Source organism: Ursus americanus, chromosome 17 (assembly GCF_024610735.1).
Source record: "Ursus americanus isolate L20-20 chromosome 17, mUrsAme1.1.p, whole genome shotgun sequence".
NCBI classification, from domain to species: Eukaryota; Metazoa; Chordata; class Mammalia; order Carnivora; family Ursidae; genus Ursus; species Ursus americanus.
Window position 1 is genome coordinate 40,966,636 of NC_142143.1, and position 53,726 is coordinate 41,020,361.

The following is a 53,726-nucleotide window of genomic DNA, read 5'->3' on the forward strand; positions in this document are numbered from 1 at the left end:
TAGCTTTTTGAGTAAATTGCAAGAATATAGGGATGCAATCATGGCCTTCCACTTACAAGACATACCTCTTTTTTTTTTTTTTTAAGATTTTATTTATTTATTTTAAAGAGAGAGTGGGTAAGTACAAGCAGGGAAGGAGCAGAGTGGCAAGCAGACTCAGCGCTGAGTGCAGTGCCTGGCGTGACGCTGCATCTCAGGACCCTGAGATCATAACCTGAGCTGAAACCAAGAGTCAGACAGTTAACCTGCTGAGCCACGCAGGCACCCCAGGGGGAAAAAAAATCTTAACATAACCATGTGTCTTGGAACCTTCTGTCCCTAATTTACAGTCTGTTTTATATATGTGCCTTATGTACAACAATCTAGGTTTATATAGAAGACACACAAGGGTGGATTTCAAATAAACATTCCTTGTTTCACTAATGCAAGAAATTGAACCTATCAAAGACTTTCCCTAATTGTGCTGCAGAAAATTTTAGAAATTGTTAAGTAGTAAGATGAGTCATCAAAAGAATTCTCATCTTTAGTGTGTCTACAAAATTTTAGATTTTTAAAAGTGTAAAAATTTATAGTAGAGATGAACTTCACATCTTGAGGTATTTGGGAAATCTTAGGCTAGGGGAAACACTTCAGAAGTGTCACTTAATTACTATCCTTTTGGCTTAGAAAGAGGAATGGCAAGACTCTAGGAAATTACCATCAGAAACAGACTTTTAAAACTTACCTTACAAAAAATTATCAATCTTAGAGAGTTTTGTTTGTTTTAATGTTTTAAGAGTTAGAAATGCAAATAAAGGGCCAGCACAAAGTAGTCTCACAAAAAATGATAGCTATTACTGTCACTCCCTGCCGTCAAAGATCATGTATTTTCGTATTCAGACCTTGTATTTAGACCTAGCACTTATTTGACAGCCATATAAATATTATCAAAAGAATGAGTGAATGACATCAAGGATAGACCGATTGCACTCTGTGGCCAAACCCAGGAGTTCGGGGTCGTAAGTTAGATACGGGAACCGAGAGAAAACTACGGGTAAGACAGGCCCGCCGTTGCCCATAGTCGTGAACTACAATTCCCAGCATGCAGCTAAACTCTGTTGTTGCCATGCATCCTGGGAAAGAAATCTCCGACTCTCCATTGGCTACGCAGGAGAAGCGCTTTTAGTTTGTGCAAATAACGCGGGCTTTAGCGTACGCACGCACGGAGATTGCGCAGATCGCGTCTAAGTTCTACGGAACTCATTTTAAGTAGGCATTTTCAGGACTAAAATCCGGTAGGATTTAAGAACAGTTCCACTTCCGGTAACACCGGAAGCAATTTGAAGATGGCGTCGTCCTCCTCAAACGGGCCCGGCACTGCCGACGGGAAAAGTGAATTTCGTAGCAAGAAGCCGAAGCCCGAGAACCGAGGTAAGGTTGAGCAAGAACTGAAACCTGATATTTCGATATTGAGTTACGATTGTTTTCTTTCGCTGGCTGGGGGCGTATAGCGTTGCCTTAGTCTGTTGTGTGAAGTTGAGTACCTATCAGTGTTGAGGATTGGGGATGATGGCCAGGCCTGCGGGACCGACTGGCAGGTGTGGTGCCAGCCACGTGTTCCTGCTTTTGCTAGAGGCCTTTCAAAGTAAAGATGTTGCAGAGTTTGATTGTAGAGGGCGTCGCTGGACTTTACACTTGGGGCGATGGCTGGAAGTCGTTGACAAAATGAAGGATGGAATGGGGTAGGAATAGGAGGTCGTTATGTATATTGAGTGAACGCTTATAATAAAGGAGTGAGATAGATACGGAGAAGGAGGTATCCGGCGTGTTCTTAACGCTACTTTGTCCGTTAGTGAATTTTGGGGCATTTTATCATTATTCCTGTTCGTCAAACGAACGACACGACTCATATTCTAATTTTAGACTGCCCTACTTTTAAATTGCTGTCTTCCTTTGTAGTCTGGTTTTATACATTTTCTTCAGTATGAATGACAGGAAGAGAGGCTAGAGAAGTAGCCCAAGACCCGAGCAACCAGTCTTACTGGAAGTGTTAAAAACCTTGAACTCTCATTCTATAGGCATTAGGGTGGTATTAAAGGAGTTCTGTTATTTTTAATTATGTAACTTAGCAGAGTAGAGTCTATGTACAGCTTGAAGAATAAACCCAACACGTGAGAAGGAAGCACTCAATACCAGTAGGCACAAAAAGCATTACCACCCTCGGAGTACATCAGATCATATTCTTTTCCTTTACAGGACATGAGGTAACCACCCTGAATCGTTTTGATCTTCTGTTCTCTGCATAATTTTACCACCTATGCACAAAGTGGTTTGATTTTGTCAGTTTTTTACTTTTATATGAATGCAAGAAGGCTGTAGACATTCTTCTGGCTTCTTAGGCTAAACTTTTTCTTATTGAGCCAAGGAGATACATGTAGCTGTAGTTTATTCTTTTAATTTGATATTGATGAGACTTCCTTCTATGAATATCCATTTATATTTTCATTCTAATGTTGGTGGACATTTGGATTGTTCCTGTTGTTTGCTGTTATAAACAGTGCTCCTATAAACATCTTTGTGTATCTCCTGGCTTGCATGTTCAAGAGTTTTCTCCAGATTATGTCCATGGAATTGGAATCCATGAAAGTTGGGGTATGTGCAGGTAATGCTAAATCTCTACCACAAGGGTTGTGTCAGTTAACACTCCCACTAGCAGTGGATGAGAATTCTCATTGCTCTGCATCCACACTAGTACGTGATATTATCTGCATTTTGAATTTCTGTCATTTTATAAGTATGAAATGGTGTCTTGTTGGGGTTTTAATTTGTACTCCTTATTACTAATGGGGTTGCACATCTTTTCACATGTTTTGGGGGCTATTTGGACTTCCTCTATTGTGAAACTCCTGTATTTCTTTTGCTAGGTTTTTACTTTTTATTTATTTATTTTTGTAGCTATTGAAATGTTTAAATTGGATATAGACTTGGTAAAATATACATTTTAAGTAATCACAGTTGTACAATTGGAGATTTTTGGTTTATTTTTTTTTAAAGGATATTGGGAAGTAAGTGATGTATGAAGACTAGCTAATTCTCTGTGATTTGAACCAGAAATAACAGAGTAGACGTGAGTCTAAGAAAGATAAGCAAGTTTACCTGTGGTGGATAACATGAACTACAAAGGCCTTTTTCTCAGACTTAGTGTACATAAGATCTCCTGATGAGATTATAAAAATACAGATTCTCGGGGCTCATCCCGAAGATTCAGATTTGGTAGGTCTGAGTTGGAGCCCAAGAATTGCATTTCTGACTAACTCCTGCAGGCCTGTGGGTCATACCTTTGAGGAGTACTGAATTAAAGCATAGCTGTTAGATTTAAGAGAATCCTAAAATCCAGGACCAGGAGTTTTAATAAATGATGTGGGAGATCATTTATGGCCTTAGGAGACATTTCGTTTTATTGAAGGGAGACCTAGACTGAATCACCTTTGTGTCCCCTTCAACAAGTCACTAATCTTTTTGGACTGAACGTCTTTTATAAAATGGGGAAAATAATGCTGGTTCTTCCTACTACCTTTCACAGCTGTCATGAAAGTGTATACAGAAATAAGGCATATGAAAACTCTTTGGAAAGTCTAAAACCCTATACCAGTGATTAGTAACTGAAAGTATACACCAGAATATCAGTTTTTAAGCTTTGTGTGTGTGTGCACACTCAAAAACACAAATATCTATATGCATATATATACACACACAGGCTGCAATTCAGGAAAGTCTAAAAGGTTATATTGAAAATAGTCATGTAAACAAAGTGGTATTTGGATCTTTAACTCTAATAATGTAGTGCAGTAGAAGTTTCTGGAGTACCCCACTGTCTGTCAGGCATGTGCTAATTACTATGGATCCAAGGAGGATCCCTGCCCTTAAGGAACTTCGTCTTAGGAGGCTGAAGTATATACAGTCAATTTTACTAGTGTGTTGATAATAATGACAGGGGCATGTTCTTTGTTCAGTAATCTAAAGCGCATGGGAGCAGGAACTACAAGGAGAGAGTATTGGGAAGCATGTAAATGTATGCATATAAGTGTTCCAAAAAGTGTCCAGAAGAAGGGTAAAATCTTATGTATAAGTTTCTTCCCCTCTTTAGATGAATCAGAACTCCTCACTGTTCCTGATGGTTGGAAGGAACCGGCTTTTTCCAAAGAGGACAATCCCAGAGGACTCTTGGAAGAGAGCAGTTTTGCAACTTTGTTCCCAAAATACAGGGAGGCTTACTTGAAAGAGTGCTGGCCGTTGGTACAGAAAGCCTTGAATGAACATGTATGCACATTTTAAATATTTCTTTGAGATTTTGCTCTTACGCTTTTACTTTTAAATAAGTATGTACGCTGATGGATTTTTTTTTTTTAAAGGTGCTAGCATAACTGGTTAATTTGGTTCCTTTGTTTTATGTTTGTTTCCTTTTCTTTTTAAAGAAAAATCTTTAGAGAGAGTGCCTGTGCACATGTGTGACTGGGGGGAGGCGCAGAGGAAGAGGGAGGGAGTTAATCCCAAGCCGACTCTGTGCTGAACTTGGAGCCCTACATGGCACTTGATCTCACAACCCTGAGGTCATGACCTGAGCTGAAATCAAGAGTCAGACGCCCCTGGTTCCCTTGGTATTTTAAACAGCCTAGATATAAGCTTTGTTCTTTTTTTAAAGATTTTGTTTATTTATTTGACAGATCAAGAGAGCACAGGCAGGGGGAGCTGCAAGAGGGAGAGGGAGAAGCCGGCTCCCCACTGAGCAGGCAGCCAGATATGGGGCTTGATACAGGACCCTGGGATCATGACCTGAGCCAAAGGCAGACACTTAACCCACTGAGCCACACAGGCGCCTGAAGCTTTATTCTTATATTCCACTTGTTTTTAATTTTGTGAGTAATAGATTACTTTGAAAAATTCACATGCCTTTAAAATTTTAGGGATCTCATGGACTTCTGAAACTCACCTGTGAACTCAAGGTTTCAGGATGCCTATTCTATACTGTGATATTGCCATGTTTCTGTATAGTTTGAGTTGAGGCATGTTCCTGGGTGATTTCTTAATTTTCATTTTAAGTGGAAGATTGGGATGTGGCCAACTTACCCCTGTATATGTTGTGCTGCCGTTTCCCTAGAGCAGTATATTTGTTTTTGTTTTTCAAACTGTGGATTGAAACTTGTTAGTGGAGCAAGAAGTCCATTTAGTGAATATAATGAGCCTTTAAAAAAAAGAATGTACCCAAAAAGTAATAAGTAAAAAGAAAAAATAATGTATCGCATATGGTAAGGTGTGTGTGTGTGTGTGTGTGTGTGTGTGTGTGTGTGTGTGGGCACATGTGCACACACTAGGTAGTGATATAAAATGTATTTCTCAGCTGTGTGACTGCTCCGGAGTTGTTTGTGCCCGCTAGGTATTAGGGTGGTTCAGCAAACTGCAAGCTGTTTTACCTGTCTGTATCTGAGATTGGACTCTTATAAACTCATAGAGACCCAACCTTATGTTGAATTGTTCATCACTCATTACATTGAAATATTTCTGAGTATGCTCTCAGTCAAAATGACATTTTGCTTTGTTGAAATCTGGTTCTTCCTATTAAGAGTTAACGCATAATTTTTCATTTATTGCTTCTTTTTGAACCTGTGAGAATTTGTTTTTATTTTGTATTTAGCTAATACAAACCAATTAGAAAAAGTTTGAAAGGTTAAGTCCATTCTCACCCTAAGGAGCACATGGCAAATCAGAGCTGGGTCCAGGATAGGGGAGCTATACGTAGCTTTATATTTTTACCCTAGGTCTTAAGTATGGCCTCATTTGCATTGATATATATTTTTTACACTAAAAGTAATCTTTATTCCAATAAATAACAAAGTATTCTAAAGTAAGTATAAATGGTTTCAGTTGCCTGTGTTTCTTACAGTCTTTGAAATATGAAAGTAATCAGGTGTTCATTATTTATATGAACTACTTAGCTTCTTCAGGGAGGGAGTTGATAGAATTAGAGCTTAATTTACAGTAATTAGTAGTTTGATTAGGATAGGCTCTATAATTACCTAAAATTGCATTGATTTTTAGACAGTTGTGTATTTGCTCTTTCCTTTTTGCAGCACATCAATGCAACCCTGGACCTGATCGAGGGCAGTATGACTGTGTGTACGACAAAGAAGACTTTTGATCCATATGTCATCATTAGGGCCAGAGACCTAATAAAACTTTTAGCAAGGAGTGTTTCATTTGAGCAGGTAAATTCAGAATTACAAAAACTTGCTATATTTGCATCAACGTTAGAGATAACATAACACTGCATCCCTCCCTCTTACCGTTTTCATTTTTCTGCTTCGATTTCACTAGCCTGGGCCTTGAAAATAAATGAATTTGTAAAGAATATTGATGGAATATTTTCTTCATTTTTCCAAAAGGCAGTACGAATTCTTCAGGATGATGTTGCATGTGACATCATTAAAATAGGGTCGTTAGTAAGAAATAAAGAAAGATTTGTAAAAAGAAGACAACGTCTCATTGGTCCCAAAGGATCTACATTGAAGGTACTTTTTATTAGTGGAAAACTTAAGTGTCTTCTTCTGTCATTAGTTTTTCAGTGTACTGAATTTCAACTTATTGTTCTTTTGATGTAGGCTTTGGAACTCTTAACAAACTGTTACATTATGGTTCAGGGAAACACAGTTTCAGTCATTGGACCTTTTAGTGGCTTAAAAGAGGTGAGAACTCTTTACTATCTTCCGTTAATTTTCAGCAGAGAACAAAGTAATTTGGTTATAATAGTTCATTGAATAATATACTGTTTTACAATTGCTATTTTTTTTAGAATGTGCTTTGTTTGATTTCTCCTTGGTAAATACTTTGTGCTTCATGTTATTTGAGGGCCTAACATATTATGGCCAACCTTTGGCAACTAAAGAGGTATCTATTTCCAAATTAGAAGGTCTGCACATCATCCTTCTTTCCCCTACAAATTTTAAACGGCTATTAAAGATTTTAGTCTGTAACACATGTGGGAAATGTGTGGTTACATGTGCTCAAGTGATTAGAGAATTAAGTGGTGATTATTATTGTTTGCAGTAACCTATATAAACCAGTAGAGGTCAGATTCTGAAAACTTCTTTCCTTTAAAATATATTTTTTTGGTCTGAATTTTAGTGGAATGTTTATTTAATGTACTGATGAACTTTTTTTTTTTTAACTGTAAAATTTAATGTTGTGAGAAAATCTGTGGAGCAGTTACAGTTTCTGTTAATTGCTTTGGTTGTCTGCATCTGGCTGTGAGGTCTTGTTCCCTTTCCGGGACCTATAATAGCAGTTTTGTTGGACTGCTTTCTCGTAAGTTATGTGCCCTTTTCTCATGTGGCAATAATAACTTAAATATATCGAATACCGTAAAGTTTTGTAGAGTCTAAATATATTATCTTACTTAATTTTCACAGCAGAGCCTTAAGGTAGTTTTATTTCCATACTACGAATGAGAAAGCTGGAACAGAACAATTAAGTGACTTTCCCTTACGATGTGGCATTCCCATTATTGAACACGTATTTTCTCACTCTAAATGTAGCTGCCTTCTCTCTAATTTCCACAGGTCCAAAATTTTGTATTGGTTCTGTATGTTATGTTTTAGCAGTAAAGTTGAGAAACTTCATTGTGCCCAAGAGAGGTTGACTATTAGGAAAGATCTAAAAGTCACTCAGCAGTTGAAGGTCAATTTGGTAGTCATTGCCTGGTTCATATATTAATCCCCTTCCACTTAGTTCATTAAAGTCTTTGTAAGTGACTAATTCATTTTTCTTTGCAAATTTCAGGTTCGAAAAGTAGTTCTAGATACTATGAAGAATATTCATCCAATTTATAACATTAAAGTGAGTTAATTATATATTACTATAACAGTGGTTGTCAGACTTCTTTTAGCTACAGAAACCTTTCTTGAAATTAAATCTTTTACGGAAGCCTAATGCACAAAACAGATAAAGCAGAAGTATTTAGGGTCAATTAGAAGTAGCATTCAGCCCACTCAACTCCGCCTGAGTCCTGTAGTTACATCCGTGAAGACTTAGGTCTCTGTGGTGTGCAGTCTGATAACTGTTGAAGCGGGATCCTGTAATGTATGACATAGTTCTAATACAAAGGAAATAAGCTTCATAGAGTTGGTCATAGATGATAACAATTGAGTTTTCTTGGATGATGGGCCTATTACTTATATTTAAAGATGTGATCTTTCAGAATTCTGCCTTTTTCTATTAAACAGAGTCTGGACTATTTCAGATTGTATTGAAACTTTTTTTTTTTAATTTAATGCTCAAATTATAAACTCTTTGAGAGAGATCTGTTACATCCCTTTGTGCACAGCATGCATGATTACACTTTGAAATGTAACCATGCTGTAATGAGCTATTTTGTGAGGGCTATTTGTTAAGCAGTCCCCTTAAATTTGATGAAGTTATGGAGTCACTCTTAGATTGGGGTAGAAGAATGACTTTGACTTGCCGTGGGACATTAAAGATAGAGCTTGTCTTGTATCTGATGACTGCTCTGCGTCCTTTGATGCTCCGATGTGTGCAAACCTCAAATGGAGCGGGAGAAGTGTGTTTTTATCTGATCAAGAGAAAGTTTACTTTTTTCTTTCCCTGTGATAATTAAAGTACTGCCAAAAACTTCCTGCTTTCAGGGAACATTGCTAATTAAGAACTCTCCTGTTCCTATGACATTGAATTTTAAAGGTTTTAATGAACTAATGGTTGAAAAGCTGAATGTCTCATCTCAGTTCTCATCTCAATTTATTTGAACATTTCTGCATTTCTTTTTTTTTTAATTTTTTTTTTGAGAGAGAGAGATTGCACACGCACACGCATGGGTGAGTAGGGGGAGAAGCAGGCTCCCTGCTGAGTAGGGAGCCCAACTGGGGGCTCGATCCCAGGGTCCTCGGATCACGATCTGAGCCGAAGGCAGACACTTAACTGACTGAGCCACCCAGGCACCTAACAGTTCTGCATTTAATCTAAATTTCTAATGGTTTTCTGATGCTTGGTTTGAGATTACTTTTTTTTATGGAATTGTTTTGCTCCTACTGAGGAGATTAAGAACTACTTGGGTTTTTTTTGGTTTTTTTTTTGCTTTTGTTTTTGTTTTAAAGATTTTATTTATTTATTTGACACAGAGAGAGAGGGAGAACAAGCAGGGGGAGCTTCAGGCAGAGGGAGAAGCAGGCTTCCCGCTGAGCAGGGAGCCCAATGCAGGGCTCGATCTCAGAACCCTGGGATCATGACCTGAACTGAAGGCAGACACTTAACTGACTGACTGAGCCAGGCGCCCCAGGAACTACTCTTTTTAATTGCATTATTTATAGGAACAATATTTATAATATCTTAGTTTGACAAATGTATGAATTATAAAATTAAAAATTCTTACTTTGTTCATGTATCTCCATGACTAAAGACCTTAATGATTAAACGAGAGTTGGCAAAAGATTCTGAGTTAAGATCACAAAGTTGGGAAAGATTTTTGCCGCAATTCAAGCACAAGAATGTGAATAAACGTAAGGAACCAAAGAAAAAAACTGTCAAGAAAGAGTATACACCTTTCCCACCACCACAGCCAGAAAGTCAGGTCAGTATTAAATGCTGAATTTCTTTACTGGAGGGGGAAACCATTTTAATCTATTTCATCAGAAGTGTGGAGAGTAATTTAGGTAGACTGTGTGTGTGTACAGGTATGAGAAACTAAAGTTAAATGTAAATAGGCTTATTTTGAGCTAAGTGCCTGCCCGTGGAGAGTGGCGGCTTCACAGTAGGAGTGTAAACTGTCTAGGTGGTTGCTGTCACTTGTGCCCCTGTAGCCACAATACCTGTTCCACGGATTACAAATAATAATAACAGTTTAACCCTTCATGCTCTCGCTCTGCTTTAGCATCTTTCCTGTAACCATGTGCTATATGACCGCTCCAGTTTTGAAATCGTAAATTCTCACATCCATTCTTCTTTTAAGTTATGAATGCTTCTCATTTTATTACCTGTTTTCTGGCTTCGTTTTTTCCCCCCGAATTTCCTTTTCTCTCTTGTCCATCTCTGTTTCTTGTATGCTGCCTTTTCCTTGTTTTCATACCTGTCAGCAAAACTCTAAAACTTGATCAGTCCTAAAATTTGACTTCTTTCCCATAATGTGGCTTCTCAGCATAGCTGGAGAAAGTCTTATCTTTGGACTAAATCCACTATAATTTCACGTTTCCTACTATTGTTTGGTAATTCTGTGTGTCCTCTAAATTCTCTCTCTCTCTCTTTTTTTTTTTTTTTTTAAAGATTTTATTTATTTATTTGACAGAGATAGAGACAGCCAGCGAGAGAGGGAACAGAAGCAGGGGGAGTGGGAGAGGAAGAAGCAGGCTCCCAGCGGAGGAGCCTGACGTGGGGCTCGATCCCATAATGCCAGGATCACGCCCTGAGCCGAAGGCAGACGCTTAACCGCTATGCCACCCAGGCGCCCCTCTCTCTCTCTTTTTTTTAAGATTGTATTTATTTGACGGAGAGCACAAAAGCAGGGGGAGCTGCAGGGAGAGGGAGAAACTCCCTGCTCAGCAGGGATCCCGATGTGGGGCTCGATCCTAGGGTCCTGGGATCATGACCTGAGTGGAAGGCAGATGCTTAACCCACTCAGCCACTCAGGCACCCCGTCCTCTTAATTCTTGAAGCACCCTCTCACTCCTGGCAGATGACATTGCATTTTATTTTATGGAAATATTTAAGACCATAAAGTGAGAATTCCTTCAACTTCCTTTTCTCTCACCTATAATTTTTTCTTTTTCCATCTGAACCAGTCCTTTCTTTAACCTGTTCTTTGAGTTCTATCTTTGCCTTTCTCCTGGGGGATCTTACTTCATGATTCCCTCCCTTGGTTGTGTCTGAAAGTCTTTCCTTTCTAATAGTGCTTTGTTCTAAGCATGTAAACAGATGCACTGTCTTGTCTTCTCCACAGCCCTTTTTTGGAGTTTGAATTTCAGGGGTTTGACGAAAGGTCAGAGAGGAAAAAGAAATAATGATCATGGTGATAAAACAACGGAAGTGTTGGTTAATGAGGTCTCTTCTGTAAAAGGAAGCAAACAAAGGGACTGTTTGTTGGGGGAAAGTAGAGTGATCTTATTTACGCAACCGTCATTCCGTAACACCTGCTATACTTCTGGCCCTGTCCTGTAGTTAGTAATTGTCTTATCTTTCTTCCCTATGATTAAGCTTCTTAAAACAGTGATGTCTCAGTTGACTTATTCGGCCACTTACTTGCTTCATGACTGGCAATTTATTTAACCCATCCATGCCTCAGTTTCCCTGTACATAAAATGGAGATAATAAAACATCTTTTTCAAAGGATTATTAATGAGGATTAAATGATCAGTAATTGTAGAGAGCTTAGTAACTTAATATTAAGAGTTTAAAACATTACCTTAGATATAATAATGCTGTGTGTGAGGTAAGTCAATTATATATTGAATGAATAAGCTAGTGCTTTCTCTAATTAGTATTGAATTAGTCACCAAATCCTAACAATTCTTGCTTTTCATTTTGCATGCCACTACTTTATTGCAAGCGTTTATCTCTTCTTTCTTCTGTACCTTTTATCTTATTTTCTTTAAAGATTTATTATTTGAAAGAGAGAGAGAGAGACAGACAGAGATAGAGCATGAGCAGGGGGAGGGGCAAGGGGGAGGAAGAAGCAGGCTCCCAGCGGAGCAGGGAGCCCGATGTGTGACTCCATCCCAGGACCCTGGGATCATGACCCGAGCCGAAGGCAGTCACTTAATTGAGCCACCCAGGCACCCCTCTTCTGTACCTTTTAAATGCTGCTTTGGTCTCTTTATTTCTCTCAGAAACCTGCAGTCATTTCTAAATCATAGCCCACACTCTTCACCTGGCATTCAGGTTTCTTCAGGCTTACCCCAGATTCTCTTTCCAGTTTCCTCACACCTTCCTGCATCATTGATCTCCTGTCCCATCTAAAACTGCCTGCTATGTATTTCATGAACATACCACCTTCTTTCCTACCTCCATGCTTTTTGCTTGTATTCCCTTCAGCTTAGAGCCCATCTCCTTTTAATGTCAGTGCCTTTATGAATTGATCATAGATTTTTGACCTCATTGTCTTTACCTCAAGGACATTGTGCCTTTCTTAGGGAATGACTTCTCATTTACCTTATTTCTGATGTAATTGTAAATACTGATTTCAACAGATTGATAAAGAATTGGCTAGTGGTGAATATTTTCTGAAAGCAAGTCAAAAGAAGCGACAGAAAATGGAAGCCATAAAGGTAAGACTGCCTAGCTCACAACATCGATAGCACAGTTCATAGAAACTTGAATTCCTACCTAACAATAAATTGTATTATTAACGTATTTCTTATTAATAATGCAGGCTAAACAAGCAGAAGCTCTTAGTAAGAGACAAGAGGAAAGAAACAAAGCTTTTATTCCACCTAAAGAAAAACCAGTTGTGAAACCAAAGGAAGGTAAATGCTTGTTTTCCAATTATTGGTTTGATGTTAAAGTCTGTTTGCTGAGAGGTAAACCCATAAGGGAATTTATCTGAATCTCTTTGAGTGTTAACTAAAGACATAACTATATCTTTCATCAATTCTGTTGACATTTCATTACTCACTAATCCTAGGGATGAGACCCCGGGAGGTGTTATGTAATTTATTAGCAGCTAATGCCTATTTAAGAGTGTCCTAGATTGACAGCCTTCTCCTGACCTCTGATTGTGCTGGAGAAGAACTCTTTGTTGTGAAAGCTATAAACTAGAGCAGTGAATCTTCTGTAGATTTAAAAGTAACTAAAGCAGTGAGATCCCCGAGTTGTGTTATCATGCCTCTCAGAGCTTATCAGAGGTTATGCTTTTCTTCTCTTCACTTATGTGATCTGTGGCTTAAAGTTTAATTCCTATATTGTTATGATGGATTTCTGATCACCTTGGGCTAAAGGACACCATCAAAATAACAAGAAGATCTTAGGAGCTATTAAAAAGACAGTCTACGTGGGGCACCTAGTTGGCTCAGCTGGTTAAGCGGCCGGCTCTTAGTTTTGGCTCAGGCCATGATCTCAGGGTTCTGGGAACAACCCCCACGTCAGGCTTTGTGCTCAGCGGGGAGTCCACTAGAGTATTTTCTCTCTCCTTCTGCCCCTCCCTCCTTGCGTGCTCTAAGATGAAAAAAAGACAGAGAAAAGTTTTGTGTCTTGTCTTTCCTATTCCTAGCCTCATTTGATCCACCCTTTCCTTTTCTGCATTTTCTTTCCCACCAGTAACAGAACTCTTCCCGAAGTAATTTTCCAGAGTAGCCAGTGACACAGTGAGGGAGGGAAGTCATCACTGGCATCATTGTACCTGACTTGTTGGTCAAAACCAGACATAACATTACTATTTTAATATCCTATATTAATTACTCAGTGTTAACAGCTCTAAAAATACTGTATTTTTCTATGTAGATCATTGGTTATGTAAAAATTAAAAATGTCATAAGCAGTATAATTTCCAGTTTGCTCAGCCTGTGAGTTTTACTTTCAAGGCCATTTAGTAGCCATTTTATTTTTTATTTTTTTATTTTTTTTTAAAGATTTTATTTATTTATTCAACAGAGATAGAGACAGCCAGTGAGAGAGGGAACACAAGCAGGGGGAGTGGGAGAGGAAGAAGCAGGCTCCCAGCGGAGGAGCCTGATGTGGGGCTCGATCCCAGAACGCCGGGATCACGCCCTGAGCCGAAGGCAGACGCTTAACCGCTGTGCCACCCAGGCGCCCCTTAGTAGCCACTTTAATCTCCGTTTATAATGATTAAAAATGTAGCTATTTCATGATAGTGAAGGCTTTACATTTCTATTCAAGTTGCTGGGAAGTTTGTCTGATGATGTTTTATCTTGTGATTCTTCTATGCTCTGAATACTGCTCTTTAAATGGTGAGAAAAACCTACATTTTTTTCTCCTTCTTTCTCTTTGTTGTTCAAGCTTTTGGCATTGATTCCATGGTTGGGTTCTGTTAGATGTCCATATACTCAGAGCATTATCTTTATTACCAAAACCTTGCTAAATAAAGTACTACTAGTCATTCATTCAACTAATATTTGGAAAACTTTATTTTTAAATTTTCTTTTTTTTTTTTTTTTTTTAAAGATTTTATTCATTTGAGAGAGAGAGCATGAACAGGGGAGGGGCAGAGGGAGAGGCAGACTCCCTACTGAGCGGAGAGCCTGATGCGGGTCTCAGTACCAGGACCCTGGGATCATGACCCAAGCTGCAGGCAGACATCTAATCAACTGAGCTACCCATGTGTCCCTGTTTTTAAATTTTCATGTGTGGTATTAGATGAAGTAGATTTTGATCTAAAGCTTAATGATTACTTAATTAAAATTATGGAAGCTAGAAGGGCTACTTGTTAATATTCTTCATGAAATGTAATTTTAAGTTATTTTAATGTGCAGAATGGAAAATTGACATATTAATGAGTACTCTGCAGTTCTAAAATATGGGAAAGTATATAAGTAAAACTAATCTCAAGTACAATTTAAGGGGAAAAATGAAGTTTTAATATTGTTAAATTCAGTAATTTAGCCTGGGTAGCTCAGTCGTTAAGCGTCTGCCTTTGGCCCAGGGTGTGATCCCAGGGTTCTGGGATCGATCCCTGCATCATGATCCACCTCTGCTGGGAACCTGCTTCTTCCTCTCCCACTTCCCCTGCTTGTGTTCCCTCTCTCGCTGGCTGTCTCCATCTCTGTCAAGTAAATAAATAAAATCCTTAAAAAAAAAATTCAGTAGTTTAAAAAACTAATAAACTATAAAGCCATTTTCATGTGTATTTTCACTAATGTATTTTTAAAGTACTTTATGATTTGTTTTCTCTTAAATGTCTAACTTCCTTTAGGCACTTTTTTTATATTTTAGCAGGTATTTTATATTTTACAGCATGACCTTTCACAGTACTCTGAAATTATTATACCAAATACATATTCTTTATGTTTTATATGGGAAAATGTGAAAAATTACATACATCATTTTTAATTTGTCTAGCTTCTACTGAAAATAAAATTGATGTGGCCGCCATCAAGGAGAAGGTTAAAAAAGCAAAGAATAAGAAACTGGGAGCTCTTTCAGCTGAAGAAGTTAAGCTTAAAATGGAAGCAGATGAAAAAAAAAAGAAGAAAAAATAACATTAAAAAAAAACCCTGGATGAGAACTGTTTAAGCTATCTCCTTTTGTAAAGGATTTTGAGATACTAGGGCTTTTTAGTAGCCTATGTGTGAGAAGGAATACTCTGATCACATTTTTCTGAGTTTGTGTCATTCTTCAAAACAGTGTTTATATAAACAGTTGTTCTTTATAAATGTAAATTATTGTATTCTCTGTGTTTTTTGAAAAACGTCATGCTAGAAAGTGGTAGATATATCTTTGTATATATTGCACCTAATGTGTTTTGGCATGTTTTGCCTAAGCATGATTTTAGGTGTAATTTTTAGGTTGTTTGTTTATTATATAAAGATTTTTGGAATGTGGTCATTGTAATTATCCATCAAATCCAGTGTTTGATGCCACTGCTTAGTCTTTAAATATAATCATGTCCCACCATTTGGTTTTGAGCAAAATAAATGCAGATTTTGCAGTGCTCTCTCTAATGTTAGCGAGTAAACAGTTAGGCTTATTTCTTTTTATAATCTCATTTTACATTATGTTTAAGATTAAACAACCCATAAGCAAAAAACACAAGGCCTCTTAAATCCCTTAATTACTATTCTGAGTCTGGGAAAATGGTAAGCCAAAGACCTCAGATTGCAAAGGCGGGGCGGGGTGGGGGGGAACCAGATGTTTAGAATTGAAGCAGCATGCAACAAGTTATGTAGAAATGTTTTTACTAATGAGGGCCAGTGGAGTGATTTAGAATCACCTAAATCAAGCACATTAATTTTGTAGTTTTAGAAGCTGAGACACACAGAAGCTGGGTTGCTTACTGAAAGTCACAGCTGTGGCAGCCTGAAAACAACGCTTATTTGTAGAAAAGTGGAAAGTAAAAATGAGTTTATTCTAGAGATAGGAAGTTAAACAGTTTTTTCTTTTTATTAAGGGTGGTTTACTGCAACAACATATTTTTTTTCTGAAATGTTCTAAAATTAGAAATAAGAAATAATACCCAACTATTAATTTAAAAAAAAAACCCATATATGAACGAATTGTGGTTTTTTGTGGATTATATTAGTTCAAAATAACTAAATGAGGGTATTTATGCTTGACCCAAATGGCCATTATAGCGCTCAGTATTAGGACTGGTGAACTAACAATGAGAAAGAGAGATAGGTATCTGTTGCGTGAAGACACTGGCCAGTCAGGATACACAATAGAGTAGTAACCTGTGAAACAAACATAAAATATCCTCTTAAATGTGGTTTCTCAGAATGCAATAATATAATTCACATAGATCTTAATGGAACAATGAAAGATTTATGTACATACGTGTGACTTTGTCTCGCTTTGGGTTAGCTGTAAAGTCAGAAGAAAGAAAAAAATACGTACTGGTGAGGCTTTATTTTACTTTAAAAAGCCAAGTCTCTAATTATGACCATTAAGCATTACTTTCACTTTCTTACAGTGTTTTTCAAACGTTGGTTTTTAAAGATTTTTTGTACTAACTATACTAACTTGACATTTTTAAATTGACCTTATATATAAACTTTTTATATACTATTACTATAAGTGGAAAATAATTTTACATACCATAACTAGCAGATAAATACAATTAAAATAACAAACTATTAGAATTTAAAAATAATAATTAGTAACAGTCAGCGTGAGCAATTTATTAAAATATTTTCCTGGAAATAGTTCCTGTGCTAGTTACACTTTTTCTTACATACACATTTTTTAAATGTTAAATATTCAGCTCTTGAATATTGAAACAAATGTACATTCATGTACCAGCTAAAATCATCCCATGTATCATTAACATACCCAGCACATTATGCAAAACCATCTGATTTGGCCTCCGTGGGTATTTATTGAACCTGCCAACAGTACCTAAAGTGCCAGAAAGGAGTTTTTTTCCTGCAATATTTGTCATAATTCGTCGGAGATGGAATCTGTTAAAAGCTCTATCCTCATGCACATTAGTATGTTTGACCTTTATTTTTCTTAAGGGCCCAGAGGCTTTTCGTTATTGGATCACAGGCTTCATTTTCTGAATTTTTATCCCAAAAGATTTAGAGGCCAAGATCAAAAGCTAAAACTCCAGGAACTTTATTGTTGTCATTGTGAAGTTGTTACTAATTGTCTAGATTTTTAAAAAGAAGGAATATTTTTTAAGGAAACATGCATTCAAGTTAGTGCTTATTTGCCAGCCAGACTAGGGTATAAGTGAATTAGGCATAATTCCTACCTGTTTGGAATTTAGAATCCAGTGGGAAAGATATTTAACCAGTGGCATTAATTAAATTACTCCTTAAATAATTCAAAAATAATTCTCTCAGTTTTCACCACAGATTTTAAAGAAGCAGCATGGGGTTTGTTCATGGTCATAAAAATGTGAAATTTTGGGCACGAAGAAAACACCAAGAGTAAACTCAACATTTGGGAGTACAGGAAGGATGAATTTGTGGATAATAGGTAATATTTGTAATATTTACTGAGTGCTACTGTGTGCCAGGTTTTTGTTCTAAATATAAATTTTTCTTTTTCTTTTTTCCTTGATCTGTTTTCATCAAACCTGTGAAGAGATACTGCCATCTACATTTTATTGTTGAGCAAATCTGTTCAGACAGTTGCCCAAGGTCACAGTGGTGGAACTGGAAATTGAACCCGGGCATACTGTTTGAAAAATGTGTGGCTTTAGCTCCTATGTTACACTGCCTAACTTGGAAAAAAAGAAAAAAAAGTAAGGTTTATAGTGTTGCAGCAACATGAAAGGAAAAATTCCGTTAATAAATTGATACTACAAGAAGAGATTTGTTACATAGTGGGTACGTGCTACTGAGTTCTTTTAACAAAACTGCTGTGAGTGAAGTGAGTGCTTGAAGCAGGGGAGAGATGGCTGGCTCAGAGAGCTGATCAAAAAGGTATGGCTGTACCTGGAATGAAGATGAGAAATGAGTGTTTACGAATCAGGAGTTTTTTTGATCTTGCTGAGATTAGCAGATCTTGGGTCTCCAGTTTCTATCCTCATAGTCATTTTTGGTTGTACTAATTAGAGCTAAATAAGAAAGATATTATTTCCTTCCTTAAATTTACCTTAAATGGATGTTCATTCCTCGGACAGTAAGCCATCAGTTTGATTGCTACCTGACGCCAACTTCCCTGAAAATAGCTATTAGGGTAGAGCAAACATTTACATTCTTAACTCTGCAGAGAAGGTTTTCTAATTTCAAACACAGTGTATTATTCAAAAGAATATTTTCCTTTTACTCACCGCAGAGATTATCCAAACATTTGTCATCTTTGGGGCAGGCCGTGCAAGTAGATCCTTTTCTGTATGGCCTTTGGTAGGTTTGTCTATAAAGTAGAAAAAAGCTGTCCATTAGGGGAGAGGTTTTTTTCCTGGCAAAATTTACTGTGAATCTTTGACTAAATCTGTAGGATGGAAGTCTACAGATTCTAAGAACGGGAAGTGGAAGCCTGTTAATATTTACAGAGTTCAGGGGAGCCTGGGTAGCACAGTCGTTAAGCGTCTGCCTTCGGCTCAGGGCGTGATCCCGGCGTTACGGGATCGAGTTCCACATCAGGCTCCTCCGCTATGGGCCTGCTTCTTCCTCTCCCACTCCCCCTGCTTGTGTTCCCTCTCTCGCTGGCTGTCTCTCTCTCTGTCAAATAAATCTTTATATAAAAAAAATAAGTGCATAAAATAAAATTTTAAGATTTTAAAGGAAACCAAGTAAGTTCAAATAGTTATCAAAATGTTAAAAATATTTTTGATAGAGCAATATGTGCTTTTCTGTTAAATATTAAATAAGGTCTAGCAAGAGGTCTAATGATGATAGTACCTTTAATGATAGATTACAACCATATTTTGAGATCTCTGCAGCAAGTGGAATGTGCTGATTTACGAAGAAGTACCAACACAGAGGCACATTACTGCTGATATGACGGAAGCGTTGTCTCTACACATAATGAAATGTTATTTTCAGTAGAGGTTAGTGAAAATAAAGATTTAGCTTTTTCTAATCCAAGTTCATGGACTCGACTTCCCTCCCCTAACACTATAGCTTTACCTCCAAAGTTAAGGAGACATTACTTTTTATTAACACAGTGTTTCCAACACCAAATATATGTTCTAATCTTGTTTGGCTCCAGATTAATCTAGGTTGTTTCAGAAACTAAGTTTATCCTCATGCTTAGTTTACACTGTGGAAAATAGTCAAAGGAATATTCTGATAACAATTACAAAAGACCTCCAAAATACACATTAGTCATGGAGATATCATGCATTGTTAGCACAATACTCATTGGTCAAGTTCTAGAATATTTTTAATAAGGTTGTTTGTGCTGTTTCATTCTTTGTTGAATTGTGTATTCCAAACTATAAAGAAGAAGAAATTACTACTTCAAAACCAGGCTAAAGACAAGACAGTTGTGAATTCTAGGGAAATGGCAGAATTCAGCCCGGGAGAAATATGCTACTGGAAAGGCCTGCATTTGTCTGGATAGGAACAATTGAGACCCAGGGCCCTAAAGTATTCTGTCCATAAAGAAGCAGGAAATTTTAGTGTTCCTCTGGTAGCCTGAGAGAATCAGGACCCTGGGACTGAGGAAGAGAAAAAACAGGTCTGTCTGTTTGTTTTTTTAAAGTAATTTCTGTGTCCAGCTGGGGCTCAAACTCACAACCCCGAGACCAAGAGTCGCAGGCTTTACTGACCTAGCCAGAGAGGTGCCCTGAGTAAAGACAGATCTTTAAAGAAAAAGATAAATATGAGTAAGGGTCCTTAAGGCAGGGTACACTAGGTCCTGTAGTATCGATGGTCAGGGTTGTCATTTTCTCTTCCATGCTGTAATCCTCTCTTCAGTAATCACGAGATAGCCTGGCTCTGAGGCATCCAGGGTAATGAAGGGAGATTTGTGTTCGTGTTTGAAAAATGAGGATCAGAATGACCTGAAGCAGCCAGGAGAAGGGGTCAAAACTGTTCTGGGCAATGACTGACTCCAGAGCTTGAGTTACAGGTGACGGGAGAATTAAGCACCCTCCACCCCACTCTTTGGAAATCTCAGAAATATGGGGAGGATATTATGTGGAATGGGGGCCTATGAGGAGAAAAACCAGCTCAGAAGGCAGTAGAAAATGAGGACATCCCTAACCGGTCTCTGTGCTCCCCCTACCCCATGCCCTCCAGTCCATTTTCCACATCTCATACAGAATGATCCCCCCAATTTAAACAGGTCTTGTCTCTCCCTTGCTTATCCTTGGAGGATTCTTTTCGTGATGTGAATGCAGGTTAAATTTGCCATGGCCTACATGGCCCTACAAACTCTGAGCTGCCTCCTTCCCCCAGTTGCCTCTCATTCAGTGGTCCACGCACTCTGCTCTTCTGTCCATTCTTGAATCCTCGCCACAAAATCTTTGCAGGTGTTTTCTGCGGCAGATCCGTTTGTGAAGTTCTTCACATGTCTGGTTCCTCTATTCTTCATGCCTACGCTCGAGTACATACATCATTTTTTCCAAATACGGTCTTGCCTATTGATAGAGTTGATTACGGTATCACTGGTATTTCCTTCATTACTCCTATCATCATGTGGCTATTTTATTTGTATTTTTATTGTCTCTCTGCCCTACAAATACAAATTCCATGGGAGCGGGGACTGTGGCTGGTTCTCCTTTGAAGCTCAGTAAACAAATATTTATTGAATAATTGAATTTATGAATTATTTGTATGAATAAATGAATGTTACTCTACAGAAGCATTATAACTGGTTTTAAGTTTCACAACTTATTATTTAGAACTCAAAAGGCAAGTAAAGTGAGTTTATAAGTGAGGAGACGGCATTTGGGCCTCATCATAACGATAACTGTGAGTACTTCTCAAATAATCACCATTGCCGGGTATTACATATACCTGGTGTTTTGCCTAGCTTTCTCATGTAATTTTCATAGCTACTTGATAAGTAGTCAGTGCTTTTATTATCCTGATCTTTTGCAGAGGAAACTAAGGTTCAGAGAGATTAAGTAACTTGTCCAAGGTCACACAGTAAGTGAACCAAGGTGGTAGGTCTCAAGACCCCATATCTTAACCATTAAGCTATATAAATGTCATGAAAAGTCACCACTGATTGACTTAATGGCTTTGGCTGGTATTTCCTGGGTTTTCCCGATTTTCTGACTTTGGGATTTTAAGTCAAAGTTGTTCTCTTCTGAATGAATGACGCCTGATTTTAGTCCTTTCACTTCCACCTACACTCAAACTATCAAACATTCTTCTGAACATTACTTCAGGGAAAGAGAGAGAGGCTTCTAACAAATCTTTTGGAATCCCAAAGATTGGAAAAATCCAAACAAAATTCAAGGGCAACAAATTAAAAAAAAAACGTTGGGGTGCCTGAGTGGCTAAGTTGGCTTAGCGTCTGCCTTTGGCTCAGGTCATGATCCCAGGGTCCTAGGATCGAGCCCCGCATCAGGCTCCCTGCTCGGCGGAGGGCCTGCTTCTTTCTCTCTGCTGCCTGTTACTCCCCCTGCTTGTGCGTGCTCTCTCTCTCCGTCAAATAAATAAATAAGATCTTTAAAAAAAGTTATATATATGACAGAGAGTTAAAAGTTTTAAAATACAAGCCACCATAAATCATTAAGAAAACCACTCTAATAGAAAAATGAGCAGACCATATGCTTCACAAAAGGAGGAATGTAAATAGGCAATCAGGTGAAATTTTATAATCACTAGTAGTCAAAGAGATGCAAAAGAAAATATGAGATAACACTTCATATCAAATTAGAAAATATAAAAAATGATAATACCCAATCCTAAGGAAGGAGTATAAATTGTTGTAAATAATAGTAGGGGATTATTTGGCCATATGCATTTTTAAAAACTTAAGATGTTCACTATTTCTAGGAATTGTAGGGAAATCGATGGGACCTAAGACTTCCATATAAGGTTGTGCATCAGATGCTAAAATGCAGAGAACAATCTAAGTCCTTCAGTGGGATGAGCTGTTGTGTCCATGTGGAGCACAGACTCAGAGGCCAGACAGCTCGGGTCACAGTCAGCTGTGACACAGTGACGTAAGAAATAGCGTCACCAATGGTGAAACCCTGGGCAGGCTACTCACCCCATCAGTACCTCAGTTTTCGTATCTGCTAAACAGGGATAGTAAGAGGACCCATCTCAAGACCTTTCATGAAAATTAAATAAGTTAATATGTGTGAAGCACTTCAAAAAGTGCTTAGTGGGACGCCTGGGTGGCTCAGAAAGTTAAGCGTCTGAGTCTGGTTTCAACTCAGGTCTTGATCTCATGGGTCGCAGAACGGAGCCCCACGTGGGGCTCTGTGCTCAGCGTGGAGTCTGCTTGAGATTCTCTCCCTCTGCCCCGCCCACCCAGCTCAAGCAAACTCTCTCTCTCTCAAATAAATAAATAAAATCTTTAAAAAAGTGCTTAGCATATAGTAAGCATTTTATAAGTATTACTCTATTTTTTTATGGTGAAAAAAGGTATGTTTTGATTTAACCAGCTGGGCTCAGTTAGATGATACCAATTTTTTTTTTTAAAGATTTTATTTATTTGAGAGAGCACACGTGCCAGAGAGCACAAACAGAGAGGAGTGACAGAGGGAGAAGCAGACTCCCTGCTGAGCAGGGAGCCCCAAGCAAGGCTCCATCTCAGGGCCCCGGGATCATGACCTGTGCTGAAGGCAGACGCTTAACCGACTGAGCCACCCAGGTGCCCTAGATGTACCCAATTTTGTTGGCGACATCCAAAGCATCATAGTCAGGAGCCACTGAAACACGTGCCTTCTTCTCTCCATCGAGTGTGATCAGGATGTTCACCTTGGCCACATCCATGTCGTAGAGCTTATTCACAGCCTGTTTGATCCGGTGTTTGTTGGCCTTGACAACCACAGTGAACACAAGTGTGTTGTTGTCTTCTGCTTTCTTCATGGCTGACTTGCTAAGTCAGGGGGAACTTGATGTGTCATAGTGGTCAAGCTTGTTTCCCCTGGGGGTGCTCTTTTGAAGATATTTGCGCTGCCTTGGGAGACACAGTGTCTTGGACCATTGGAAAGTAAGTGATGTGTGGATCTTTTTTTTTTTTTTTTTTTGGTGACTGTGGACACCTTTCAGCACCGCCTTCTTGGCCTTCAAAGCCTTGGCTTTGGCTTTGAGAGGGGCAGAGGCTTCCTAGGTGAAATTCAACACCATCTTTGTGAAAGGGTACTTTCATTATTTTTCTAATTATTCATATCATATTTAAAAATTTAATGACACAGAAAATGTTCATGGTATAATTTTACGTGAAAAATAACCTGCATTTCCGGTATGATCTCCATTTTCTCAATAATGTGTATGATGCATAAACACACATATATGTTTAAAGAAAGGTGGGGGGCATGTCATGGGTCTACCTTGTTTTCCAAAGGAAGAAAAATTGTATCCATTTCAAAACCAAAATGTTCAAAAGTAAATGAAATAAATTACATAAATTGAGAAATTTAATTCCGAGTTATTTCTGTTTTAAAAATTGTGCAAAACAGGTCTGCACACAGACACACACATATATTTTTAAAAAAAAAGTACCACGTGTTAATGGAGTAGATCTCTGGGTAGAGGAATTAATGGTAATATTAATTTTCTTTTTTACGCTTTCTTTATTATCCCAATTTTCTATAATGAAGATAAATACTTCTAAGGAGCGTTTTAAAAAATGTAGAAAGAGGCTGATTTGTTACTTACCCTGGTCCATAGTTGCATATGAAATGGGCTACGTCGGTAAAATGTTCCAGGCCAGCCACTGTGGAACAATGCTGCACTGCACAGCCAACTTTGTAACTGTCTGCCCAGACCACCTGAAAGAAAATAAGGGTTTGTAGCGGGAGGGAGACAATAAAGCGAACATTCGAGTGTGATTCATTAACACAGTGAGGTGTATTCACCCTAGTAGGTAGAGCCATTGCTACCAGGGAGCACGCAGGTGCTCAGAATTCAGTTGCAAACAAGACTTGGAATTGTTATTATTGGGGTGGGAGCCTGTGAAATAAACATATACACGATATTAAGATAATTTTTGGCACTTGAAATAAAATAGTGCTAGGGAGGAGGGGCTGAGCCTGGGTGTCCAGAGAAGGGGCCATGGAGGCGGAGGCAGCACTGGGGATGAGTGCGCAGGAGACCTAAACGTGGGAGGGAGAGCCTTCTGTGCCCAGGGAGCAGAGGCCCAGAGGCCCCACGGTGGAACCGGCTTGGCTGCTGGAGTGGCAGAGAGCAGGCCAGCAGAGCTGGGATCCAGGTAACAGGGAGAATCGTTCACACTGAGGTAAGAGGCAGAGGGGCAGGTCACAGGGAATCTGGTAGGCGAGTGAGCATAGACTCTTTTTCCCATCTCAGAAAGATCTCTTTGGTTGCTATGAAGTCAATGGACTGAGAAGAGCAAAGGAAGAAAGAGGGAGGGCATCTGGGAGGCTGGTTCAGTGGTACAACATGGACAAGATGGTGGCCCACACTTGGTTGGTGGTGGCATGTTCCTGGGAATCCATCAGCTTCAGCTAAAGCCGAAAGGATTTGCTTTTGCTTTGAGTGTGGCGGAAGTGGGAATTTGGGGCCTGAGCAACACTTCCAAGATGAGGAAAACCAGGGAAGGAAGAGGGTGGGTGGGAGCATGGACAGGGGTTCTGTTCAGGCCCAGTAACCTTTGAGATGCCTATGAGACATCCAAGTGCAGAGTGACTTTGCTGCTGAAAATGACCATCTATAGTTCAGGGGACAGAGCGAGGCTAGAGATAGAAATCTGGAAGACACGGGACTAGATCATAGGCAAAGATGATAGATCAACAAGTAAATGAGAGCATGGGGTAAAGAGGAAAAGAAAATCAACCAGCAAAGCAGATTAAAAAGGAGTGCTGAGTGGCATAGGAGGGAAACCAAGGACAGAGGCAGCGTCAGGGAGAGGGTCCTGTGCTGTGGCACCGGACCCCACGGTCGGAAGAGTTCCGTACTTGGTTTAGTTCAACACTGTCACGTATTTTCCCACATTTAGTGGCATTTTCCCCGATTTTTGAACAAGGGACATTTCATTTTTCATGAAGCTCCACAAATTGTAGAGCTCATCTTAACCAAGAGTGTTTGATGTCACAGAAGCCTAAAGAAAAAAAATATTTTTAAAGAGCTAGTGTCTGGAGATAAGCCAGCAATTAAATGACCTGTTTTTACGGTGAGACCAAACTGCATGTTAAATTACTTACTCATTTTTTTCGAAAGCAATTTTGTGACAAGAACTGTGCCAAATACGGGGGATACAGAGGGAATGAGCGGGAGCCGGTGGGCGCCTTTACAAAACGGAGAGAAAAGCTGCCATGGGGCCTTTACGCAGGGGTGTGACTGTGGTGCGGGGGGAGCAGAGGGGGCTACGGAGTGTCCGGTGGGAGCCTGCTCTGACCTAGTGAGGTTAGCCGAAGCCCAGTGAGCTGTCGTAGCGTCAGAATTCTTCCAGAGAGAGCAGCATATGCTCACCCAAGATGGGAAAGGCTCACAGAACTGAGACACGGCTGGTGTCTTGGGTCAGAATCATTATGAACATCAGAAAAAGTTCAAGTTTGCTTAAAAAAAAAAATCAGGGGCGCCTGGGTGGCACAGTCGTTAAGCGTCTGCATTCGGCTCAGGGCGTTATGGGATCGAGCCCCACATCAGGCTCCTCTGCTGGGAGCCTGCTTCTTCCTCTCCCACTCCCCCTGCTTGTGTTCCCTCTCTCGCTGGCTGTCTCTCTGTCAAATAAATAAATAATCTTAAAAAAAAAAATCAATGAAAACCACTCCTTGGGGAGAGAGTATAGAGGGAGGGGAGATGTGGATCAGAGTCTGTGCTTCTCCAAGGCTTAAAGGTGGGGTTGTGGGGGGGGGAGTGGCTAGGGAGGCTGATGGGGCAGGAGGGACGAGGTCAAAACAAGCGGGGGAGGGCTGCAGCTCTCTGCATTCTGTCCTCCGGTTTGGCAACTGTGGGAAGGCAGCTACTGCTCCCCCAGGGGAGGAGCGCTCTCCTTCAGCAAGGGACCGGGTTCTCGCCCTGATCAACGTAGGGGGGTTTCCCTTTCTCATCACACAGGAATCCCCTGCAGGGAACTGAGACCTTTAGCTCAGGGAGAGAGAGCCTGGCTTTATGGCCGTGAATCCTCAGGTTTGACCCTTGTACTTGCATTTTCCATCATTTTTGCATTCATTTACAAAGTTTTACATTTCTCTTCACCGTATCTCAAGGCGATTTCACCTGGGAAGCTTACATTAAAATGCAGGTTTCTGGGCCCCTCTCAGTCCTGCTGAATGTGAGTCACTGGGATTGTCCTTGAAATCTGTATTTTTTAAATTGAGCTATCATTGATACATAACATTACACGAGTTTCAGGTATATGACATAATGATTCAATATTTTTATACACTGTGAAATGATCACCATAATAAATCTAGTTAACATGTGCCAGAAAGAAAATCACAGGCCTGAAATGGCATCACTTATGCTAGGCCATTGTCACGGAACTGGGGCCTAAGGCTTCACCTAATTGCACTTTCAACCTGTCCCCGAAATGCAGTCAGGGACTTTCTGGTCAGCACCAATAAGCTAATCTGTCACAGGGAACTCTCCAAGCCCCAAAGGAAGATGAGGTAAACCGTCTAATAAGACCCCCTTCTCCCCAAAGGAAGATGACCTCATTCAAAATAATCCTTTTTTCTGTTTCTGACTTTTTGTTCTGCTTTAAAAACCTTTCCCTTTCTGTAGCCCTTTGGAGCTCCCCTCTACCTGCTGGCTGGGATGCTGCCTGATTCGTGAATTAGTTAATAAAGCCAATTAGATCTTTAACACATTACTTAGATGAATTTTTGTTATTTAACACATCCATCACCATATAGTTACAATTTTTTTTTTCTTGTGGTGAGAACTTTTAAGATTTACTCTCTCAGCACCTTTCAAATAAATACTACAGTATTGTTAACTGTGGCCAGTCAGCATGCTGTCCATTCCATCCCCGGGCTTAGTTATTTTTATAACTGTAAGTTTGAGCCTTCGACCACATTCACCCATTTTGGCCCCCACCCCCACCCTAGCAACCACCAGTCTATTCTCTGTTTCTAAGAGATTGTTTTTGTGTAGATTCCACATTTAAGAAGGTATTTGTCTTTTTAGGGCCTGACTTCGTTCACTTAGCATAGTACCCTCCAGTTACATCCATGTTGTTGCAAATGGCAGAATTTCTTCTTCAGGAAAATGTGTTACAGATATAGGAATATTATTCAGCCATAAAAAAGAAAAAAGAATCAACCGTATATGTTACCAAGTTCCTCAGGTGATTATTATGCACGCTAACTGGGTGCGACGTTGTCTGTGTTCTCCTTTTACTATCACCTTAGTAAAATCGTTTTATATTTTTTATTCTTTGGTCTCTGAGCACTTTCTTCAGGTGTTGTTTCATCTCAGGTATTCTTCATCTTTGGGCTTCCCACACATCTTTAATGCTTTATGCTCTTTCTTTTGTTCTACTGTCTTTTACTTTTCTTTTCTGGTCTCTTTGTTTCCAAGGGTGTGCAATGTTAATTACCGTTCACTTTGTTTTAATTGATCTCTCTCTCTTTTTTAAAGTCAGGTTGTAATTAACACACAGTGAAACCCATCCTTTTTAGGTGGACAGTCCCATGAATTCTGACAAACACAATTGTGTAGCTACCACCATATTCAAGACCTAGAACATTTCCATTGCCCCCAAAAGTTCCCTTGTGCTCTTTTGTGGTCGGCTCTTCCCCCCATCCCCTGGCCCCTGACAATCACTAGTCTGTTTTTTGTCCCTATCATTTTGCTTTTTCCAGAATGTTATATAAATGGGATCAGTTTAAATATAGTTTTTCCACTCTGGCTTCTTGCACGAAGCCTAAGCATTTGAGACCCATTTGTACTGTTGGGCTCACTTCTTTACTGCACGGACGTCCCACAGTTTAGTCTCCATTCAAGCTGGTCTCTTCTAAAAGCTTTATGGGCATTCAGGTTCTGGGTTCAAAATGTGGGCTCTGGGACTACAAAGACGGAGTTCATACTCCAGCTCAGCCACTCACTCTGTGACCATGGCCTTAGCTTCCTTCACTATTTGGCGAGGATAACGTTCTCTATACCTTTCTAAAAAAACACTGCATCCGGGGAACCTACTGGGGGCACGCACGTCTCTCCTTTGGAGCTTATGCCCCCTTCCCACCATCTTCTTTCCAGTCTCAGTATGAGTCCTTCTGACTCATTATCAGGCACTATTATCAAGAGTATGGTAATACAGCAACATATATAAAACCACGTAGAGAAACTGTGAAACATGTCCCACTTTCATTGGTTCAGTAGAAGTGTAAAAACAACGATTTGGGGAGGGTGGCAGTCCGGCAGGGATTAAAACCAAAACTGAGATGTATGGTGCCATCTAGTGGGCATTCTCAGCACTACCAAACCTAAGCCGCTGCCCCGCGTATATATTGAAGTCAAACTATTCCCAAGTTTTATAAAGGCGAACTGCAGGCAACAAAATATCTAATCTCCCATATTAATATACCACAATTCTTAGTGCAAATCTCTCTCTAGTGAAGACCGAGCTAAAGTGTTGACCTAATGTGTCAAGAAATACCACATCTTTATGAGTAGTAATTGGATCTAAATCTATTGTCTTTACTCTGTACAACCACTGTTTCACCAGCCAAAATCTGAAAATAACTTGCTTTTTATTAATAGAAGATGAGGATAAGTGGGAGGCTATAATATCCACTTGAGGTAATTTCCAGCAAGAACTTAAAATGGCAACTGAGTAGTCTTGAATCTCCAGTCTTGAGATTTCTTACAAGATGAAAACATTGTATTTTAAAGTAAAGTCATCTTTAACCAGGCTATCAAAATCTTCTTTCAATATAATTGGTAAAAAAAAAAAAAAAAAAAAAAGCAAAAAAAAAAATAAATCCCAGCTCATGAAGGAGATCTAACCTTTGTTTAATGCCTACTAAGTACGAGCACTTTACTAGATAATTTATATAAATCCTATTATTTAATCCTCACCACATACCTGATAATCAGGATCCCAGCTCTTCTTCTTACTAGCTATGTGACACTGGGAAAACAGCTTTTTTTTTTTTTTTTTTTTTTTTTTACTAGGTAAAGAACTTTATTCACCTTCTTTCAAACTTAATCTAAGGCTTCTTCCCCTTAATTAGCTGCAAAGAATGAATTGTATCTAAGCAAAAACTGAAAAGAGCTGCAGTGTCCAAGAGGCTTGGGCTTAAAATATATTACAGAGCCATGGAAAAAGGATGAAATGATGAAAAAATATTTCATCAGGTCCATGAACAAAATTTTAAAAAACAGTCATACAACAGCAGCTCCCAGTAACTTTAAGTTCTATCTTCTTCAGAAGATGACTCAGGTCAGTTTGCTTCATTCTTGGAAACTTCATCAAAATTCCACAAGACCCAGGGGCGCCTGGGTGGCCCATGGTTAAGTGTCTGCCTTCCACTCCGGTCATGATCTGCAGGGTGCTGGGATCGAGCCCCCCACTGGGCTCCAGCTCAGTGCGGAGTCTGCTTCTCCCTCTCCCTCTCCCCCTGCTCCTGCTCTCTCTTTCTCTGTCAGATGAATAAATCAAATCTTAAAACAAAAATCCACAAGATCTGGAACTTCCTCCTCCAGCTCCTAGACGGTGCGGGCAGAGCGTCAGCCAGTCTCCGGAACAGGCGGCCTGTGGGCACCAGGTGGGTTGAAGCCGCTGGGGAGCATTGCTGTCCCCGGCTCTGTCTCCGCTCGGCGCGTGAGGGCGAGAGTGTTCGCTGCCAGGGATGCCCGAACCTTTGGGGTGTGGAAGTGGATCACGGCTCCTTGGTTTGTGAACATAGTCACTTCTTCAAGCCGGAGATATTGTTTGCCCCTAACTTCAAGGAGACGCGAAGTTCATGATCCTCTGCGGCAGCCGTTCCCTGCGCCACCTTCTTTCGGTGGGCAGCTCCTTCCCCAGCAGGGCGCGTGCGCTTCTCCTGGTTCGCGCTATTTTCTTTCCTCTCGCTGGAGCCGAAACGGGACCCTGCGGCGGGACTGGGGCTGGCGCTCGGGGGCTCTCCCGCACACCCGCTGAGACTGGGTGCACACGGGCGAGGACGCAAATCTAGGAAAACCGCTTCTTCGTCTCCCTGAGGCCCGTTGACTCATCTGTGGATGACTGCGGCTCTGACGGCTTTGTGGTGAGATTCCAGTGAGATCTTCAACGACAGAGAGGTGCCAGGCTCACTTAGAAGTGGTTGCTGCTGCCGCGATATCGCACCCAGGGGGTCCCTGGACTTCCTCTCCAGGATAAGGCTTGCTCTTCAGAATTGGGGGTAGCATGTAGTGGTCTCAGAGAGAACAGGCTAGGATCACTCCGCATGAGCTGGGACACCTGGATGCAAAGAAATGTGTTTTCTCCTGTCCAAAATGTGAGCCCTGCTTTTTTTGTCCTAGCTGTAAGGGGAAAATGTACAAGTAAGCTCAGCTACTTTGGGGAGGGCCATCTCTGAAATCTCAGGTCTAGAAGACTTAAAATCAACTTTCCTCCTCGTGTTTTTAGTCCCCGGAATGGCGGACATGGAGTGTGTTGACTTCCATGATTTAGGAGTCTGTGGTCAATTTAACAGTCCTTTGATCTTCAAATCCCTGGTGTGGCGAGTGGCGAGCTACTAGCCATTCTTCCGAAGTACAAAGCTCATTTGTATCCACTGGACACCTCGTTAATTTTGCCTGGAGTTCTCTTCCTTTTCCTTTCCATTTGATAAACTCTCACTTAGTTTCCAAGAACCAACTGATAAGCCTCCTGCTGTGTGGACAACTCCTATTTCTCCGTACCTCCCCTTGGCCAGATACGTTGCTGTGTCTTCTTTACCCACGTGGCACCTCGTCAGTTTCTCCACATTTCACCAACCATGCGCTGTATTACATCTGCTTACACACACGTCTCTCCCCAAAAAGGTCACCTCCTAAGGGTCAGGGGCCATTGCCATCTGTGTCCCTCATTCCCTACCCCATGCAGCATTTCTCCTCATTTTACCTTTCTTTTTTTTTTAAGATTTTATTTATTTATGTGACAGAGAGACAGCCAGCGAGAGAGGGAACACAAGCAGGGGGAGTGGGAGAGGAAGAAGCAGGCTCCCAGCAGAGAAGCCCGATGTGGGGCTCGATCCCAGACCACCAGGATCACAGCCTGAGCCGAAGGCAGACGCTTAACGACTGTGCTACCCAGGCGCCCCTCATTTTAACTTCTTGGCGATTGTACTCCTAGATAATATGGTAGGACATAAGCTGTTGGCCCAGGCTCTGTTTGGCAGGAATCTGTACGAAGATATAGGACCAGGGAGTGCCTTACAATAGTGCTTCGTGCAGCGTAGAAGCTTACGCACAGACTGAATGGGAGTCCGTCCCCTCAAACTGACCATTATTTTTGGAGATTTAAACAGTGTAACGTTTAATGGTTCCAGCTACCACTTGTAGACAACTTGAAGTTAGCTTTCTGGCCCTTGAGGACTTGTGGGATTCTGGTGGAATCGATTTTCTGGTTACAATTTTTTGTGAACATAAGCCAAGATGAATGGTTTATGGGATAAGTCTAGGGGAAACCTTATTTATATTTTCAAGAAAGAGACCAATGCTACTGGTGGTTTCATAACTCCTCCTTGTTGATAATAATCCTGAGGTGAAAATGTCACTGAAATCTGCCCTTCCTGTCACATCATAATAATACATAGCGATGTCGGCCTTGTTTTACCTGTACCCACACCAGTGAGACCAGAGGCTCTATAAGGCTGAACGGCACAGAGTTTTCCCAACATTTTGCTCTTTAAAAACACCTAGTAGTCCACATTAACTACCTTGTTAGAAATGTTTTTGCCCTCATCCCTCATTTCAACACATTTTTGTACATTAGAACCAGTCAGACATGGGGTCAGCACCTTTAGTTATTGTCTTGACAAAGACTGCCAGGAAACAAAAGTAAATAAATGAAATGTGGCCGGGGCAGGGAGGCAGCAGATAAGTAGACCATAGATGATGCTTCCCGAGGGGTTTGTTTCCACATGTTGCAAACATGTTTAAAAAAACAAATCTCAGTGGGACCCTCTGAATGTGGCCACTGGGACTAAATATGGTACTTTGGGGGAGAGGGGAATTTATACAAGCTTACATGCTGGCCTCTCCTCTGTTGTTTCTCTTGTCGTCCTCGTGGGACACATCGTAGGCTCTCCACCCGCGCTTGGAGGAATGGGAGGATATGGAATTGAAGCTTCTGTTGGAGATGCTGATTTCTCCCAATTTTAGAGCCCCAAATCAAGGGCCTCCAATTCCCTAGAGGACTCATCCCTGAAAATCCATTCACTCATCACATCCTCTGATGGCTCTCACATGGAGTAAAGTCCCCCAGGGGGGTTGCTGTTGTCGAACATCCGAAGTCTGTCCAGATCGCTGAGCCTCACTTTTAGGTTGACTCACATAACTGACCTCTTCAGGCACTACCTCCCCTGCTATGGAAGTTTGCTCCATTTATTTATTTTTAAAGGAAGCTTGCAACCCCTACTCTTTCATATTTACAGGTGCACCGGCTTACTATATACTTTCTTAACACCAGATTCCAGTTTTCTTTTTTACCCTTGAAAAGAGGGTTTCACGAGAATATAGGGAAGACACTTACCTGAGTGTAATGGCCACAGACCTTGCTGCATCTCTGAGTCTCGAAGTCGTAGTACTGAATTTCACTGTGCCAGTTTGTGATGGCTGAAGACACAGAGAATATGGATAAAGATCCAGTCCAGATGTTTTCTCCCACTGAAGTGAAATTTGGGTGCAGCTTGTTCGACCCCAGCTGTCCATTGTGGGCAAACCGACAGTTTTTTGCCCATGCTTTTGCAATTCGGGCTAGTGCGGGGTCCCAAGTCTGCCAAAAGAAACATTATACAATAAGAGGGTCAGGAATGAAAATTGGATTTTGGAAAGATCTTCCAACGACAGCGAGGAAAGAGAGTTGAAGAGGGATCCGCGTAGACACTGGAAGATGAGAAAGCTGGTGATCAGAGGGTTCCTCAGCCTCCTACAGTTAACGAGAGAACAGAAAGCCCTCGCACGTCGTAGAGTACGAATTATACCTCTTGCACAACTCTCAAGCCCTGAAGGCTGTAAGTCGGCATCACCAAATCTGCAGAGAATCAGGAAATGTTGCAGGCCACTGCACCCCCCTCACTGATGAACCGCACCCTGGCCCTTTAAAACTCTCCTGGCGGGGCAGAGAGCGTGGGGCTGGATTTTGGACCACAGTCTGCCTCCTCCCCAGTTGGCCAGCCTCCTGAATAAAGCTCCTATTCCTTCCCATTCAAGAGGAATGAAAACTGTTACCAAACAATGTCACTGGAGTGAGCAGAGTGAGAATTTGAAAGGGGCATGAGGCGTGATGAGGGTGATGAGGGAACTAGAGAAGGAACCACTGCACGGGGGTCCTCAGCTAAGTGGGGTCTTCGCTACAGCAGAGGGCCGGTGGGAAACTTGTGGAATTCGGCAACTACATGAGGGACACAGATCAACATTTCACTGTGGGCCGATTACGTGCAGAATATTGTATGCTTTGTTTCATGTACTTTATATAATTTAATAAACACAATAGGCCCCACCCTAAGGAGCCCAGGAATGTTAAAATCCAGCTCACAGCCAAGCTGGGGCTCCAACCCAAGCCCGACTGATTCAAAATCGTATCCTTTCCTGAGATGCTGTGCTGCCTTCCTTGAGAAAGCCAATACTTTGCCAGCAGCCAAAAAAGAAAACCAAAAACAAAAACAAAAAAACAAAACAAAAGACCAACCCCCCCCCAAAACCAAAACAAAACCCAACAACTTAGAGACAAAATAAACAAAAAAAACCTTCAGAAATTAACAGGGAAGAAAGTGGCAAAAACAATGTAAAATCTATCTATGACTGGAGGAGAAGAAGTATCTAAAAAGAAAAGTAAAAGGTACTTGCCAAGCTTCCTTGCTAGAGATGAGTCAACAGATACACCGGATTTGCTTTCATCACAGATCACGAATTTACTGTACACGTTACTCACGATGAAAAAAGAGCGTTCCGGATTAGCAAGGACTTACCGCCCAGGTCAGTACACATTCGTTGGTTTTTACTTACTTATGCCATGAATACTGCCCTTTTCCTTACCATGTACAGCATAGCACTGGCCGTTGGAGTCACCTCTGACCGGAACTTGTTATGAATTCGAACACAGTCTTTGATGAAATCTTCATTTTCGACATCTGGCAAACTGTTTGCTCTATATTCCTGACTGGGAACTACAGAAACGATCCAAGCTGTCATAGCAAGTGTGACTCGCATGCTGGGTGTGCCTGGCATGGAGCCCCGGGGGGCTGGACGCCAGAGCCACCGCTGCTCCTGACGTGTGTGCCGCTCTCAGTTTTCCTGACTTCAGTCTCGAGAGGAAAAAAAAAAAAGAAAAGCAGACCATGAGTTCATCACAAGTTTAAAGAAATGGGTTTCTCCATATATGGTTTGCCGCCACTTTGGGGCTTTTAACCCCGTCTTTGCAGTGGTTCTCAGTAACGTATTTCTTACTTCCCTAAGCGTCTTGCAAAATGCTTTTCAAAAGCTTTTTAAGAGTCGTATCAGTTGGAATATCTGGCTAACATCTTAACTTGACAGAATTCTTTCAGGATGGTGTGTGTGTGTGTGTGTGTGTGTGTGTGTGTGTGTGTGACCAAGGGAAACAGAGGGCAGAGAGAGAGAAATGGGAGAGAGACCACTCACCTCCATTTCACATTTTAGTTTAAGTTCTGGTCCTCCCTGGCTGTAAGACCTTGGACAAGTTACCAAGCTGTCATCCTCAGCTGCCTGTTTCCTGAATGAGGCAAATCAACCTTTTTCTAGCCCCTTAATCAGAGAGGATTTGGGAGAATCCAGTGAACTAGCTGCTATATTAACACATATTAAATTTCTGCCGCGGGTATTCAGTTTCGTAATATGAGATAAACACCGCCCTCCAGGAGTTCAGAGAAGTAGGAGCTGTGAGATGGTGGTGACAAGGACAGGGACAATTGAAGGTTTAGGTAGAAGGCGGCACTCAGGGCTAAGGATGCACAGAGGATTCTTAATCCATTCTTGGAAGGGTCGAAATGGCTTCCAGCAACAGCAGTGGGGCCTTTGCTGAGCTGGAATCAGACTGGTGCTGATCAAGTGAAAAAAAGGTAAGGAGGTGAAGAGAACTGGGGGGGACAGGGATCACATATCTAATGCAAGCAGGCCAGGTCCAGGTACCCAGAGAGGGTTTCAGAGGACCAGCCAAGAGGTCCTTGGCTTAAAGAAGGATGGAAATCAGACATGAGCCAGCAGGAGGTGAAAGTAGAGTTTATTGAAGATATATATATATATATATATATATATATATATATATATATATATATACACATCCCTGAGCCGAAGGCAGGCGCTTAACCGACTGAGCACCCAAGTGCCCCATCTCTTTGTCCCTTACAAGGACATATGTAGAGGACGGGCTGGCTCAGCATATGCCAACTCTTGATCTCGAGATTGTGAGTTCAAGCCCCACATTGAGCATGGAACCTACTTAAAAAATAATAATAATTAAGGAGGACATATGTTATTTGCATTACAAAGCATGTGTAGAGTGGGGAGGGGGTCTGGTCCTAGCAACAATAGAAGCTGGAAAAAAACAGTCCCCCCCCCCAGCCACACCATGGGATCCCTTCAGTTTCCCTGTTTCATATCCAGCTGTGAAGTTGAAAACATGAAGTCATGGCTAGAATAGAGAAAGAGCACTGCACGTTGTCTCTTTCTATAGAGATGGTCTTCAAGAATGGCTGGTAGGAAACATGGTACCCCATCTCATGGAATTTAGAATCCAAGTGGGATTTTCATGACAGGGAGAGAGGTAAGAGTCAGATCGGGGAGAACTTCTGGATTCTGCCAGTGATTTGGATTTTATCACAAACTGAATGGAAAGTTATAGAAGGGTTTTTTAGCTGTAGTTGGGGTGTGATCTGGTTTTAGAACACACCAGTGTTTTAGAAAATCAAGAGATATGGTGACTGCACTAGGCTTGGGGGGGATTACTTTCAATGGAAATTATTTTTTTCTTTTTCTTTTCCTTTTTTTTTTTCTTTTCTAAGATTTTATTTATTTATTTGTCAGGGTGAGAAAGAGAGAGCACAAGCAGGGGGAGCAGCAGGCAGAGGGAGAGGCAGGCTCTTCAATGAGCAACGAGCCGGATGTGGGACTCCATCCCAGGAGGCTGGGATTATGAGGTAGCCAAGGGCTGACGCTTAACCGACTGAGCCACCCAGGCATCCCTTTAAAGGAAATTCTTAAAAGGAAACATTACAGAACTCTAACGTGGAATTATTGCCCCACCCCCACCCCATAACCCCACAAAGTACTATAAAATCTCAGTAGTGTCCAGGCTGCCTAATTTGTACTAGCATTCCTTTCCATTCTATTGACCTAAGACCCCCAGTCTAGGGCTCAGAGGCAATCTTTTGATCAAGGTAGTGATTGATAGTCAACAGTGAGACCTTCCTGCAGCTTGAGGTGGGAGGCAGGCCTGGTGCTGCTTCCCACCTTCTTGTGAGTCTGTGAGCTGGATTGTCTGAATTTTGAGCACCAGAACTAGAAAAATAAAACTTTGCAAACAAGGAAATTCAGAGACATTTTATGATTGCCGTACAATCCCCATTGTATACGTACAACTTCCAAGAGTAAGCCATATTATCTTGGTATTGTAATGAACTAATTCAATCAATTTTTTCTCTAATTTCTTGAAAATAACAAGCAAAAGGGAAAGTCTGCCATTACTGAGACTATTTTTACATTATTATGCAGAGTAGATTAGCTCCTCGGAGCTAAACCTTTCAAAGTTCCTAATTTTCACAACAAAAACATTTCCACAGCAAAAGCCCACAGAAGTGGTTTACTCAGAACAGGAACTTGAGTTAGGAGCAAATACAAGCCTCCACTTCTTTTCAAGAAGGCTTACAACTTTGCTGTCTTTCCTGTCTTTACTGGGTCTTTTCCATGGTCTCCTTGAAAAGTATGTATGTGTGTTAAAAAGAGATTTTTCAGTGTTTATCTCTGAATGGTGGCAGTTTAGATTTTTTTCCTTATTCTTTTCTGTATTATGGAAATGTTTTTACAGTGAGCATATAATATCTTTTTTAATCAGAAAGAGAAACTAAAACATTTTTACTTTGGAGAACCACGGGGTCTTTATAATCATACACAAATTACCACGTGTACACTGCTGATAAACCCATGCATAGATAAAAGACGAAAGGCTTGTCAGTGAATGATGAGGTAGGGATCTCTATCCCAGCATGCTTTACTCAGGTACCTTCTAAAAAAACACAACAGTTTGGATAGCTGGAGATAACTGTATATATTATGGGAAAGATCTCACACTTGCTGTGGTGTTCTTGACACTTTTTTTTTTTTTTAGATCCATGATGAACTTTCTTATTTCTTGGGGAGAAATAGTGTAGAATTCCCTATATCCCTATATGTCCCTAATTAGATTCTGTAACTATTTCGGTTTCAAGAGGCTCTAGTCACCTACTACACTGAGGATGGGGTGGGTGTGGATGGACAAAGGGAAAGGGTCCAGAAAGGGGGAAGGACTATAATATTTATGAACCTAACACAAACACGACGGGTTATATCGTCTGTGTGATAATACCTCACACAATAATAACTTGGTATAAGCCAGTTGCATGGATGCGGGTGTGTACAAGTTAACTCTAATCCATATCCTAGGGACCATTAGTTAGCACGGAAGGACACTGATCAGGAATCCACACTCCAAAGGTGCTCGCAGCACTTCACGTACAGTTACGAAAACTGACACCGGAGAGTTCGTTAATTAGGATAAGGATGTTAACAATTTCCATTGGCAAAATGAACATTGTTCTAAATGGATGGTGTGTAGGAAGATTGAACATGCCCTCCTGCTGTTGCATGAAGCAGGCAGAAGAGAAAGAGCCAAGCACACTCCCTTACAGAGGCCGCAGTCCCCTGCCCTCACCTGAAGAAGGATCCCAACTTGAGAACGGGTGTTGGGCGAGCCTCTCATACAAGTGAACGATTGCAGTGTCTCGGGACAGTGCAGAACTGTTTTTGTAACTGCTTGCTAATGAATGCTTAGACATTTAGCAGAATTTGTCTAAGACTTGCTTCGCTAGTGGCACAGCATCAAATATTGAGATTGGGATGAGGAAAATAGCCTTCGTCCAACCTGGCTCCCACGGCATGAGGTTACACCCGTTTACGGAAAGAACCTGCCATTTGAAACCATGTGGGTTTAGGCCAGGTGCAGCAGGCATGGCAGGCACCAGGCTGAGCTCGCTCGTATTCATGATCTCGCGGTACTTTCACAATAGCTCGGTGAGATATACATTACTGTCCTTCTTTTTCACATTTTGAGACATAAAGAAGTTGAACACCTTGACCAAGAGCATGGTACTACTGAGATGGCAATACAGGGTCTGCCTGATTGCAAATCCTGTTTGCAGTTAAGAGCACAAGTTATTTTTTTTTTTTTGTTTAATTTATTTATTTGTCAGAGAAAGAGAGAAGGGCAGGAAGAGGGAGAAGCAGGCTCCCCAGTGAACAAGGAGCCTGATGCGAACTCTATCCCAGGACCCTGGGATCATGACCTGAGCCGAAGGCAGACGCTTAACTGACTGAGCCACCCAGTTGTCCCCAAGCACAAGTTCTTTAAACTATCTAGGTTTGAATCAGTCCTATGTACTGGCTGTAGAACTGAGCATTTTACTTCTCTGTGCCTTGGATTCTCTATCTTTAAAAATTGGATAGTAATAACATCCACTTCCTTGAATTGATAAGAAATTATTTGTAAAAAAAAAAAGTGCAGTGCGTGCAAAACACATAAATACTGCCTCTGTTAACTCTTATTATTACTTCCCTTTAATAACCTAGGTATGTGTATGTGCATCTCATAGGTACAAATGAGAGTAATTTTAACCTACAACATTTTCATACTTTATGGCATTACATTTAGATAAGTTAATTGTTAGAAAAAAATATATCTTGACAGTAACAATTATTGTGATAGATTCACAGTGCATTTTGATGCAAATTATTCAGAATGGTGTTAGATTTGTTTCATAATGAATTCTTTATATTGTGATTTTTTATGCCAATGCATTTCATATTCATTTGGATAATCTAAATTATTTATTTTCCTAATTTTAGAAATGGATGGACTCAATTACCCATAATGATATTTTATAATTAGTTTTTAAACATCTTTGGAGATTAAATTGAAAATGGTAGGCAAATGCCACTTTTTATTTAAAGGTCCTTCTCCCACAAACACATTGGGCTAGAGACGTGCCCCTACTAATGAATACACTCATTTCTTCTAAGATCATATAAAAAGCAGAAATATTGGCTTTTTCATTTGTTAGACTGAAATACTTTCCTGCTTTCATGTTTTGAAGTTTTTAGCTGTATTGCACATTTCTTTTCTCTCTCTTTTTAATGCACTTATTTTCTCTACTCAACAATTGAAGCATTTTCAAAAAACAATTGCCTTCTTAAGACGTGTAACTTTATAAAGTTTATTTTTACTTTCATGTCTTGTCTAGCTCGGGTGACTGGGAGCTTGCGGTTCTATGTAGTTCTCAGGATGGGGTTAATTATGTTTGTGTATTCAAGCATAACTATCTTGAATCTTTTCTTGTAACCGTGGAGGAGGAAAAATTATTTCCCCACTACCCTTCTAGATTCTTGGCTGAGACACCACCTATAACAAAAAAGACAGCACCGGAAAATAAGCAGAAGTTAATAACATGTATGCCTCCTGCATACGTGAAAGATACCCAGGAAAACTGAGTACCTCCCTGAAATGGCCCAAGCCACTGCTTTAAATACAGAAAGATGGAAGATGTTGGGGGGAGGGGAAAGTCAGTTATGGAAGGTTAACGGGAAAGGCACAGTGAAAAAGCCTATGGCTGTTATACTGATTTAAATCATTGCCCTCTCCATTTATAAGAGTTTCCAGAAATTAAGGAGCATCCTTCTCTTCTTATGGTGGGTGGGGGCACAGAGACGGGGAGAGGCTAACAAATGGAGACTTCCCTTGTAGAGGTAAATGTTTCCTACAACAGGATAATAACTACTCCGTTTTCAGAGCTTTTTTATTCTGCAATTTCTGAAGCATAACCAGCTCAAGATAATCCTTACGCCAAAGAGACATATTTTGGGGTGGCAAATTTTTCTCCCCTTCATTACTAAGGATTCTGTCATGTGGTATCTTTTCAAGTTTTTAAATCTAAGGGAAGAAATAATCCAGTCTTTTGTACTCCTACTACTTTCCTTTTGTTGGAGAGGTAAAGTTTTCCTCTACCCTTCGAAAGTTCCTCTGGCTGGTCTAAGAATTAAACTGACAGGAAACAGATTAACAGGAGAAAATAAAATTTAATTTCATGTGTATGGGAACCACACATACATAAGGGATTCAAAGACAGAGAGGTAAAATGAAGTCTATGCGCTCATCCTGAGCCAAGGAATGGGGTAAAGGCCAGTGGCTTCAAAGAAAAGGAGGGCAATTCTCAGGGCCATAAAAATAGGAGATGTTTGATAATTAGATGTTTGTCCTGTCACACATGTGAATCGCTCAGATAAAATTTATCTCTGGTAATAACTTTTATTCTTTTTTTAAAAAATGATTTTATTTTTAAGTAATCTCTCTACCCAGCTTGGGGCTGGAACTTCCAACTCTGAGATCTAGAGTTGCATGCTCTACCGGCTGAGCCAGTCGGTTACCCCTCTGATAATAACCCTTATTCTAAGAAAGACTCCCCATTTAGATTCTTCTAGGCAGTTAAGGGAGGAGCAAAGATTCCCCTGAGCCCACAGAATCTTGATTGCCTTCAGTTCAAAAGAGTCCACAAGCCAAAGTGGCATATTTTGAAGAGATTTGTTCTGAATCCCTTCATTGTCTTCAACTCTTCCTTAGTGAAAATACATACCCTACCCAAAGTTTTCTTCCCAAGCAGAGCCAACCACATCAAGTTAAGATAGTAACATACACTCCACTGTTTCTTGCCCTCACTGCCTAATGTAGGACCACAAAGCCTTGCAAAACCATCCATAAGAGGGTGTCCAAGGATTTGTTTTACATTAGCTGGCTTGATAAACCCATATCCACCAATAGCTTATGCTACTTTTCTAGGCATATGCTACTTTTCTGGTCTTTTCTCTTGCAGGATCACTATTCCATAAAGGAGCCAGGCCTTAAGGGTGGGTCTCAAAGCAGTGCTCCACGCTCAGGTGCTTTTTAGTTTTTACTTATACCCCTCTCTGTGTCCTTATGGGGTATGGATTAAGAGGTAAATCCAAGTGATAGTCCCCATGCTGTTCAGAATCTTTTCTCACTATCAAGGTCTAAAGAATTTTCTGTTGGTTCAAACTCAACCTGAGTTCCCTCTAGGAGGCTTCTTAGTCTTTATGAAAATAGGATTTTGATCAAACAAACCCAGGTATGGCCAGAATTGTACTTAGACCCAAACAGGAAATCCCTACCCACTGTCCTAGCCACTATGCAAAGCATTTTCTTTATTTCTATCTTCAACCTTGAGCTCCTGTCATGTATTCAGCTGCTACTTGTCATCTCCATACAGTATCTTTCCCATCTTGAAGCAGGAGAGCTAGGTTCTTGTCTCACAGAGTTGAAGAATGAATCTCGCAGACAAAGGAGAGTGAGTAAAGCGATAGAAGTTTATTAAGCAAGGATACAGAAAAAGCTCTCAGGAACGAGAGGGGTGCTGACAGAGTTGCCAACGAGGGCCTCCACTGACAGTCTTATTTAGCACTGACCAGGGAGCTTGTGGCCATATCATTCTTGTGATGTCTTGGCTTAAGTGAGGACTGGTGATAACATCATTAATGGCTTACTTCTTTTCTTAGGGTCTAGTTATCCTTTGTTGATCACAGGTGACTATCATAAAAAAGACCGCCCCCCCCATGCCTAGGGCAGGGTGGTCTGGTTTGTTCCCTTATCTCTAGTTTCCCTACACCTCTACATTTTTATGGGTTTTGTTAGCCTGATCCCATAGCCGCGTACCTATCCCTCCTTATGTAGCCCCGCCTGTCCCTCACTCATTCTTGGTCTTCCAAATTCTCGGGCCAAAATCTTGGAGTCCCCCTTGATTTTTGTTTCACACATTACATGTAATCCATTAGCAAATCTGATTGAAATATATCTGGAACTCAGCCACTTCTCACCACTCCCTTTTCTATCAGCCTGTCTTCACCTCCAATCTGGATTATTGCATTACCTTCCTAAGTAGCCTCCCTGCTTCCTCCTCTGCCCCCACCTTATATTCTCCTGCCAGCAGTTAGAAGTATCCCCTCTGTAATAGAAGTCAGTTATGTCACTCCTTTGCTCAAAACCCTCCAAGACTTTGATTTGGAGATGAGCAACGTGAAGAAATAGCCCCCACACTGTTTCCGTTTTTTGCTGAGTGAGTGACAACTGACAACGACAGCGTCTGGGGGTTGTGATTTAAAAGGTGGTAGCTTTCTAGAGTTGCTGGCAGCCACCAGTTGTAGAGGAATCCTGCTGGTGGCGTTACTCGGCAGCAACAGTGGTGATGGTTTTCTTATCAGCCGGACCTGGGCGTCGCTCTAAGAAGTACAGCCTGGTGGCTGTTTCCGGTCCCCTCAATCACCCTGTCAGCTAATTTCTTTTAATAAGTGCCTTTTCTGCTTAATTTTGCCAGAATGACTTCTTTTGTTTGCAACTAAGAATCCCAACTTTTTGAGGAGGAAAAAAACCTATCAGAAGGTTCCCTTTTTTAACATTTTGGTGCACTTTCAACGTTTCATATACATATGTCTGTTTTTAATATATACATATATAATATACATGCAGAGATTTATTTGTTAAATGAGGACATAATTTTGTGTGATTTTGTATTTTGCTGATTTTTCTCTACTTATCATCACTTTATAAGTATGTTTTTGGCTGTTGCAACTTTTCATGAACATTTTGAGGGCTGTACAATGTTTCCTCAAATTAATGCATTGTACTGTAGGTAACAAATTATCGTTGGATATTTAGATTGCCTTCAGGTTTTCTTTATCATAAATAATACTGCTATGATTATATTTATATATAAGGCCTATTCCAAATTTAGTAGAATTGATTTCTTGAAATTGAATGACTGGGTAATGAGGTATGAATGTTTAAAAGATTTCAAATACAGAGTGTCCAATTACCCTCTTAGAACTTGTGTTAATTTATGCTTCAAACACCATCCTGTGCGTTTTGAGATCATATATTATCCTAAATGTTGGAATAATGTATATATATGAACTTGGTTCTGCATATTGTCTAAAAGAACCAGAGTTAGACGCTAGTTGAAGCAGTAAAGATAGATTTTATTCAGAAACTATTGCAATAGGGGAAAAGAGCCCCCAGGATAGAACTGGGCTCCATTCTGAATACAATAAAGACAACTCAGGACCTACAGCCAAGACGCAGGGTTGGGGGGAGGGGCGTTGGTGGATGGAAAATTATAAAGAGCAGTCCAGACTGAATATCATGAGGAATTTGATTAGATATTGAGGATAATCATATATCAAGGGAGAGGGAGATTTTCTCTTATAGGGGCCAAGGGAAGGCCGCCTCAAGGTGGGCCCGCTTCGGAGGATTATTTTGAGATTATTTTGAAGCTGATGATTATTTTGAGCTGAAGGTAATCGAGACCCTGTGAACTCAAGAGGAACTTTTGCCCCTCCCTTAACTGAATAGAAGAATCTAAACTGGGGGTCTTTCCCAGAACAAGGGTTATTAGCAGAGAAAAATTTTATCTGAGTGACCCATCTGTATGTCAGGGTAAACATCTAATTGCCAAACATCTGCTCTCCTTATCATCCTGTGAGGTACATTCCTTTCCTCTGAAGTCCGAGATATCTACCAGCTTTTCCTTCATTCAAGATGACATGTATACCTCATTTTGCTTGACTGCCTTTGGAATTTCCATGTCTATGTGGCTTCCCTGTACATACGTTGTTCAATTTTATTTTCTCCTGTTAGTCTGTCTCAGGCCACTCTGATTCTCAGTACAGCTAGAAGGACCTTGAAGGGGATGGGACTTCTTGCTCCCCGATACTCTCAACTGATAGGATTGTTGATAAAGCTGGGCTATGCAGCTCTGGCAAGGATGGGGGTGGAGGGCAAGCTTGAGGCCCAGTCAAGAACAGGACTTAGAGGAGTCCGACTGAAGTCCCATCAAGGAGAGCAGCTTGGTAACATACATATTTAAGTATTTCCTGTTTTCTATCCTTTTGCACGCCAGATTTCAGTTTAACACTTCCTGCCTTCAGCCTTGGCCACACAGACCTCATGAAACAGTTTTTCCAAAGTGGAAGTCACAGTGGAACTTCTAAATTTTGCCTTTGGTGTAACAAGAGAGACAGCCTCCAAACAAAATTTGTAAGCACTAGGATCAATTCTGCTCAACCTTACACAGAGTGGTCACTTTTGAAAATATGGACTCACAGATAATGTTAGCATGAGAATTGAGTAACATCCATTTCTAAACTCTTAAATGCTGCCACACTCGTCTTCCTATATATACACACAAGAAATATGTATACACATTTCTGAAAACTTCCCCTAGCTACATATGTTTCAGAGGAAAACATTTACTGAAGCTTCACACCCTCTCTTGCATTTCTTAGTAAATAGGAGTTAATTTGTTTTAGCATAAAAACCTGCCTGATGCTCCCTTTTCTGTTGCCCTATGGAGCGATGCTGTTCTGATCTGGAGAAGGCAAGAGAGAAGTTCTTGCTGCGCACTCCATCAGGTGCCTTCAGGGCCTCTTACTGGGGCGGCCAGGGAGCGCTCTGCGTGCTACCGCCGTTATTCTACCCGCCCCTCAGACGCTCAGCGGGAGCTCGGTACGAACTGCAAACTGTGCAGGAAGAGGAGCTCTCATGTGGGGAAGGTGAGAGAGCCGGTGTGTAGTTACCATAGCAACAAGCCTTCCCGTTCTGCCATTCTGCTTTTACCCTGCCCAACACTGGGAAGCCAAGTGTTCTGGACTACAAAGTACAGAGGACCACTGGACCACGAAGAGGGTGGCTCTCTTCTGCCAGCTCCCCATGGGCCCTTCACAGGACAGAGACCATGATTTTATACTTTCCACTATAGTGTGGCTCATGTTTACCTCATTAGGATCCTGGAAAGTGTGTATTATGTAGCTAAATTTTTGATGAGGAAATTGAGGCCCAGTGTTAAGTACTTTGCTCGAGTTCACAGTAAATGAAAGAAGGGAATTAAACTAAGGGTCATTTCTCTTCTTTATTTTTTTTTATTAAAGATTTTATTTATTTATTTGAGAGAGAGAGAGCTAGAAACAGGGAGAGCATGGGGGGGGAGGGGCAGAGGGAGAGGGAGAAGCAGACTCTGCCCTGAGGAGGGAGCTCCATGTGGGACTCGATCCCAGGACCCTGAGATCATGACCTGAGCCAAAGGCAGACACTTAACCTACGGAGCCACCCAGGCGCCCCTCATCTCTCTTCTCTATACCAATGACTCATACACCTTGTGCGTTTGACAGTCCACATCATGACAATTCGTCAGTGCTTTTAACCAGCTCTCCCCAGTGTTTCTGGGATATAGCCAAAGTTTGAGAACCACTATTTAAACCACGTGGCTTCTCTTTGACGTAATGACAGCTTACCTCTGGCAAAGTACTTAGGCTGAAGGCACTCATTCACTCTCATTCCCTGTATCTTAGCATGTTGGGACCAAAATTCTTCCAGCTTTCTACTGCTGCCTCCATTGCTACACAAGCTTTCCTCAGTAAGATGTTGTGAGTGCACGGCATCCATTTGCACTGAATTCCATTCTTACCCTCATCCTCCTCAGACCTCTGCTATAGTCCTTGAGGACTTGGGCCATGGCCTATCACTGTTGTTTCCATTTGGATATCTAACACCCTGCACAAACTTTTTAGCCCACTCTAATCCACTGATTTTAACAAATCGTTCTCATGGACTTGTCAGCTAGAGTTGTTCTCCTTCCAAACTCCAACTCGAATTACTCTACTTCCAAACTCCTGTAGTCTTCCGCCTCCCACCTCCCAAGTTCTGGCACAGTCCCTGCTACTAAATCTGTGTCTATGTTTTTTTTTTTTTTTTTTTTTTTTAAGATTTTATTTATTTATTTGACACAGAGAGAGAGAGGCAGCAAGAGAGGGAACACAAGTAGGGGGAGTGGGAGAGGGAGAGGGAGAAGCAGGCTCCCAGCAGAGCAGGGAGCCTGATGTGGCGCGATCCCAGAACGCTGGGATCATGACCTGAGCTGAAGGCAGGCGTTTAACGACTGAGCCACCCAGGCGCCCCCTGTCTATGCTTTTGATGACTCAGAAGCTTCTTATCTTATTCTCTCAGCCATCATGCCCCCTGCCTCCAACCTGTCTGTTTCTTTTCACTATCTGGTCTAGGTACCAATGACCGGGGACCACGAGCATGTTCACACTGGTCGTTTTCAGGATCTCCCTGTGAGCTTGCTCAGCCGACCCTTGATCAAAGAATGTGTGTTGCTTTAATTTTTACTAAGTAGAACTACAGAAAGTAGCAAAACCACGTTGATGGTCATCATCACAGTTTTTTGTTCCTCAGCATTTTAAACCAGACACACTTTTTATTTGGCGCAGAAGTGTATCCAAACCTTTTGCAATCCCTAAGCCGCCGACCCACCCTGAGGAGCTGGTCTCCTGTAATTCAGCTCCCTTAAGCTTCCCGGCAGGCACCACATGACAGGTTCCGCTCTGAATCAGTGTTTCTGTTCCTTTCGACCCGCGTGTCATTTTCTTACTTCTTTCTTCGTCAAACTCCTATTCATCTCATAAGGCCCAACTCAAACATTGCCCATTCTCTGTTGCATTTTCTGACTCTCCTTTCCTCTGTGTTCCCTTATTCCTTTTACATACATGTCTTCCTTTTCCACCAAACTATGAGGCAGAAGTAGTCTGTCTTCATTTTATTACCTCTTACTATCTTTCCCTCTGCCTTAATCCTCTCAGGCTGTTATAACGAATATAGACTGGGTGGCTTATACCACAGAACTTGATTTCTCACAGTTCTGGAGACAGGGACATCCCACCATCTGTGTTCAGGCTGATTCAGTTCGTGGACAGGGCCTCTCTGGCTTGTAGAGGGCTGTCTTCTCGCTCCGTCATCACATAGTGGAGAGAATGAGAGAAAGAGAGAGCTCTGGTTTCTTCCTCTTCTTATAAGGACACTAATCCCTTCATGGGGCCTCCACCTTGACGACTTCACCTAAACGTAATTACTTCCTAAAGGCCTTACATGCTAATACCGTCACATTGGGGGTTAGGGCTTCAACATACGAATCTGGAGGGGATGCAAACCTTCAGTCAATATAGCTCTAATTCAGAATCCCAACCTCAAATGGTATTAAGTAAACAGAAGCCGGGTGGGGTATTGGACAAGATGTGCTCTAGGGCTGGGGCATTGCAAGATCTGAGTCTTTAAATGTGTGCTATCTAGTGTCACAGCCACCAGCCACATGGGGCTTCCTGAGCACTGGAACTGTAGTTATTCTAAATTGAATTGTGTTCTAAGTATAAGATATACACTGAATTTTAAAGACTTAATATGAAACAAAGGACGTAAAATATCTCTTTAATACTTTTAATATTGATTGAAAGTTGAAATAATAATACTTTGGATAAGTTGGGTCAATAAAGTCTGTTATTAAAAATAATTTCACCCTCTTCTTTTTTTTTTCTTAAGAGATTTTATTTATTTATTTGACAGAGATGGACAGCCAGCAAGAGAGGGAACACAAGCAGGGGGAGTGGGAGAGGAAGAAGCAGGCTCTCAGCGGAGGAGCCCGATGTGGGACTCGATCCAGGAATGCCAGGATCATGCCCTGAGCTGAAGGCAGACGCCTAACAACTGCGCTACCCAGACGCCCCTTTACCTTCTTCTTTTTACTTTGTTAACATAGCTACAAAATATTTAAAATAGCAGTGTGGCTTGCATTATTCTCTATTAGAGATGTTTTAAATAAATATGTATGACATGCAGTATGAATATAGTGACTAACACAGAAGTATGGACCAATAGAATTTAGGAATATTTTCAACTAGGAACTTTGTGTACAAACCTGTACTTACAAGAATATTCCATTTTTTATAAATCTGCAAACTATATAGTAAATTCAAGTTTCTTATCAATATGAGATTAGGATTAGAAAGATGTTGGTGACAATGCTACCTTGCCCCATTATTAGAAGATTCTAGGCTATCTGCTCCTCCCTGTTCGACAGATAGCTGCATCTTCTGGTGCAATGCCAGCCACATCCCTGAGACACAATGGTGAAGACTGGAGTAAATGGATTTGACCATATTGGGCACCTGATCAACAAGGCTGCTTTTAACTCTGGCAGAGTGGATGTTGTCACCATTAGTGACCCCTTCATTGACCTCAACTATATGGTCCACATGTATGATTCCACCCATGGCAAATTCCATGGCACAGTCAAGGCTGAGAATGGGAAGTTTATCATCAATGGAAAGCCCACCTCCATCTTCCAGGAGCCAGATCCTGCCAACATCAAATGGGGTGATGCCAGTGCTGAGTATGTTGTGGAGTCCACTGAGGTCTTCACTACCATGGAGAAGGCTGGGGCTCACTTGAAGGGTGCGGCCAAGAGGGTCATCATTTCTGCCCCTTCTGCTGAGGCCCCCGTGTCTGTGGTGGGTGTGAACCATGAGAAGTAGGACAACTCCCTCAAGACTGTCAGCAGTGCCTCCTGCACCATCAACCACTTGGCCCCTCTGGCCAAGGTCATTCATGACAACTTCAGCATTGTGGAGGGACTCATGACCATAGTCCAGGCCATCACTACCACCCAGAAGACCATGGACAGTCCCTCTGGGAAGCTATGGCATGATGGTCAAAGGCTGCCCAGGACATCATCCCTGCTTCTACTGGCACTACCAAAGCTATAGGCAAGGTCATCCCTGAGCTGAATGGGAAGCTTACTGGCATGGCCTTCTGTGTCCCCGCCCCCAATATGTCAGTGGTAGATCTGACCTGCCACCTGGAGAAAGCTGCCAAATCTGATGACATCAAGAAGGTGGTGAAACAGGCATCAGAGGATCCCTTCAAGGGCATACGGCGATCCACCAAGGACCAGGTTGTCTCTTACAACTTTCACAGTGACACCCACTCTTCCACCTTCAATGATGGGGCTGGCATTGCTCTCAGTGACCATGTTGTCAAGCTCATTTCCTGGTACGGCAGTGAATCTGGCTACAGCAACCAGGTGGTCGACCTTGTGGTCCACATGGCCTCCAAGGAGTAAGAGCCCCCTGAACACTCAGAGGGGAGTCTGCTTCAGGATTCTCTCCCTCTACCCACCACCTTGCCTGCACATGCACCTGTGTGTGTGCTCTCTCTTTCTCTCTCTCTAAAATAAGTTAATAGATCTTTAAAAAATTTTTTTTAAAAAACAGTCCTTTTCTTTTTTTTTTTTTTTTTAAGATTTTATTTATTTATTTGACAGAGAGAGAGAGAGAGAGAGAGAGACAGCCAGCGAGAGAGGGAACACAGCAGGGGAGTGGGAGAGGAAGAAGCAGGCTTCCAGCAGAGGAGCCTGATGTGGGGCTCGATCCCATAACGCCGGGATCACGCCCTGAGCCGAAGGCAGACGCTTAACCGCTGTGCCACCCAGGCGCCCCAAAACAGTCCTTTTCTGAAAGCAATTTATCTTAAGATAATTGTGATGGCTAAACTTTAAAAATTATTATAAATACAGAAAGGATAAATATACTTTCTAAATCCATACACAGGCAAAAAAATAAATATTAATAGATTAATGCTTGTGTTTATGAACTGACATAATGTTGTATAATGCTGCTACATTTAATCATTCATGAGGGAAGCTTGTCATGTATCTGAACCTTGTTAGGTATCTGAACATAACCCAAGTGTTTCCAGGTACGAACACAAGATATAAATGGTCAAAGAGATAATGTAGCCAATATAATCACAATATTGAGACTTACCCAATTAACGTTTACACTATTCAAGTAGCTACACACTTTCAGCCTAGTTAATTTCTCACTTTGGAGAAGGAAATGATTTTGACCTTGATCAACTCAAAGGAAGAGGTGGTTTCAACAAGAATTTTGCTGTTTCCTTTCAATGTCCTAGTTTTTAGCTTTTTACCCCTGTTGTTTTCTTTTTGCAGTATCTTTGCTAAAGCATCTTTAGCATGTTCTGGTTGTGGTTCCAGGGGCAACTATATTTTTACTACAGGCCGTATAGGACTATTTGCTTTCTTAAATATAAATACAATTTAAGAAACAAAAATGTTTTGGGGGCACCTGGGTGGCTCAGTCATTAAGCGTCTGCCTGCGACTCAGGGTGTGATCCCAGAGTCCTGGGATCGAGCCCCACATCAGGCTCCTCCGCTATGAGCCTGCTTCTTCCTCTCCCACTCCCCCTGCTTGTGTTCCCTCTCTCGCTGGCTGTCTCTCTCTGTCAAATAAATAAATAAAATCTTTTAAAAAAAAAGAAACAAAAATGTTTTTTAAAAGCTTTAGTTCATTATCATTAGTATTAGTAATTCATCTACCATTGCTGTAAAATACTGTCCTTCATCTCTGACCCAGAAGTCCTGTATTTTCTCTCAGAATCCTTGAAACTGTGGTTGACTAACTCATTAGTTTGCAAGCAACATACAGTCTCAGACTTTTCATAGTTTTTTTTTTTTTTTTTTATGGGAGGCTACTTAGATTTTTTCTTTATTCTCATGCTGGTTTTGAAAGAGGATTCATTAAGAATTTGCTCATTCCAACTAAATCATTGAATCTACTGACAAAAAGTTATTCATTATTTTCATTTATTATTCTTCTAATTTCTCCTCCCAGATCTCTAGTAGTGCCCCTTGTTTTATTTCTGATATTGGCAATTTTTGTTTCCTCTCTTTTTTTTTCATGACCAGTCTTGCTAGGGAGTTATTTTTATTAACCCAATATAGGTAGGCTCGGCCAGGATTCCACAGGGCTGCCAGTTGTAAGAAGGGCTAAGTGCTTAGGCCAAAGTCAGTGTTAAGAAAGCCTCCGCAGGCAGAGAGAAAGGATTGAGAAATAGCAGGGTACATCAAAAAACAAATGGGAACTCTGCCAATGGGCTGTGTCTGAGGTCATTTGATATCTAAAACCGAAGTCAGCCAAGACAAAGCAAAACAAAAGCACACCCGTGAACAAGTGAGTTTGTTCCGAGAGCCCTTTTGTGAGGAGGACAGTTGTGACCAATGAGACGGCAAATTGCAACTTCCCTAGTAGGTGTGAAAATGTAGGTCACACTTTAGTTTAAAACAAAAAAAAAACAAGAAACTTAGAACTAAAATATGTATTATTTGTTATTTGAAGAAAAACATTATCTTTCGGTGTTGAGCTGCTAAGATATGCAGGTATGAAATCATGCTTGAGTCTCACTAGTTTGCATGAGCCCGTAGGCCCAAGCAAGCAGTCCATTTAACAGTCGTCTGCATTTCAAATTTCACTGTTTTGAGGTTTTTGTTTTGTTTTGTTTTGTTTTGTTAGAGAGAGACAGGGAGCGCATATGCAAGTGGGGTGTAGGGGGAGGGGCAAAGCGTGAGGGAGAATCTCAAGCAGGCTCCCCACTCAGCACGGAACCCCACGCAGCGCTCGATCTCACAACCCTGAGATCAGGACCTGAGCCAAAATTGAGAGTTGGACGCTTAACCGATTGAGCCCCCCAGGCGCCCCCTGAGCTTGTTTTTTGAAGGGAGGGATAGTTGCACAACTCATCCACACTGACTTAACTACAATGGGGTATGATTTTTCTAAAATCACAAGAAGTCCAAAGGTGGGGAATACAGGGCTGCTGCAGTAACAACACTATGCTATTATTTCCAGCACTTTCTGTTTTCTGGTCCCACCAGCCTTAGCATGTGGCTTTTCCACTCATGCTTATTTCATGGTCACAGGACTACTGCTCCATCTATGGCTTCGTGTCCACACTCCAAGTACAAAGAAGAAGGAGAAGGAGGGCGGATGGTGTCTGTTTCAGACTGGGGACACAGTGGAGACAGCTAGCTTCTCCTTTGTGTAGGGGGCAGAAAAATAAGTTGCTGCTGGAGAAGTTGTTCAGAAAGCTGCATCTTTTGCTTCTCCCCTCTCATTGCCAACTCCTTTTCTTAGAAACAGTTCAACTAGTGATCTACCTTTATCACCCTGCAACGTGAGTCGAAACACATTCTTTTAACCTGGAATGTTACTCCTTAATGCTCTATTCCCCTGCCGGGTAATTGTGTTACCGAAACCCAAGTTCTGCCTGGTGCTCGATACTCAAGAGACCAGGGTTGATTGAAAAGGAATATGAGCTTTATTCAGGAGGCTGGCTACCTGGGGTGAAGGCCGACTCTTGTCCAAAAGCCCACGCCTCGCTTTCTGCCTCGCCAAGAGGGTTTTAAAGGGACAGGGCGTGGTTCATCAGTGAGGGGGTGCAGTGGCCTGCGACATTTCCTCATTCCGTGGAGATTACGTGGTGCCTATTTACAGCCTTCAGTGAAAGAGGCTTTCTGTGTTGTGCAATTCCTGTTCTGTGATGTGCAAGGGCTTTCAATTCTTCTTCCGGAAAAAAAAAAATAAGATTTGTGGATATGAAAGGAAGGTTAGTAAATCAATCATATAAAATAAAGAACACCTGCTAAAGGTCACCATGTCAGTGATGAAGATCGAGGAGGCTACAATGACTTAAAGTGCCCATTTTAATTTTCATTTATTCCTTTGCTTTGTGGTTGATAGGAATTATTGAGAGGATCACTTCATATTACATTTCTTGCTCCTTCGTATCTTACACTGTTTGTGCTGTAAAATGCTATTATTCCCTGGTCTGTTGATATCTAAGTTTGGGTCTGTGTATGTGGATAGTCTTGTCTTTTAGCCTTTTTTGTATTTGTCAAGGCCTCGGTCACAAAACTAAACGCCCCAAAACTGTCAATAGCAGAGAAAACCTAGTTGTAACTTATTACTCTCATGGGTGATGAGCCATGTAACTTTGGGACCGGTTTATGGACTAAAATGTAAACATGTCTTTAGTAAATTACAAGCTGGACATGAAACAAGAGCAATTTCTGGAAATGGGTCTATTGAGACCTGGCTTACAACCTCATGCACACTCATCTCAAGGGCCTAACCCTGTCACAGCTTGCACAAATCACCGTACCTTGTTTTCTCAATCACTAGCACTTCTCTTCTCTGAGTGTGACTGATGGACATCAACATGACTCATCCATATACTTTTTTGACTAATCCATATTTTAAGATAAAAAGCTCATGGGCTTTTCTTTAAGTCCAGCATCCAAATGATGGTATTTTTTTTTTAAAGATTTTATTTATTTATTTGACAGAGTTAGAGACAGCCAGCGAGAGAGGAACACAAGCAGGGGGAGTGGG

At 41.1% G+C, this 53,726-nt stretch overlaps 2 protein-coding genes and 2 pseudogenes across 3 annotated transcripts; 2 read left to right on the forward strand and 2 right to left on the reverse strand.

Moving 5' to 3' along the window:
• The first annotated feature begins 1,261 nt into the window (after positions 1 to 1,261).
• On the forward strand, positions 1,262 to 17,702 carry KRR1 (KRR1 small subunit processome component). The gene is made up of 10 exons (XM_045811139.2): positions 1,262 to 1,410; positions 4,127 to 4,299; positions 6,108 to 6,242; positions 6,420 to 6,545; positions 6,636 to 6,719; positions 7,813 to 7,869; positions 9,443 to 9,613; positions 12,222 to 12,299; positions 12,404 to 12,497; positions 15,046 to 17,702. The coding sequence occupies exons 1-10, from the start codon at positions 1,326 to 1,328 to the stop codon at positions 15,183 to 15,185; spliced, it is 1,143 nt and encodes a 380-aa protein (XP_045667095.1). The 5' UTR covers positions 1,262 to 1,325; the 3' UTR covers positions 15,186 to 17,702.
• GLIPR1 (GLI pathogenesis related 1) lies at positions 16,178 to 35,098 on the reverse strand. The gene is made up of 7 exons (XM_045811140.2): positions 34,965 to 35,098; positions 34,362 to 34,630; positions 32,857 to 33,099; positions 23,886 to 23,998; positions 18,425 to 18,507; positions 16,480 to 16,506; positions 16,178 to 16,376 (listed from the first exon to the last, which is right to left on the reverse strand). The coding sequence occupies exons 2-7, from the start codon at positions 34,551 to 34,553 to the stop codon at positions 16,222 to 16,224; spliced, it is 813 nt and encodes a 270-aa protein (XP_045667096.2). The 5' UTR covers positions 34,554 to 34,630; positions 34,965 to 35,098; the 3' UTR covers positions 16,178 to 16,221.
• On the reverse strand, positions 22,631 to 23,482 carry LOC148108668 (large ribosomal subunit protein uL23 pseudogene; annotated as a pseudogene).
• Positions 35,099 to 35,250: 152 nt separating the features above from the next.
• LOC123801212 (glyceraldehyde-3-phosphate dehydrogenase pseudogene) lies at positions 35,251 to 49,729 on the forward strand (annotated as a pseudogene). The gene is made up of 2 exons (XR_015727187.1): positions 35,251 to 35,401; positions 48,046 to 49,729. The product of XR_015727187.1 is annotated as a glyceraldehyde-3-phosphate dehydrogenase pseudogene (transcript).
• Positions 49,730 to 53,726: the final 3,997 nt, after the last annotated feature.

Excerpts from the sequence above, each read along its gene's own strand:
- KRR1 (XM_045811139.2), top strand. The coding sequence starts at position 1,326 with ATGGCGTCGTCCTCCTCAAACGGGCCCGGCACTGCCGACGGGAAAAGT. Across the intron at positions 6,243-6,419 it reads GGAGTGTTTCATTTGAGCAG|GCAGTACGAATTCTTCAGGA; the intron begins GTAAATTCAGAA and ends TTTTTCCAAAAG. Across the intron at positions 9,614-12,221 it reads CACCACAGCCAGAAAGTCAG|ATTGATAAAGAATTGGCTAG; the intron begins GTCAGTATTAAA and ends TGATTTCAACAG.
- GLIPR1 (XM_045811140.2), bottom strand. The coding sequence starts at position 34,553 with ATGCCAGGCACACCCAGCATGCGAGTCACACTTGCTATGACAGCTTGG. Across the intron at positions 33,100-34,361 it reads CCAGTGCTATGCTGTACATG|ACTTGGGACCCCGCACTAGC; the intron begins GTAAGGAAAAGG and ends TTCTTTTGGCAG. Across the intron at positions 16,377-16,479 it reads AAAGCGAGACAAAGTCACAC|GTTACTACTCTATTGTGTAT; the intron begins GTATGTACATAA and ends TTTGTTTCACAG.